Source organism: Tasmannia lanceolata, unplaced genomic scaffold (assembly GCF_043159265.1).
Source record: "Tasmannia lanceolata isolate RefF3 unplaced genomic scaffold, GAP_Taslan_0.1 ptg000012l, whole genome shotgun sequence".
In the NCBI taxonomy this organism is placed as follows: domain Eukaryota; kingdom Viridiplantae; phylum Streptophyta; class Magnoliopsida; order Canellales; family Winteraceae; genus Tasmannia; species Tasmannia lanceolata.
In genome coordinates, this window is record NW_027518689.1 from 43,558,762 (window position 1) to 43,630,850 (window position 72,089).

The 72,089-nt window shown below is 38.3% G+C and overlaps 1 protein-coding gene across 3 annotated transcripts; it reads left to right on the plus strand.

Annotated features, from left to right (window-relative positions):
• Positions 1-4,020: 4,020 nt before the first annotated feature.
• Positions 4,021-58,085, plus strand: LOC143888313 (ion channel protein). Of its 3 annotated transcripts, XM_077392687.1 has the most exons (13): positions 4,022-4,800; positions 5,079-5,147; positions 5,281-5,907; positions 14,116-14,298; positions 14,501-14,560; positions 14,663-14,866; positions 15,678-15,926; positions 17,210-17,308; positions 17,693-17,887; positions 33,023-33,115; positions 56,256-56,522; positions 57,239-57,477; positions 57,802-58,085. In XM_077392687.1, exons 1-12 carry the CDS (start codon positions 4,240-4,242, stop codon positions 57,455-57,457), a joined length of 2,826 nt encoding a protein of 941 aa, XP_077248802.1. In that variant the 5' UTR covers positions 4,022-4,239; the 3' UTR covers positions 57,458-57,477; positions 57,802-58,085. The 3 variants fall into 3 exon arrangements, with proteins under 3 accessions (XP_077248803.1, XP_077248802.1, XP_077248801.1); XM_077392686.1 differs by having other exon boundaries at positions 57,239-58,085; XM_077392688.1 differs by lacking the exons at positions 57,239-57,477; positions 57,802-58,085 and having other exon boundaries at positions 4,021-4,800; positions 33,039-33,115; positions 56,256-56,510.
• The last annotated feature ends 14,004 nt before the right edge of the window (positions 58,086-72,089 follow it).

The following is a 72,089-nucleotide window of genomic DNA, read 5'->3' on the forward strand; positions in this document are numbered from 1 at the left end:
AAGGCCCTCACATATATAGGGTGTCCACAAAAAATCAGATCCATAGGATCATCCTAACCATTCGAACTGTGGAGGCAAAAAATGAACTAATTTGTGAAGGTTTAAAGACATCCATTTTACATCCACAAATCCTAGGGTTGGGATGATCCTATGGATCAGATTTTTTGTAAACACCCTATCTATGTGAGGGCCTTTAAAATGGATGGCTTGGATCACCCAAACAATGTGGGCCCCCACTGTATTTTAAGCTAGTGTGTAGAGAACTCTCTACACATGTGTAGGAACCGTTTCTCTCTCTCTCTCTTTCTCTCTCTCTCTCTCTCTCTCTCTATATATATATATATATATATATATATATATATGAGAGAACGGTTCCTACACACATGTGTAGATAAGTTATCTACACACTAGCTTAAAATACAGTGGGGGCCATATTATTTGGGTGATCCAAACCATTCATTTTTAAGGCCCTCTCATTGATAGGGTGTCCACAAAAAATCAGATCCATAGGATCATCCTAACCATTCGAACTTTGGAGGCAAAAAATGAACTAATTTGTGAAGGTTTAAAGACATCCATTTTACCTCCACAAATCGTAGGGTTGGGATGATCCTATGGATCTGATTTTTTGTAGACACCCTATCTATGTGAGGGCCTTTAAAGTGGATGGCTTGGATCATATGAGAGAACGGTTCCTACACATATGTGTAGAGAGTTCTCTACACACTAGCTTAAAATACAGTGGGGGCCCACATTGTTTGGGTGATCCAAACCATTCATTTTTAAGGCCCTCACATAGATAGGGTGTCCACAAAAAATCAGATCAATAGGATCATCCTAACCATTCGAACTGTGGAGGCAAAAAATGGACTAATTTGTGAAGGTTTAAAGACATCCATTTTACCCCCATAAATTGTAAGGTTGGGATGATCCTATGGATCTGATTTTTTGTAGACACCCTATCTATGTGAGGGCCTTTGAAATGGATGGCTTGGATCACCCAAACAATGTGGGCCCCCACTGTATTTTAAGCTAGTGTGTACATATGTGTAGGAACCGTTTTCTCATATATATATATATATATATATATATATATATATATATATATATATATATATATATATATATAAGGCAAATATATATATATATATATATATATTATATACTATACGTACTATATATAAAGGCAAAATGATGGGTTAATGTGTTCCACCCTTTGCCGTTATTTCCGCTTGTGTCCCACCTTTTGATACACACGTCAGCATTACTCTTTTACCATTAAACCCTTTGATGGGTTAATGTGTTCCACCCTTTGTCATTATTTTCGCTTGTGTCCCACTGCCATAATTCCAATTGTATCCCACATGTAAGGGCATTTGTGTCATTTGCCGTTATTTCTGCTTGCTCCCACCTTTTGATACACACGTTAGCATTACTCTTTTACCATTAAGCTTTGCTGATATCTAACATCTACCTCTATGAGAAATTATTTGAGGGTAAAATCGTAATCTACATACGAAAAGTACCGACACAGGGTACCTGTCTATGACAATTACGGCAAAAAACTACCAAGAAGAGGCAAAGACATATGACAATGACGAAAGAACTAATTTATATTACTCATGCAGGACACTTGCAAAATATTGATGGATTTCAGGCACCTGAAGAGGAACAATAATTATGGAAACCCCTATCAATTGGAGGGCTACATCAGCCTATATCGATTGGAGGGCAAGGATCAACCTCTGGAAATGGTTTTACGGGCATAACCGATTGATGTTGTGTTCAATCACATGGACGGTTTAGATCAACCTATAACCCTCTATAGATCGGAGGGTTCTGATCAACCTATGAAAATTATTTTTGGGGCACAACCTATGTAGGAAGTGGCCCATCCAAAAGAAATTTCTTTTCTTTTTATCTAGGATTTACACGTTAGCATTACTCTTTTACCATTAACCCCTTTGCTGATATCTAACATCTATCTCTATGAGAAATTATTTCAGGGTAAAATTGTAATCTACATAGGAAAAGTACCGACACAGGGTACGGGCCATACCATACATTTTAATAGAGTGAGGTGTGCGATCATCAAAATACAGTTAGTAGTGCCATTATAAAATATGGTAGTGAGGACATTAGCAGTGTATATAATTTCAAACCGTCGTTGTTACTCGGATGTTCCCACGCAGGTCGGGTTCAACCCGAATTTGGGTTGGGTTGGGTTAAACTTTTTCGCAAATCGGATTGGGTTGGGTTGCAAAAAATCAACCCCAATTGGAAATCGGGTTGGGTCTGGTTGGGCTGTCGGGCAACCCGACCCGACCCGACCCGAAATCCGAATTTGGGTTCCATCAGAAGAAGTTCTGTATATTTGTGTTTTTCTTTTTCAACATTGAAATAGTCTCCACAGTCCACAATGGACGGTTTGGATAATCCTATGGTGCGGGCCATACCGTACTTGAAAAAGTGAGAAGTGTGATCATCAAAATATAGTAGTGCGGATAATATTTTCCTTTGTTAATTATTAGTCCCTATTTGGTTTGGATTTTGAGAATCGATTGTCAGTTAAAAACTGATTATTGGTGACTCACTATTGGTTCTCAAAATCCAAAACAACCCGGCTTGAGTTGAGGTGGTCAACAATTGGTACCATATCAAATCGGGTCAACCGGACCCAACCCAACCCGAATTGGGTCAGGTTGACACCCAAGTTGCCCTCCTAACGATGACAAAAAAACTACTTTTCCTGATTCACTGTGTGCGGGTCAAATTATAGAAATGTTAATATTACGAATGCATGACACCTGTAAAAATATTGACGAATTCTGGACACCTTAAGAGGAACAACAATCATGGAAACCTCTATAGATTGGAGGGCTAGGATCAGCCTATGGAAATGATTTTACGGGCACAACCTATTGATGTTGTATTCCGTCACATGGACAGTTTAGATCAACCTATAATGTGGTATGTACAATTTTAAATGGATAGCACGTTGGCATTTTTACTAGTAAAGAATAAAGCAAGAGCATATATATCAAAAAGACGAAAACCCCACAGGAAATCAGACAAGCAGATAAAATAAATTGAGTCTTCTGCATCAAACACGAAAACATTAAAAACCCTACAAAAAAGAAAAAACGGAAAATTAAAATTAAAGCAGGATGAAAATGAAATTCCTTAAAATACAAAGAGTTTTTTCGTTTCCCTTATCTTCACCATGTTCTGATCTCCTTGCGCATGCCTTCTATCCCCACTGAATAAGCTAAAATCCCAAGGGAAATTTTTTTTCCGCAACAACCAAACATGGCCCAAGAACACTTCTGGAGTTAAAATCACACATGGTGGGATAGGCAGGAATTGACTGATTGGTGGTGGCCCACCGCAATGGTATCTCTTATCAGGTATGACGTGGCTCGTGCCTTTTATTTGTTTTTATTCCATGCAGTGGGATCTGAAAATGATATTTTCACCTCCTTTTATTTGTTTTTCCCCCCTAAAATTGACCTAATTTTCATACCATTTTGTTTTAGTCTACTAATATTAGCACTACATATCTACAATTTTATGATTATTACATTAACTCATCTTGTCCTCTATTATTTCAATCTCTGTCCAATGGTTATTACTTTAGCTCGATCTGAGTTTGTGCAATTATTGAAACATTGGCCATGTTTTCACCCCAGCTGCAGTACGCATTCGCGACGGGTGGAATTATCATTTCACAAAAACGAAATGTCTAAAAGGCCCGTGCCACGTGTCAGGCACAAAAAACCTGAAAACATGTCATCTCGCACTTGCAAGCCTCCCTAGCGTAAAAAGGAAGATGATTTTTCACCCTCCTAGGATTATGCGCCCCCTTTTTAACGGAATTGTTGGGCAGATTTTAACGCTTTTTGACGTCAAATCACGTTACCAGAGGGGCGCATAATCCTGCAGGGGGTGAAAAAATCATCTCCCGTAAAAAAATGGTACTTTGTCCATCCGACACTTTTGATTCCTTGTCTGCCAAAAAAACTGAAAAGGCCTCTACTCGACACTCGTTATCTGCAGTTCTGCACTTCCTCCCCCACTCTCAACCCCAATACTCTATTTTTCACCCCACAAAACCCTAATTTCTCCCAAAAACTCATACCTTCTACCAATCTACCATGGCTTCTTCCCAAAATAAACCCTACAAAACCCTAACAAAAGATCATTAAAACACCCCCTCTCTCCCCCCTCTCTCCACAGAGAATGCCGAAGAGCGATGGCGATTCAAACCCTAATCCTAACCCTAACCCTAGCAAAGGAGAAACCCCACCGCTTCTTAAAAAATCCCGAACAATTTCCGCAGACGGCCGTACACCTCCGCACTTCCACGGCCCGCTCTTCCCGGCCGTTCGCCGGATCTCCACATCTCCTCCTTCCTCCGGTCGTCTCACCATCGACGATCCGCCGGAAAATTCTAATGGCGGAATTTCCGATCGAGACTGGTACTATCCTTCTTTCCTCGGCCCACACTCATCCAGAAATCGCGTTAGTATTAAGGCAACGAAATCTCAGGCCAAATCGCCAAAGATCGATTTGCCCCCTTTGCCCCCTCGCCGTTCCCCAACACCTACTAGGAAAGAATTTGGGGATTTTCACCTGTCGAATTACTCTCCTAATAAGGGTTTGATTGTTTCAGAAGAAAAACAGAAAGCTGAAGAAGTGGAAATTAAGTCAGTTTTTGAGAGTTCTTCTTTATCTAAGGAAGAAGCTCATGTAGGTGGGAGGAGGGTTAGGCAATTGGATACTTCTCTAACCTTTTTGTTGGTGAGTGAGATTTTCAGTTTTGGGTCGTTTGGATACATAGATTTTATAATCCAGGAATGTAGCATATTGAATTTTACAAGGCTAAAACCTGAATTTTCCAATCCTGAGAATGTACAATCCATGTTTTGGCTTATAAAATACTACAGGTTTTAGCTTATAGAATCCAGGTTTTTACAACCCTAGATTATAAAATCCATGTATCCAAACGGCCCATTTGAGTTTGTGTTTTTGACGATTTGTTAGTTTTCAGCTCGTGATTCAGTTGCTTCTCATTGCAGCTTGTTGTCACTTGTATATTATCCGTGTCATTTGCGGCTTCACTAAGGATCAAGGTCGTGGAACTTGAGGTGTGGGTTTTGGGTTTTAAATGTGTGAATTTTAGCTTCCAATTTTGGTTTTCTGATTTGCTTTTGTGATGGGGTATTTGGTTGTTTGAAAAAAAATGGGGTATGAGTGTGATTGCTTTTGTTTTGGTGGCAGGAAGAGATTGTTAACCTTCGTAGGTTATGTAACAGAAATAATGTTGTTGTTCCTGACGGCGTCAAAGTTTTGCAGCATGATGATAGCAATTTCTTTTTTAATGTTGGTAATATTGACATTAGAACCGTTGCTCTGTATACGGTGGTAATCACACTTGTGACACCATTCTTGTTGTATAAATATCTTGACAATCTTCCCCAAATAAGAACTTCCTCCAAGAGAAAGAATAACGAGGAGGAGGTTCCCTTGAAGAAAAGGATCGCATACAGGGTGGATGTTTTCTTCTCTGTGTACCCGTATGCGAAGCTGCTTGCTCTTCTCTTTGCTACAATACTTCTTATTTGTTTTGGTGGGTTGGCATTGTTTTCCGTTAGCGATGGTAGCCTTTCTGAGGCTCTCTGGCTTTCTTGGACTTTTGTGGCGGACTCCGGGAATCATGCAGATAGGGTGGACACTGGTCCAAGGATCGTTTCGGTCTCTATAAGTTCAGGGGGCATGCTGATATTTGCAATGATGCTTGGTCTTGTTTCTGATGCAATATCAGAGAAAGTGGATTCGTGGAGGAAAGGGAAGAGTGAAGTCATTGAGAGTAACCACATACTAATCCTTGGATGGAGTGACAAACTGGTATTCAACTCTTACATACTTCTTTTTGTATAGTAATCTTGGAAATGAGTTTAATTGGAAGAACCTGATTTTGAGATGTCGATTGTTCATATTGTAGATATGAATGTAGTACATCTGTCTTGTTGTGATGTCAGAGCTTCCAGTGTGAAGAGAATGCCATATTTTATAGATTGTGTCTACTTGGTTAATATTTTAATGTCATGTCTAAAAACCATGTTGAACTCAATGGCTTTCTGCAGGAGTTATTTGTTACTTTACTAACTGAAACTCTAGCTAATATGATTATGTCAGATAATGTTGTGTTTGAAGAATTGTTCCCTAGTTACCTTGACAAACCATGAGTCAGAAGTGTATCCTAAATGTATATAAAAACAGAGGCGTTCTGCTATTTTTTTAAAATGGTATTTTTCTGGGTAGGTAAGCTGGGACTTGAACCTCCAACCTACATGTTGAACAACAAAGCCTTGACCATTGAGCTAGAGGCTTAATCCCAAGCGTTCCCTAAATGCTTTAGAAGCCTTTCCCGCATCCTTCAGGTGCATTTCTCTTGCATTTCGAGTGTGTTTCCTTGTGTTTCGTATTTATCCCACTTACGCTTCTCTATCGTTTCCCAAACGTCTCTAACGCATTTTGTAAGACATTTCTTAATGTGTTTCTCATATTATTTCCAATCGCTTACACGCTTCCCTTTTTCCCTTATTTTCCCCCGTGTTTCCCACATTTATTTCACATTTGGCTTCTGATATTAATGACCCTATGTGATATATACACTAACGAGAAATAATAGTCTTTTTTCTTAATCATTATAAAATGAACATTAGCTACGAATGACATATATTGAACCTAGAAATTGGTAATATATTTTCTTTTTGATCTTTTGTAATCAAAATAAGATAGGCATTGGTTCCCCAAAATAGGTATTTGTGACACTAACTAAGTAGGCTATCGACTCTGTGTATAGCTTCCCCTCCTCTGCCAGTGTCGTTGACTCCACACTTACTACCAATGCTGCCTTCGCCTCATCCAAATTGACACCAGTTGTGATATATAGATCCCCTATGGTTGCTAAATCTCCCTCATCTTCTTCTTCGCCAATGGCTATGCTCCCTGTAATTGCTTTGTTGCATGATGCCCTGATGCAAGAACTCATGCTCGGGATCATTTGACGGATTTTTTCCATGCTCATCAATCTCTCTTTGGATTGCTGCTGCTCATCCAATTAGGGTAAATCAATTTCCCCTTAAATTGGTTCCCCCAATATATGATTTCCCCTTAAAATCAATTTCATGGCTGCCAGATGACCCTTAAATTATGTTGTTATTAGTGGTCTTTGTTTCTTGACCTTATGTTCGTTATGCAATCAATAACAGGTGAATAATTCAATGGGAGCTCATGGTTTCTGTAGCTTTTTGGTCAAGAGCTCATGGCTTGTTTGGTGCATGATGAATTGGATGGTCCAAAATTTTCTAAAATGCAACTACAACGAAAATGCAGCAATTAGTTTTTTATTTTATTTTTTCAAATTCTTCTTCTTCTATTGTACTACAAGACCATTTTTGATTTTTTTCCCTAAATCTTCCAAACAAAAATTAACTTCTCTCCCTCTTGTCAAGCTTTTGGATCAGGCGTTAGGTCCAAGAAAAACCTCGGTTAAGTAGGGATTGGTTATAGGAAACTAAAATTACCTTCTCAGTTAAGTAGGGGTTGGCTATAGGAAACTAAGGCTGCATTCTTTAACCATTCGTGTGATTTTCTTTCTAAAATTCAGAATAATTTTTTTATCCTTCAGAGTCCATTGGAATCAGGATTGTGTTTTTTAATTACCTCAAATCCAAGGATTCTCAATTTTGTGCTGCGGTGGGCTAAAAAACATGGCTTCTTTCTATAGGGAGAGACATCGAAAAAGTTGGAGAGTGGGGTTCTTGATTTTGTGCAGCTGTTGAGGTGGAAAACGTGGTTTCCCTGTATAGGGTGACCCGCGTAAAAGTTGGAGAGTGGAGATATGGGAAGATCATGAGATACATACTCAACTCAACTCAACTCAACTAAGCCTTTGTCCCAAACTAGTTGGGGTCGGCTAATGAATCCTTTAGAAAATTTTCATGAAGAAGGTCAAAGGATCTACCCGGCTCAAATTGACTAAGTCTAATCCTGACACTAGTTGGGTTCATCTACATGGATCATTTTCTTCCATTCTATCCTATCCAAGGTCATGTTTTCCGTTATGTTCCTAGCCCTCGAGTCTTTCCTCATTGTTTCTACCCAAGTTGTTTTCGGTCTGCCCCTAACTCTTTTTACTCCATCAACTTGGCACGGGTCACTTCTTCTCACTGGAGCATCCAAAGGCCTACGTTGGATATGCCCAAACCATCTTAAGCGGTGCTCTCTCATCTTCTCCTCAATTGGTGCCACCCCCACCTTTTTACAGATGTTTGCATTTTTAATTCGTCCTAACCTTGTGTGACCGCACGTCCATCTAAGAAACTTTAGCTCCAGAAAATAAAGCCTAAAAATTAGGATGAATCCTTAGGCAAATTGTTGAAATCTTTAAGGAACAAAATTCTCATTATTTTTAGTCTTAAAAAAAACACTCTGTGGGAAGGTTAAAGAACGCACCCTAAGCGTTTGGTTGGGTATGGGCATAAAACATGCTTTGTTAAAAGTTGTAGAAATATGTATTGAGGATATTTTTGTCATTTGACCTTCATATGCATTGTTTTTTCTTTTGAGATTGTACCTTCATGTGTATTGTTGAAGAGGTTAAATTAGATAGGTTGCACTCATTAATCCTTTTAAAGCCAATTAGGGTTAGTCATTTTGTTAATTTGATATGGCCCATCTTTTGAAGGCCTTAGTGATATCTCTTGTTATTATGTTTTGTTGAAATTTTTTCATCCCCTCTCTAATTTTCTTTCTCTGCACTCTTCATCTGTCGTTTCTTCTATGTTTTGCATGTAGGATATAGTGTTGGGATGCATATTCTCTCTAACACGGTACGAGTGCATGACGATCAAACATTCAAAGACGATGTCTTTCTTCTTTCATCTTGACTTCTCCTCCATCAGATTCATACAATCGAGGGTCTTAACCAATATTGGTGGCTATTCTCTCCCCCCCCCCCTCTTTTGTCCTGCGGTCTGTGTTGCACGACCCCAAACACGGTACATTCGTAATTCGTAAAAACTCCCTCGCATCATCGTTGACACCCCCGAGTCGACTCTCTTTTGCCTTGCCATGTTATTGTCCGTGTCCACTTTTTGCCCTACAAAATCAATCAAAACTCCTTTGACTCCCCCAATTTATGTCCGCGTCAACCGAGTACTCGACTGCGTTGTGTCGAGTCGAGTAGGATTTGCTTTGGCCATAGTTTGACCCGTTTCTGTGTTTTGAAACACTGTCTGGATCGCTAAAAATGGCGACCCCACTGTACTACGTGGTGAAGTATTTTTCTATTTGCTTTCGTGGTAAAGTATTTTATGGTTGCTTTCTTTTAGGACTGAGTATGGGATATATGCTGGTACTTTATTTAGTGATATTTTGAGATCTTCAAATTTTATATATTTTGGTTTGGAACCGGAACATTCTTTTTGAATAAATTATGTCACACCCGCATGCCAGGCTCACCATCATACCTCGTACCCATTCTCGTGCCGCGTACGGAAACTAACCACGTTGCTGGTTACATGGAGTACGTTCCTGGTAACATTGAGTAGAAGTTGCTGCAAAAAAATGGCCTAGATCTGCTGCTTCACAGAATGATAAATGACCACAAAAAGATAATTCCTGGACTGAAGTGAAAACAGTTTTTGAGTTATGACTTCATAAGTGCAAATAATCATGTTTTCTATATTCCTTGTAGGATAAAAAATTCAATATCAATTTCGAGTGAATGTTCAAAGTGTCTTTCATTCATTTGTTTTTGTATCTGTATTTTGTTACTACTCAATGTTACTAGAGTCGCTACCTCCCTCCTCTAATTGTCCCATGATCTGGATTGCACGACCCTGAGCATTGTACGCTTGCTATCCAGACTGCTAAAAATGGCATCCTCGTCGTCCCGGACTACAATAAACTCACCAATCCAGCTTTGTAAGAGGGAACACTTCGGTGGACAAGGGAAAGACAGGTGTACACTACCTTACTAGTTTGATCATTTATCATATTTTTATCTTTTTATTTTAAAACCGTGTGATTTTTTGTTTGTTTGTTTTTTAGGATTGAGAATGCAATATATTTTGGTATTTTATTTAGTGATATTTTGAAATCTTCAAATTTTATATATTTTGATTTGGAACGAGAACTTTATTTTTGAATAAATATATATGGCATACCCCCATCACACTGCGTACCGACCTAACCATCGTACCACGTATCCTTTCCCGTACCCGTACCGACGTAACCATGTTCCAGGTAACATTGGTCTTAACTTCTCTGCTTAGAAAGTCATTGGGGCCTTCGACTTTATCAATCAAAACTCTAAATCCTCTTCCTTTCCAATTCAAAATCCCTAATCACCCTACAACCTAACTTCATAACCCTTATTCCCCATAGCCCCATTTTTTAAAATCCTAACCGATCAACTCCACCAATCAAAACACTAAACTCCTTTCCAATTTTAAAACCCTAATCACCCTCCACCTTGTCTTAGAAATCGTAAGTCCCCATAAGGCCATAACCTTAGCCTTGAAAACCCTATCCCATAAACTCCACCATCTGAAACCCTAAAACCCATCCTTTCCCATTCGAAAACCCCATCCCTTTCTCTTCATTCAAAATTCAGACACCCACCTCTATCAATTCACAACCCTAACCTTGATCCATAAGAACCGTATATTTTCATCTTTTCTATTCAAAATCCACCCACGCTATCTTCTATCCTTTCGTAAGCATAATCGGAACAAAACCTTAATCCCCACCTTATACATCATTTGAAACCCTAGTCTGCCTAAGTTACCTTTTGACAATACCCCGCTTCATTTGAAATCCCCTATGATTTGTGAACATGGACACGAGTGTCATGTGTTGACACGGACACGGACACGGAAACCCCCCAAAATTTAGAAACGGGGAGACGGCTAAAGTAGAAAATATATAATCATAATTTGTGGATACGGATTAGTGTGTCGAAACCGATACGAGTTGTCTGACATGGCAACATCTAAAAATCTAGAAATAGTGACACGTACGTACATATAAATTTATTGATTACTATTATAATTTGTAACAATATAAATAGGGAAATGTTATCAGCACTACTGTATTTTGATGATGGCACTCCTCACTAGGGCTGTTCATTATTCGGGTTTAACCGAAATAACCGACCGAACCGAATTCGTTCGGTTATTTCGGTTCGGTTGGAAGATCAATCGGTTCGGTTTCGGTTTTCATGGATGCCAAATTTCGGTTTTCGGTTTCGGTTATCTCAAAAAACAATTCGGTTAACCGAAATAATGATAAAAATCATTATTTTTTCAAAAAAATGTGTGATACGGGCACTCCAAAGGATGATCAAAACCGTCCATTTGATTGATCACAACTTAATTAGGTTGTGCTTCAAAAATCATTTCTATTGGATGATCCTAGCCCTCCGATCGAAACCAAGATTTTGCATTTTTCCCTCTTTTTTTCCCACTATTCGGTTATTCAGTTTATTCGGTTATAACCGAATAACCGAATATTTAATCGGTTCGGTTTTGAAAATTTTCGGTTCTGTTTCGGTTACCGAAATTTGATAACCGAAATTATTTCGGTTATCAAATTTCGGTTATAACCGAATAACCACCCCTACTCCTCACTTTATTAAAAGTACGGTATGGCCCGCACCATAGGATGATCCAAACCGTCCATTAGATGGGCCACAGCCTAAATAGGTTGTGCCCCAAAAATCATTTCCAAAGATCGGAGGGTTAGGATCAACCTATGGAAATGATTTTTGGGGCACAACCTATTTAGGCTGTGGCCATCTAATGGACGGTTTGGATCATCCTATGGTGCGGGCCATACCGTACTTTTAATAAAGTGAGGAGTGCCATCATCAAAATACAGTAGTGCTGATAATAAAAGAGCTAAAAGAAGAGTTAAAGAAATAAATATTAGTTAAAGAAGAGTTAATAATAAAAGAGATAAACACAATATTCTATAATAAAATAGAATGTCACACTTGATATGGTACAAAAATGTGTCCACACGCCCACATTAAGTCTGACACTTCTAGCAGTACATTTAAAATTGTCCAAAGGAGTGTCGACTCGTGTGGAAACGCGTGCCGTGTCAGACACGGCAAGACACATGTGTCAGCAATAAATTCAAAGTGTCGGCTAAATCATCGGAAATCTCTCTTTCCTCATTCTTCTCAGTCGGAACGCTAAACCTTTTTTCCCCTATTCAAAATCCCTCCGATCATTTTCACTTTCACCATTCGCAATCCTACATTCAACTCCATTGGCCAACTCTTGGGTTTCTTTGTGATCCGTGGCATTTAATGTGTTCCATTTCTGGGTTTGCAGCAATTTCTATTTATTTTATGCTAATTAAAGGAGGATGCTCTACATGTAATATAATTAATCTTAACAACCTCATTAATTAGGATGGTTATGTGAAACTGTTATACTAACATATCTGGACTATCGAGCTTCGTATGAGGGTTGTTTCTTACTCGTTGTGGGCCGTTTTGCATCCTTTTGGACTGACTGTTGTTCCAAGATATTACCTGTTTCCCTGTTTCATGGACCATTGTGCCTTGAAGACGAGTGTTTCTTGCTCATTTTTTGGGGCTGCTACACATCTGTATGGACTTCTGTTTCCCATTCTAAAATCTAAACTGCTGCAGAGTTCTTTGTTTTTGTGGGCCACCTTCTCTGAATGACTGATGATACTGTCTATGCTAGATGAATTGCTGAAGGATCCCTGACGCAGAGCTGAAAGGCATAACCTTCTGCAGAGGATATTGCTCGGTGAACCAAAGAGGGCTATTCTAGTCAATATCCCTATTAAGGGGTATTTTCGTCATTTCTTATCAGTAGGCTCAATATAAATTGCAAGGTCGTTTCATTTCAGGGACTTTTGGCAAATCATAAAGAAGGATCTGGATCATTTTGGGTTTGGGAAGAACTCCAACAAGCTGGAGGAGTTCAAATTCAGGAAATTGGAGAATTAGAAGGCCATTGAAAATAGATCACCTTCATCTCATTAATTTCTTGAAGATCCTTGTTGCAAACAAGGAATCCGCTATTCTTAGAAACTTCGGTAAGCTCTTCTTGTCCCCACGATTGGAGCACATTTACTGAGTTTCTACTCTATCCATCTATCGCTGCCTATCGATTGAGATTTCTACACATTCTGTAAAAAAGAAAAGAAAAGACAACTCTGGCCAGTTTTGAAAGGAATCTAATGGATCATCTCTTCATGAGTTTCTGTCCTTTTTCATGAAGTTCGTGTTATCAGAAAGATGTCGAATTCATTCGCACAACGATCAGTAGCTTAATTGTATGAAAGTTGTCTTTCATGTTTTCAGCTTTGTAAATTGAGATGTTAAAGGGAACTTGGTGCCAAGAGAAAAAATATTCTGCCTCTAATCTGCTTCTTTGAATGCCTAAGCCAAGGTGCTTATTATGCTTTGTTTGATAAGTAGTCCTCTATGGAGAATTTGAGTGCACAGCTGTATTTTAGAATCTAACTCAAAAACCATTTCCATCAACATCATAAACACAACTGCCTAGTGTTTGTTAAAAGGCCCAACTGGGATGCTTGGGGAACTCAAATGAGATTATAAGAATATTGTCTTGTTATTGTTGGTAAGAAGGTCTGAGCCAATACATGATAGCCTATTGAATTAAGCTACCACAGGGAGTCCAACATCTTTTTGAAGGAAGGCCAACATTAAAATTCAGTTTCCTAAATCCTTAGCCCAGTACCTTTGCTTCAGCTTGGGTAAAGAATCCTTCAACAAGCACACGGAACTAGGCTCAAGAGTCCTTTGTGAGTGAATTTCACAACCACCACATAGAGCTCTTCATCAATCCCCCATCAGAGTTCTTTAGTTTTGGGTTTTCTTTCCTTTCATTGTTATTGTTTTCATACTTTCGCTATAGTTGGTGTTTTTTCAATCCACTGCATCTGACCATGTCGAAGACTTGATGAAAAATCATCACTTTTATGTATATTGCTGACTAGATATGGTTTCTTGTTTTACTGGTAACTTGAGAACAGGGTTCACTTCTCAAACAACTAGCAATAGCAAATAAGAGCCTTGGTGGTGGTGTAGTTGTGGTGCTTGCAGAAAGGGACAAGGAAGAAATGGAGATGGACATAGCAAAACTAGAATTTGATTTTATGGGAACTTCTGTCATATGTAGGAGTGGCAGTCCTCTTATACTAGCCGACTTAAAAAAGGTACATCCAAATGATTTGATTCTCTTTGAAAGAACCTCCAATTATACTGTCATTTTGGTGTGTATTTTTTGTCACGTCTTTTCCTTATTGAGGTTGATTGAATGATTGGTAGTTTGGTACATGCCATCACTTGGTATAAACTTTCATTTGCCTGTCTACAAATTGTCTAAGCCACGTGCCCTATTTTTTTGCTTTTCTACAGGTATCAGTGTCTAAAGCACGAGCCATCATTGTATTGGCAGCTGATGAAAATGCAGATCAGGTTTGTTTTCATTTTCTAGGCTTTTGCATGCAGAATTGAATGTTTTATGAGTTCTTGCACGAGATTGTAATTCTTACAAGAATTTGGATCCTTCTCACATAGAGTGATGCACGTGCTTTGAGGGTTGTGTTGAGCCTCACTGGAGTAAAGGAAGGTTTGAGGGGTCATGTTGTTGTAGAAATGAGTGATCTTGACAACGAGCCTTTAGTTAAGCTTGTTGGAGGGGAACTCATTGAAACAGTTGTTGCTCATGATGTGATTGGACGATTGATGATACAGTGTGCTCTGCAACCTGGCCTTGCACAGGTTAGTTGAATAATTAGTTTTCTTTGGAAGTTGTTATGAAAGACACACTGGATTAGTTGAGTTTTTCATGGTCTTATATTTTCCCAATATCCATATTATTTGTGGAAAATCATTTCTGTAACACGTGTTGAATCACTCTATTTGCTTATTAATCATAACTGTATAATTTTTTTCACTCCAAAAACAAGACAATTCAATATGTTTTTGAACATTTAGATTTTGATTAGACCTATAGCTATCAAAATCTCTTCTTTTTATAAAAACTAATTGGCTTTGTCCATATTTTAGTATTAGTGGAGTAATGTTTTTCATAATGTTCTTGTCAGATCCAAATGTATACCATGTGCTGAGTCACAAGTGGTTTCCTCCTAGATCATACTTTGTCTTCTTGTTTTAAAATGAACTAGAAATGTTCAACTTTTTACTTCTCACTTCCTCCCAAATATCAGATGATGAGGTTTGTTTGATGAAAGATATCGAGAATGATTATCGTATTAAAATTATAATTGCCTTGATGTTAAATAGAGAAGTATACATCTAGAAGCATATTTTCCTTAACTTCTCACGAGAATCTTTATGATCTAGCCATCTGGATCTGACGGCATTTATGATGCACAAGATCACTGTTTTTACTTTGTAATTTGCCTCCGCGCTGTTAAAAAACTCTGGTGTTTGTTCCCTCAGTGTCTGAACCATTTTCTGGTAGTTTTTTTTAGTTTGAAAAATCTTGGCTTATTTTTTTTTTTTTGTCTTTAATCTTGCTTATGGATTTTATATGAATCAATATCATTATTTTTTTGTGTGTGTGCAGATATGGGAGGATATTTTAGGGTTTGAGAATGCTGAGTTTTATATAAAAAGGTGGCCTCAATTGGATGGTATGCGTTTTGAAGATGTACTAATTTCATTCCCTGATGCAGTACCCTGTGGAGTTAAGGTTGCTGCAAATGGTGGGAAAATCATCTTAAACCCAGATGATGATTATGTTCTAAATGAAGGTGATGAAGTCCTCGTTATAGCTGAGGATGACGATACATATGCCCCGGGCCCTTTGCCAGAGGTGATATTTTTTATAGCATATTTTATTGCACTTTTTGCCATGCAATTGTCAGAATAAGTTGATTGTTATTGTTTTGCTCTCTGATAAACTCATCTTCGCCAGTTTAAAGTATAGACTGTGCATGGGCTTATTAGTGGCAGATCAAATTCTATATATGTTATCCTTGTTGGAGTCGGGTAAAATCTGTAGCTTACATAGAATTTTTAAAGAGATCTTTGCATGAAATTTGATCCTCTTAGCTGTGCCTATATTTTAACGTGTCAACCCACATTGATATGCATCGTCAGCATACACAAGGTTATATTCTCCAGATGACCAGTGCAGATATTCTGTCAGTTGATGCCCAATACACTTCACTACTACCTCTCATGTGGACTGTGATTGCAATAAAGAACACTAGTACTAGCTATGCACTTCATTTCTTTTCTAAATGGACATTGGGGTAATTTTTATGCTACTTCTACCAATAGGAAAATGGCAATGTTTAGTTTTAAGATTCATTCTTGTCATCTTATTCTCTACATTTTACCTTTTCTCTTTTTAAAAGATGAAAGGATGCATTCTAGACTTTTAAAAATGGTGAAAGGATGCATTCTAGAGTAAAAGAAAAAAGAAAGATATTTAACATGCCATTTGCAAGCCAGCATGCCTCCGTAACCTGTGGCCGTGGATAATGGACGTACAAAAACCCGTGAATTGTTAGGAGGATTTTGTCTGCTTATGCAGAATATGCTATAGAGATGAGATTTTTGACCAGGAGATCTGATCTTCTTGTGATGCACCATCTGCTGTTTTCTGTAAACTTTCATTCATGTTTGGTGCCTTGCTCTCTACTTCATGCCTGAATTCTGCTAACTGTCATTGTAATTACAGTGATTTATATTAATGTCTTCCATGCTATTTTAACTCTGGATTTTGGATTCTGAACATATTTGAAAATAAGATATTTGAGCTTTCATATACTGTACTTCATAATAATGAATGACCGCTAAAATTTGCCCCCTCTGGATATTGAATGACACAGATGAATAAATTAGGAACTTTTTGCAGGCTTCAGGTTAGAGGACGCATTGGTAGATGTTATTATGCTTATAAAGAATCTCTCAAGAGTCCATTTTCTATAATATCATGAAATTATTGTTGTTATTAATATTTTGCTTGCAGAACCACTATCTCTGATGATTTTTCATTTTAGATTGTGTTGTAAATTGATTGCATGACCTTATGTTGCACATTCTTCTGCATTTTCACCTTTTCTCATTTATGCTGCTTCCATTCTATAGGTGCGTCGGGGTTGTCTGCCTAATGTTTTCAGCCCTCCAAAGTTTCCAGAGAAGATTCTATTTTGTGGTTGGCGTCGTGACATCGATGATATGATTATGGTAATTTGACGGCACATGCTACAGATTTTCTCGTGATGATTGATGGCATATTTTAATCCTCTATATTTTTTTGTTGATACTTATATTCTACTTTATCTTGGTCTTTTCAGCTTTGATATTATCTGTAGTTCCTTTCATGTTTTCAATATATTACTTTTACCTAATTTTCATGTAATTTTCTCTCCTTTCGGCGTTCATATGTTTTAGTTTTCAGTTTCTTCCCAAAATTGCCAATTTTGAAAAGGTGTGGGGAGCAAGTATTTTTTGCTTGTTTGTTTCTGCCGACCCCAACTAGTTTGGGACAAAGGCTTAGTTGAGTTGAGTTGAGGAGTTGTTTCTGATGAAATTTCACCCTGACTTGGTTTGATTCTCTTTCCATTTCAGGTGCTAGAGGCATTTTTGGCTCCAGGTTCAGAATTATGGATGTTTAATGAAGTTCCAAAGAAAGAAAGGGAAAAGAAGCTAAGGGATGGCGGACTCGATCTTTCGGGATTAGTGAACATAAAACTTGTCCATAGAGAAGGAAATGCTGTCATCCGGCGCCATTTAGAGAATCTTCCTTTGGAGACATTTGATTCTGTGAGTATGCATCATCTTTACATAGAGATAATGAATCTGACGACTGTCTTTACATGGTAATTTATACTATTTACTTTTATCACATAATTGTTCATTTCTATCTGCCTAAGGATATTCCGAGTCTTTGAATGGAGCCCAAGCAGGTCCTGATGTGATACAAAGGGCCAAAATTGGTTCCATCCATTCTGGATGTATTGTGTTACTATGATTTCTAGTTATATTATGCCAATTGAGTCCATATTGATTGGTATGAACTAATACTGTTATCTTTATTTCGACTGTCCATAGCCTGAAAAATGAACCATTTTCACCGTGCTTTCAATTGAATTTTTGGCCATTAAATCTTGACCGTTTCATGTTTAAACTCATTGTAGTCGAGGTCATTGCCACCTTCATTGTAATATCCGAGGTCACCTTCATCATCTATGTGATGAGAGCGTCTATTGGATTTCTCACTTGACCCACCTGCATTTGTCAGTAACTCTTCATGTTCAGCTCCTTTTCCTCTACTATTCTGTCCATCTAAAACCGGTGTGCCCTTCTCCACTAACCATTCCTCCACATTATCCTCACCAAAATATATGTCCAAGTCAATGCGAGCTTTGTTAGGTCTCCTAAGATTCCGTTCACGTAGTCTCAAGTTGTCATGTAATGGATGTATACCCGTTATCCATCTTTTCCACTACAAGCCTATTTTTTTCTTTGTATAAATGTGAGCAAATGTACTCCAATTGTGCTCACCTACTGATGAGCATGTTTGGCTCAACACAACCATAATTATCCTTTGTAATTTGAGATGCTTGCTGCCATGCGAATGGTGTCGGGTTTGATATTGATTTATTGATATTGTCAGTAACTCTTCCTTTTGATTTATTGATTGCATGGCAATAAAAAAACCGTGGAGCCGTGTCGGGAGGGTGTCCCCACAAGCCCACGACGAATGGTGTCGGGTTTGATATTTCTGAGAGTAAACCTTCTTTTCCATAAACTTGGGACTACGAAATAATCCGAATTTCACGCAAAAGAATTATGACCAGAATCGCCGCCTAGGTAAGGGATCTAAGACCCATAAGTGACACTGTAAACTAATCTACGATCCCAGAGAGTCAGGTCTGTTACCTGATTACCAGAAGGGAAGGTGTTAGGCACCCTTCTCGCCCGATAAAACCGGTCTTTAATTCCAAGAGTTATTTATTTAAATTTAATCAAAATAATTAATAAATTTTTTTTATTGAGATATGTGATCTAAGGGACATGCAACCTAAACGATCTAATTGAATGTGAGGCCTAGTATTTTTATTTTGTTTATTTTATTTACACCAAAAAAGGCAATCGATACAAAAGAGCAAGCAATGAGAAGGGACACAAAAGAAAAGAAAAGAGTGCGTCTGAACTTGGAGGCCACCCAAGCTGCTAAGGCCCCTAAACTACATGCTTAAATGCCTAACCTTTAGGACTGAGACTGGTGATTGACTTTGCGTGCTTAAGGATTCCATCTAGGATCTCTACATGCAACTAATGCAAAGGACCTAACCTTCTAGGTGCAACTAGACTTGACTTAAGAGATTGAGGGTTTGCAAGCGACCTACATCTAAGGTTCAACTAGCTTAATGACTAGGATTTCCTAAGAGGTTCTAAGGGTTCCTAAGCAGTGTTAGATTTCTGATAAATTTTGGGGCTTGTTGCCTCTTTAAGGGTTTTTACAGCTTTTACTGGACTTGAACTTTGACTTCTACTTTAATTATTTATCAATTATGTATATTCTGGAATTTTCTGGAACTTTTTGATTTTTTCTGGATTTTAGTGATTTTAATGATAAAATAAATTTTTTTATCCTTTTTACCATTTTTATTGATTTTTCTAAAAAAATACCTTTTTAAGAGAAAAATAATTATTTCTCAGTGAAAATACATTCTTATTGGGTTTTGATAATTTTATTAAATTTTCCAATGTATTTTAAAATTATTGCCCAATTTTAACTGACTTTTGAATTGGTTTGTTATTTTTCCTAATTTTCTCTTTGAAAATGCGTCTTTTACGGGCTTTTTAATTTTAACAATTAATTCTTCTGAAAATTATGACTTTCAAATATGTTTTCCAATATAGTTCTAATGTGACGGACGCAATAAAAATATGATATTTTGAGAAAAAGATAATCCTTCGATAGTTATTTTTCGTAATTTTTGAATTTTTAGCCCATTAATTTTAATTAAATCCCAAACATCATCGAAATTCCCCAAATCCTTAAATCTAACATCCGGTCCAATATGGGGAACCCTGGACCAGCTGGGATTGGGGGTGTTTTAAGAGATAGTAACGGTGTGGTCCTCCAGGCTTTTCCGGGGCCCATCGGTAGGGCTGATTCGAACGAGGCAGAGGTCAGGGCAGTGCATCAAGGCTTTTTAAGTTTGTTAAAGGGGCGCTCAGTTAGATGTGTGGTGGAGGGGGACTCGTTGAATGTTATAAGATGGCTCAGAGGCTCGCGGGAACCCCCGTGGCGTTTTCTTCAATATTTTGATGAGATTAAGGACCTCGTCAAAGAAATGTCGGTATCTTTTCAGCAGGTGAGAAGATCGGCTAATGAGGTGGCTGATAAGTTAGCAAAAGATGGAGTGTCAAATCAAGTTCTCACTCTTTATGATTTCCTCCCTCCTTAATTTCATCTCTTAGTTGTTGTATTTGGTTTTGTTTCTCTTCTAGTTCTGTAAGGGGGACTCCCTCAGTCTTCTTTAATATATCATACTACCATTCAAAAAAAAAAAACATCCGGTCCAATCCGATAGTCCTATTAGGCTAATTAAATGGAACCACATTAAATTTTGAGATGAAACATACACTAAAAACCCATATAAGACAAAACTATAAGCCGCCAATTATAATATTGAATTAAAGACGCATATTTCTATTAAATACTGAAAATCATGCAAAAAACAAAATGCCAAAAATACAAAAAAAAAAAAAATCTTAAAAGATTGAGCATAGAGCCTACCTCGTGGAGGGTTCGATCTGGGCCAAGAGCGAGATTCCGAAGGTGATCCGCCGCGATGCTTGGAATTTCACTGTGTGAGTTTGAGATGTATTTCGTCCAAGCAAGATGAACCCCAAAGGATTTCGATCATGCAAGGTTGTAGAGATGAGAAATCAAATACCAATTTAGGGAGAGATAGTGGGTCAGCTACAAGGGTTGGGAGTGAAGGTGGATAGGGGACAAGATTAAGAAGGGGTTTCTCAAACAATGACTCTGGACCGAGAGAGAGAGAGAGAGAGAGAGAGAGAGAGAGAGAGAGAGAGGGCTGCTCGGTTTGGTTTGTATAGGAGGGATAGAGGGCTGCTATGGAGGTTTCTCAAACAATGACTCCGGAACAAGAGAGAGAGAGAGAGAGGGATGCTCGGTTGTGTAATAGGTCCAAGATAAGGCTTTTCTGGCGTTTAGTGTCGATTCTCAAATTTATCGTTGCCATTGTATTTGATGAAGAACGAGGTTGAACCCAATTCTTTGATTAATTTAACCAAAGTGAACCAATGAATAGAAAAGCCTCCAATAAGATTTTTTTAAGGATTAATGGAAAGAGGCGAAGGAATTTGGCTAAGGTTTACGAGAAGAAGATAGTAGGGTTGGAGGGGAGAGGGAGAACTTTTGTGTGTGAAGGGAAAGGAGTTTTTGTTCTACCCATAATGTGGAATGGATGGGTATTTATAAGGGAAATGGTAGCATGGATTGCTAAGATAAGGAGATTGGATTGATTGGATTTTGTGTGGTTAAGATCAAGTAGGAAAATTTGGACACAAATGAATGGACAAGATCAAAAGCATATGGGATATTCTATTTTCACTCTGGAAAATGCTTTTAGGTACAAGGGAAAACGTTCATATATGGTTGCAATGGTAGAAAATAGAAAGAATTTGAGTGGTGAGGATTAGTAGCCCAAAACTTTGAAACAATTGAAGGACTAGGATGATGCCACTTGTCCTTAGGATCTTTTGTGATTTGAAAACAAATTGGGAAGCAAGAGAAAACGTCCAAATAGGTTTCTCTTGCTGAAATTTTAGCAACAAATTGGTTTAACGTGTGTCCTTTTTAGTTTAGGCAACTCCATAGACCAATGAGCTTGTGGCAATCAATTTCTTCCCAATTTACAAGATCTTTACAAAATCTCTAAAATATAGCCCAAAAATCCTGAAAAATAGGAGAAAGAAGAGCATGGCAGTTGGGAAAACGTATTTTCCCATGTTGGGAAAACGTATGGGAGAGGAGAGAGAAAGAGAGGAGAGAGCAAGTATGTGAAAGTTGCAACTTTTGAGATTTTGCGAGATGCCGCAAAATATCGCTACATTTTCGAAATTTTCTTCCCAATTCTTATTCCCTGATTTTTCATTGACATTTTAAGTCCAATGTTGCCGTAGAAATTCCAAACTTAATTATTTGGATTAATGAGAGTCATCGATTTTGAACAACGGATCATTTTTCAAACATGAGAATAAATAGCTAGTTATTGGACTCTGTTGGTTGGTCAAAAGTAGACACCCCCATTTTTCTTCACTTTAAGTTACAATATTCCACAAAAGATTCGTAAAATTTCGCTAATTTTCGCACTCATAGAGTCCAAAACGTTCGAAACAAGCGACGGATTTACCCAGTAAGCTAGCTTGACCCGAAAAATTAGTAAAATGCCCTATTTATAGTACAAAATCATGTGAGAGGCCTATTACCATATACTTTGGGTCATCTAAACCATCATTCATGTGAGAGGCCTATTACCATATACTTTGGGTCATCTAAACCATGATCTAACCATGCCAATCTCTAATCGGATCAAAATTGGCTAAGGTCACTTCGCAGTCCGAGCCTTAATTCCGATCCAAGACCCGATTTTTAGAAAATTGCCAAATCGAGGGCTGATGCTGATTTGGGTGTTTCATCAATAATTTGGTGTCACTTGATCGATATTTAATCAATCAAGATTGATCCAAACTCGGATGAAACATTAGATCACTTAATTAAGCGAAAACCCTGCGAAAAGCCACGGATCAATGCGGGTGAATGAGAGTCGTCAAAATCATTCAACCAAATTATCAACAACATCGCTTTTAGTACCTTAACTGTTGTCAAATTCATATTTTAATGGTTAGGATCGTTGATCCAAAATTGATTGAGTTGGTTGGTCTGATCGGATCTCCAAATCGATTAATTCTTGAAAAACGATCCGTCGTTCAAAATAGACGGCTCTCATTAATCCAAATAATTAAGTTTCGAATTTCTATGGCAATATTGGACTCAAAATATTAAGGAAAAATCAGGGAATAAGAATTGGGAAGAAAATTTCGAAAATAGTTGCGAAATCTTCCGGAATCTCGCAAAATCTCAAAAGTTGCAACTTTCCCATACTCTCTCTCTCCTCTCTATCTCTCTCTCATACGCTTTCCCGACATGGGAAAACGTGCCATGCTCTCATTTCTCCTATTTTTCAGGATTTTTGTGCTATGTTTTGGAGATATTATAGAGATCTTGTAAATTGGGAAGAAATTGATTGCCACAAGCTTATTGGTCTATGGAGTTGCCTAAACTAAAAAAGACATGTTAAATCAATTTGTTGCTAAAATTTCAGCAAGAGAAACCTATTTGGACGTTTTCTCTTGCTTTCCAATTTGTTTCCAAATCACAAAAGATCCTAAGGACTCTCATGTATGCGAAAAACAATGAGACTCTCGGATCTTTAGCGTTAAAGCCTTGAGAGAAAACATTTGAATCTTTTTAATTATCGAAGAAGAGAAAGACTTACTAGACGCCATTGCTCAGGGTTTTGAGTGCTTGGATGTTTACGGATGAAGGAAAGAAACTTGTCTCTCTCTTGGCTCCCCTTACTCCGCGGCAACCGGCGATGGGAACCGTCTATCCTTGTCTCTCGTGGATTGAGAAGAGAACAATAATTCAGAAACTTAAAACCATGTGTAAGTTGTGACCATTGAGGACTTATTTAAAGAGATACTAGGAAAAGAATGGGCCCCACATCGTGCCAATCCAAAACCGTTTAGTTCTCCCTTTTCTAGTTGTTTTATGATAGACCATAAGAGAACTTATCTCTTATCTTAAAGGTTATCTCTAATACCAAAATACTAAGATTGATCTCAACCGTATATTTTTTCTAAGTCCACAACCGGCTAGGATTTAATCCTAACATTCTCCCACTTGGCCTACGAAAAATTTAAGCCCAACATAGAGATCAATATTGCTTAAGTGGTATTTGACAAATTGCTTATCAATCCAAAATTTCCGTTCAATAAAAATACCAATAACAAATCATGTAACCATCAGATCTCGAAATCGATCCGATAGCCAAGCCCATGGTTATATCATTAGCATCTTTACCAACATGAACATCCATAATTGTATATATGGCCAATAATCAGTCATCAGACAGTCTGCAACTCATATTAATTCCCATAGTGTGCACAAATAATAGAGTAGCAGATAAACTAAAATGTCAAAATCAAAATAACATAATGTGATCACAATAATGTATGTAGCTCACTAAACGGACTCCCACTATAATAGGCTATCAAAACTATCTTCCAATCCCATGCGTGTTACATGCTCTCTAAAGAGCTTTGGTGACAAGCCTTTAGACAGTGGATCAAAGTTTTGGGCTATTAATCCTCACCTCTCAAATTCTTTCTATTCTCTACCATAGCAACCATATATGGATGTTTTTCCTTGTGCCTAAAAGCATTTTCCAAAGTGAAAAAAGAATATCGCATATGCTTTTGATCTTGTCAATTCATTTGTGTTCAAATTTTCCTACTTGATCCCAACCACACAAAATCCAATCAATCAAATCTTCTTGTCTTAGCAACCCATGCTATCCTTTCCCCTATAAATACCCATCCATTCTATACGTTTTGCGTAGAACTAAAAATTATTTCCCTTCACACACAAAAGTTCTCCCTCTCCCCTCCAACCCTATTATCTTTTTCTCTTAGACCTTAGAGAAATTCCTTCGTCTCTTTCCCATTAATCCTTGGAAAATTTTTATTGGAGGCTTTTCTATTCATTGGTTCACTTCGGTTAAATTAATCAAAGAATTGGGTTCAACATCGTTCTTCATCAAATATAACGACAAGGATAAAGTTGAGGATCGACACCAAACGCCGGACGAGTTAGGCCCTATGCTCAATGTTTTTTAGATTTTTTTCTTCATTTGTGGCATATTTTTGCATGATTTTCAGTATTTAATAGAAATATGCGTTTTTAATTTAATAATGTAATGGGTGGCTTATAATTTTGACTTATATGGGTTTTTAGTGTCTTTCATCTCAAAATTTAATATGTGGTTCGATTTAATTAGCCTAATAGGACTATCGGATCAGATGCTAAATCTAAGGATTTGCGGAATTTCGATGATGCTTGGGATTTAATTAAATTTAATGGGCTAAAAAATTCAAAAATTGCAAAAAATAACTTAATATGATTTTTTTCTTAAAATATCATATTTTTATTGCGTCTGTCACATCAGAACTATATTAGAAAACATATTTAGAAGTCATAATTTTCACAAGAATCAATTGTTAAAAATTAAAAAAACCCTTAAAAGACGCCTTTTCAAAGAGAAAATTAGGAAAAATAGCAAACCAATTCAAAAGTGTGTTAAAATTGGTTAATAATTTTAAAATACATTGGATAATTTAATAATAATATCAAAACCCAATAAAAATGTATTTTCACTGAAAAATAATTAATTTTCTCTTAAAAATATATTTTTTTAGAAAAATCAATAAAAATGGTAAAAAAGATAAAAAATTTATTTTATGGTTCAAATAAATAAAGTGAATTATTTCCAGTAGATCCATTGAAGAAAAATTGATTTTTAGTAAATAAATTATTTTTAATCAATTTTTCTTTGTCAAAATTCAATAAATAATTAAAAATACTAAAATCCAGAAAAATCCAAAAAATTCCAGAAAATTCCAGAATATTAAAACACATTAAAACATATATAATTGGAAAATAATTAAAGTTGAAGTACAAGTTCAAGTCCAGTAAAAGCTGTAGAAACCCTAAAAGAGGCAACAAACCCCAAAATTTGTCGGAAATCCTTAAGGCCTTGGATCTAACATTGCTTAGGAACCCTTAGAGTCTCTTAGGAAATCCTAGTAATTAAGCTAGTTGAACCTTAGTTATAGGTCGCTTGCGAACCCTCAATCTCTTAAGTCAATCCTAGTTGCACCTAGAAGGTTAGGTCCTTTGCATTAGTTGCATGTAGAGATCCTAGATGGAATCCTTAAGCACGCAAAGTCAATCACCAGTCCCAGTCCCAGTCTCAGTCCCAAAGGTTAAACATTTAAGCATGTAGTTTAGGTGCCTTAGGACGTTGAACTACGAGTGACTTGATCCCTAGCGGTTGGGGTACGTAGGCAGCTTTGGTGGCCTCCAAGTTCAGACGCACTATTTTCTTTTCTTTTTTGTCCCTTCTCATTGCTTGCTCTTTTGTATTGATTGCCTTCTTTGGTGTAAATAAAATAAACAAAATAAAAATACTAGGCCTCACATTCAATTAGATCCAGTGTTGCATGGATTCGGATTCGCGTGTCGGGATTCGACACGGATTCGAGGTGTCGGATTCGGCGAACCCCTAAAAGTAGGATTCGGATTCGGTAATTTTTAAATAAAATAAATTTTTTAAAATTTAAAAAAAAAATAAAAAATAAAAAAATAAAAATAAAAATATATATATATATATATATATATATATATATATATATATACTAATAAAAAACCCCGTGCAATGCACGAGCCGACAAAGAACTGTATGGACCACATCATAGGTTGATCCAAACCGTCCATGTTATGGAACACAACATCAATAGGTTGTGCCCATAAAATCATTTTCATAGGCTGATCCTAGCCCTCCAATCTATGGAGGTTTCCATAATTAAAAAAGCATAAAGGAGGGGGGTAGGATTGAAATTATGTGGCTTTAATGGGTGCCTTTGTTAAAAAAAGTAAAAAAAAGTGATGTGTAATTCTCGTAGAATTTAGGGAGAAATTCAAATAATTCTCTCATTTTCTCTTCTGCTATATAGCATATAGATATATAGATGGTTTCTACACACGTGTAGATAAGTTATCTACACACTAGCTTAAAATACAGTGGAGGGCATATTGTTTGGGTGATCCAAACCATTCATTTGATTGGCCCTCACATAGATAGGGTGTCCACAAAATCAGCTCCATAGGATCATCCCAACCCTACGATTTGTGGAAGTAAAATGGACATGTATAAACCTTCACAAATCGGTCCATTTTTTGCCTCCACGGTTCGAAGGGTTAGGATGATCCTATGGAGCTAATTTTTTGTGGACGCCCTATCTATGTGAGGGCTAATCAAATGAATGGTTTGGATCACCCAAACAATGTGGGCCTCCACTGTATTTTAAGCTAGTGTGTAGATAACTTATCTACACTTGTGTGTAGAAACGGTTTTCTCATATATATATATATATATATATATATATATATATTCACGAAAATTTGAGAGTGGAGGGTTAAGAGAGTTGGAGGAAGGGGGTCGATGTTCGAGGGTCGAGGCACTAGGGTTTTTATTAAAAGAGTACGGGTTGTGCTTTCATATAAAAAAAGTTAAGGAGAAAATAAGTTTGAAGGGAAAATATACAGGATTCGCATTTCAAAAGAGACAACGTTGAATTAGATTCACCCAAAAAAATCAGGATTCGTGTGGGACACGGGTACGACAAGAATCCTAGTGTGTCCCACGTGAATCCATGTCCGATTTGGATGCGGAGGCGTGTCGACACGGATTCGGCATAGGGGGGCAGAGAATCCATCCAACATAGCTATCAATGGTCTGTACCAACGAGTAGGATGGAATAGAAGAATGTTGGCCCATGGATGGCCCTTACACACACAACGACTTATTAGGGTGGTCTTGCTCCCATTTCTTCCCTTCATAGTAATGGGATCCTGGTGACTACGGTTACAAAAGGCAAAAGGGTGGCAATGAAAGGAAATCAGGCCTCTCACCCGAGAATCCCTTCCTCACTCAAGCTACCAGAAGAAACCAATTGATTCCGTCTCTCACTCACTGAAATGACATCAACAATCCAATGACAACAAACAATTGAACCGAGGAAAGTTTGATTCTGTGTTGGTTTACTTTGAGACTCGTCAATTGGGGCTGAAACATTCCATTTTTACATTTGTAATTGCTTGCACAAGAAAGCAAGCAAATTAGCTCCTCATTCTCTTAACGTGATTTCTGCACGCTTGGGCGAGCAATGTAAGTTTAGATTAGAGGGAGGGGGCTGCGAACCTCCTAGGCAACCCCCAACACCCCTCTCTCTCTGTCTAATCTTCTGCATGTATTGCTCATCGGACATTGCATGAATCATGCTCAAATTGGCACCCTTTGAAACATGCATCTTAACCCTAGCAGACGCCCTGAATTTGTAATAGCTTTCGCCTTTTCCAAATATTGTGTTAAGCTATTCTAGAATTATTTGGTCCACTTGTCGACTTCTTCTTTCCAATTATTCAACATCCTTTAGGTGTGTGGAATGATTTCACCAAGGGACACTGGAAGTATTTTCTCATCCTTATGTGGAAGTGCCAACCATAAGCACCCTTTCAGATGATTGTATTGAATATTGATACTTAGATACTTGTGTATGCCCAACTTACCGTGTCTAGCAAAATGCGATATGGACACTCTCACTTGGATACTCGAGTACTTCATGTGTATGCCCAACTTACTTGATTACCTTCCCTTCCCGTAATCAGGTAACGGACCTGACTCTCTGGGATCATAGATTAGTTTACAGTGTCATTTATGGGTCCTAGGTCCCTTACATAGGTGGTGACTCTGGTCATAGTTTTGCGTGAAATTCGGATTATTCCGTAGACCCAAGTTCACGGAAAAGAAGGCTTACTCTCAGAAATATCAAACCCGACACCATTAGTCGTGGGCTCGTGTGGACACCCTCCCGTGACGGCTCCACAAAACTCCAACTCTCCATTGTATTCAATTGAAAATTCCAAGATGTATCATTCCTACAAATTGAATATAATTATGTCAAAAAGTTATTATATGATGTTTATGTTAGAACGGTTGAAAAACCTTGAACTAAATCGTTACACGTAGCGGAAGAATAAACCATGTAGAACAAAAATTTTGTTCTAACCCAAGATTCCTAGGGACTAATTAATTTTATGGTGATTTAATAAACACAAATATAAATCAAATACCTTTAGTTGCTGTAGAGAAGAAAGCGTCCGCTTGATTTACTCCTCGAAAATACGCCGACGATCTAATCGACGCGAAACCTTAAGTTGAATTGATGGATTCCTTTTGTTGTACAAAGGAACCTGTGTACAACTCTTTGTTCACTTTATAATCTGATGTAAATCAGATTATAATATGGGAATATATGTTTAGATCAATAGAGCTTAGTTGGATGATTGTCTTTGACCTTGAAAATACAAAACTAGTTGATGGAATTGAGAGAGAAGAACAAGAGAAAGACTTTGGGGTGTCTCTACCAATTTCTAGCACATGAAATTACAGGAGAGCTGTAAAAAACTCCAGCACTTTGTCTTGTATTTATAGTTTTCAATTGACTTTTGCACAATTCAAAGTTTCTAGAGAAATCCCAAAAACTAAGGAAACTAGTCAAAATTGGAATCTCCAATTGGGAAACAAGACACCCCCAATTGGGAAACCCACATGGGGCGCCCAAGGTGGGCGTGCCTTGCTGCCCATGCAACCTCGGGTTGCCTCATGTGGTTCTCTTGTTTCGAATTTTGCTTTGTCAATTGTTTCCTTCTTTCTCTCATTCCATTTTCATCACATGTGTTGCTTTAATTTGTTAAAACAAATCAAGCAATAGTATTTCAAATATTATTTGAAATTCGAATTGATAATGGCACACCACATGGGGCGTGTGGAAATGGGTCTCACCCAAATTCGTCCCATGTGGGTCCACTTGTCCAATTTAAATTCCCATTGCATCTTTATTTAATTCTTAATTAAATTAATGCAATCCAATCCTATATCTGATAGGATTAAAGCTCCAATATAATTTATGTTATTCCCAAAATACCCTTATGGTTGATACTTAACCATTTTGGTATTCTCAATGTATCCCATAGTACGTATACACTATATATATATATATTGTGTATATCCTTTCAATGCATCAAATGCCACGAAACTAGTTCGTGTGAGCAATGAAATAAATGCGAGACCTCTATCCAATAGATTATAATAGGTCAATCGAGTTGTGAGTGGGATCGTAGCAGGGATTTAACGGTAGATCTTGCAGAACCCACAAGTGGCCCCCACTGCGATTATTGCTCCATAGCTAATGCTACAATCGCATTGAGTCAGTGGCCTCAATCTAGACGTAACCTTGAAGATAACCGTCAAATCATCTTACCCCTAATCACATCAAATGTGCAAGTCTTTTCTCCAAGTTCACATCTACCGAGTTGAGTCCTACGGGGAGTGGACATTAACTACCCCCTGGGCTCACTCATTTTATACCTTTCAGTCAAGCAGAGTCAAGCAGTGTCGGCCCACAAATGCATTTGCTAAAACCATTTTAAAAGAAAACTTATTTTGTGAAATCCTTTTGATAAACATTTTATCAAATCCACCTGGTCAAGTATTTTTCTAGGCCTACTGCTTTGACCAAAACCGTAGATGTTATCCTATTAAATAATCGAAGAATTCCCTGTCGGATGTCACTATTGACCTCGAAGGTTTGTCTAACACTCTAGTACTATCCTTTAGTGACTCCAAGAAGAACCACGGTTAGATAGACAAAAAATGAGAGACTTGCCAATAGACCAATATGACTCCTCAGGTCAAATGACATGTAAAGGGTCTTGTCTGGTAGAATAACTCAACTGTCTCTTGGCCACAAGCTATTCTAATGTGATCCTGCTCAGTACGCAATCTCATTGTCGTACCCATTCTATCTTGCTTAGGATTCACTACCCAATTGATTGAGATAAGTCACTCCACATCTCGTGCATGTAAGCAAGATAGATGCTAGTTGTGTATAGGAGGAAGTGTCCAACCTCAACCCCAACTAGGAACTACTAAGGTCTGTAAAGAACCGAAATCCCATATCCCCTTGCTCCCTAGGAGCTGTGAATCCATGAGCATGGGTTTCCTACTTTACTTCCTAAGGACAAATACGTGTTAATAACAAACAACATATCACACATATTTAACTTTTAGTACCCATAAATGTCATGAAAAAGAAACTTTTATTGATTATCATGCGAAATATATTGGGTTTTGAGACACCTACTCTAACAGCTTATGTAGTGATAAATCACATGGGTCCATTACTAATGATTTTATTGCACTTTCCTAACTCCAAACAAACATTGTGAAACTCCGTGATTTTACATATGGCAAGAGAATGTATTAGTCCTTGCACTTAAAGATAATAGAGGATCTATTAAAATAACCTTATACTAGAGGAAAATGCTATGAAAGGGGAACAGAAAGATGCCGAAGAATATGGCGGATGATCCGGCGACGACTTCAATGACTATCTAAATGATCAATCACGGATTCATGATGGAATCCAACGTGTGGCAATTGAAGATGAAGAACCCAAAAGACTGAAATCTTGAAGAACAACGACGAGGTATTCGTATAGAAAATAAGACGACCAAATTTTTTATTTTTTTTTAAGAAATCACTATCAGATTTAAAGTAATATTCTTGAACTATGGTAATCTGCATGATTTTCTTTGTGAAACGTTGAAACCACAAGAATCTCATTTCTATGAAGACTGGCGAGATTCTTGTTGACTTATCGAATAAAAGTTTAGATTCATGTCGACTTGGCCAAAAGTCGCCGGAGTCTTCGCCCTCCTAGACTCAAAATGCAGAGAGACCCATTTCTTGTCCTAGACTCAGAATGCAGAGAGACCCATGTCTTGTTGACTCGGGTGAGTTTCGAGCTGAGTCAATGAGTTTTGAAACATTGCTTGAAAGTTGAAACACGACCATTGTGTAAAGCCTATCTGAATCAATCGTCAAATAGCTCGAGTCAACTCCCTTTTTACCTTGGCAAATTTCTTGTCCGTGTTGAATTTTTTCCCTACCAAGTCGATCAAAACTACACTCGAGTAGATAACTAATTGAGTCAATCATTGACTTGCTCGACTCGACTCCCTTTTACCTTGGCCAAGTTCGCATCTAATTTTTGCAACACTACACAAGACAAACATGTTGGTAGTGGATCAACCAAATTTGAGGGTGGCAATATCAGCCCCGCAGCTTGGAGTGAGGCTACTAAAAGAGCAAAGTAAACCCACACACGATGAAAGAGAGAATACTAGGCCGTGTTATGGAGTATGGAACTAATAATGCCCTTCAACTAACTATACTCAGTTGCACTGTCGACCTGGCTCAAAACATCTGTAAGAAATGTGTCTGACTAGGTATACAATCATCGTTAGGATTGATCCTAACAATCAATATTGAGTCCCACATAAGGACATGTGGGTATAATCAGAACTGGCGGTATGTTGGACTATCATGAGGACACCCACATGGTCCTGATCGTGTGCCGAACAGAAAACCCAACCATAAGATTAAGCCCTATAAAAATCAATGTTTTATCCTCTCTTGACGGTAAATGAGGTCTAATAGGTCAAAGGCCAGGGTCATCAGGTCAATGTGGAACCAACGGTAATGGGTCAGACTTGTGTTATCCGTCAGATCAACAGACCTGATTACATCTTTTGTGGTGCACATGGAGCAGAAAAAGTTACAGTTAGGAAAGAACCTAACAGTCACCATGCTTTTTGCATTTTTTTTACTTCACCATGCCTTTTGCATTCTTTTTACTTAATATGTAATTAATATTCTTATAGTAAATGACTAAAATATAGCCATTGTCTGGGCATATTGCGTAAGGTCCTTGTCTTTCAAAATGTGATGATAACAAAAATCTACCTATAAATACCCAGTGTGTAATAATATTGGATTTTTCTATTGAGAAGCTGGTTTGGTTTACATGATGAATATTCTTTGCCACACTCCGTCACAATTTCTTCAGCTAGTTGTTAGTACTATAATGCTAACTTTGAACCAACAGATCTTAATTCTTGCAGATGAGTCTCTGGAGGACTCAGTTGTGCACTCTGACTCTAGATCTCTTGCTACCCTTCTTCTCATCCGTGATATTCAGGTTTTGCTCTTAAAACTAATGCATTTTGTTTTCTGATCTAAATTTGTGGACTATTTATTCTTCTTTGGCTTCATCTTCGTTTTATATTAGTTAATGTTTGAAGTTCTTGACAATTCTTTGCATTAAAATGATATAGTAACCTTAGAACTTCTTTTTTGCTAAAAGCTTAAATTTGCTAACCTGTATCATGAAGGCTTTTGTCACTGCTCGTGCTTAATTTTTTGATATGGACATGAACGTGTTTGGCATACATACGACATACATACCATGAACTGTTTACTGTGAAGGAATGAGAAAGATGGATTAACTAGCAGTCTAGCACACTTGACCACATGGCACACAATATTCATGTAATCATGGCTGAGTTTGCTGGGTGTTAAAGCTTAGTTATATGTAAAGACTGTATCCTTTGAGCTTTGAATACTGGGTACAAATTACTAATTACATTTGTGCTCTTAGAAGGTATAGGGTATTCTTACCCATAGAGAAGTGGTTGTCCTTTGCTGTCATGTCAAACTTGACACTACAGTTATGAAAGGTAGTAGTTCTTTATGTGGAAAAGATTAATATATTTTTCTCTTTTAAAAGCAATAGGTGTGACCATTGATATGGTCCAATAGGGTATTCTATGGCTGCTTTTTCCTTTTCACTACCTAGTAGTTTTAACTTACTCTTACTTCTTTGAAGACTTTATATATTGATGTATTTGGGAACACGAACCCATTACACTAAGTTTTTTTAATGATAGACCACCTCATAGAATGTTCATGAGGTTTTAAAGCATGGTTTAAAATTTCCACCGAAATCGAGAAGAAAAGCCTGAAATGTTCCATCCCCATCCCCATCCCCATCCCCATCCCCATCGAAACTGTAAGCCCAAGGGTTCCCATGGATTCAATCATTCACCTTTACCTTCTTGTTTTGATGCTAGCAAACCCAAATTGATTAGTCTTTATGGACTAATGTGTTGGCTTGTAGTTTGTGCCTTAGACAGGAATTTCACATGTCAATCGTCATTACACAACTCAACTCAACACATCGCTTGCAGATCAACATGCACAATGGACCATCTTTCAAAAAAAAAAACATGCACAATGGACCAAAGAGCTTATACACACATGGGAAAGATCATCCTCGGAAGATACTCAAGTCAAGAGCTCAAGTCAAAGATCCCACACGTTGCCTAGCAAGTGCCAAAGAGAAGCTTGGAGATGAACTAGCATTGGTGGCCTTCTCACGCAACATTGAAGATGTCCAAGAGATGGAGGAAGCCGCATGATCAATAGAAAGTTGAAGAGTTCATCGCAAGTCAGAGATGTCCAAGAAAGTGCAGAGGAGCCAAGCAATCCAAGAAGACTATAGGTTTTATCTTGTAAAATGTATTTGCACTTTCAAAAGGTTTTCAAAATGGTTTCCTAAAACAAATTTGATATCTTTAGAAACCATCCACACTCCCCAAAAGGTGTTTGAAAACCTTAGACAAAAGCCCAAAGACCATGGCCCAAGACCCTGGATTTGTATAAGTTAAAAACGATTTTCAAATAGGGCCGGTCGACCGGGGTTCCCCGGGCGACCGCGGCAAAGTGGCTGGAAATCCAGCACTTGTCGAAACATAGCGGGCCGGTCGACCGGGGATTCCCGGGCGACCGCGGAGGTGTTCCTGGAAATCCAGAAACACCCATCATGATCGGGTCGGTCGACCGCCATAGGGCCGGGCGACCGCAGATAGGGAACTGGACAAAAATATAAAAGTCCAGGTAGCCCTCGTCGAACGACCGCCATGGGCCGGTCGACCGCGTCGGTTTGAAATTTGAAATTTATATAAAGAGCCCGATAAGGGCGGACGACCGCCATAGCCCGGTCGACCATGCCGGTCTGGCAAAAGAGCTGTTGGGGCTTGCGTAGGTTGACTTTTTCAACCCAGTTTATTACGGTTTTACCCCAAAACGGTCATATTTTCAAATGTGCTATTTAAATCCTATCCTAGACCAACTAAGCAACCTTTTGCAAGATCATTTCATATCTTTAAGAGCTAAACTTCGAAATCTAAGGTGGTTCTCCAAAAATCTCTTCTAAGCTTTGATTTGTACATTTGTATTTCACAAGAGGATCTCCATAGGGCTTTTATTGGTATAATCTTTTGGAGAGAGTGTGAGCTTTTTATTGTTTGCATTAGCCTATCAAGAGGCATTGCGTGAGCTTCATCTTCTACCTTTCATTGTAATTGGTGTCTACGATTCGGCCCAACAACAAAAGTGAATCTGGTGCGCAAAGAAGAGAGATTCCCTTGGAAGTGGTGTGCGAAGAGGGTTAATCTCCTTGGAGGCGGTTCGCGAAGAGAAGTGATTCCCTTGGAGGCGGTTTACGAAGAGGGTTGATCTTCTTGGAGTCGTATTTTGCAAAGAGGGTTTGTTCCCTTGGAGGCGGTGTATATTGTAAAGCTTGGGACTCGCCATTTGAAGAGGTCCATTATAGTGAAGGAAAATCCCAAGGAAAGACCAAGTACTTGGGTAGTGGAGTAGGTCCGTTTGTGACCGAACCACTATAAATCTTTGTGTGGTCTCCTTGCTCTTCCTCTTGCCTCCTTTGGGTGTTTGGTAACTTCTAACCTTCGTTTTACGTTTATGCTTAATTGAACAAGGGTTAGATTCAAACTTGGAATGCTTTCAAAAGCCTAATTAAATTTATAATTGCTAATTGTTAAAATTGGTTTTAACATTACACTTAATTAGGGCAAAAATTTTAATAACCCAATTCACCCCCCTCTTGTGTTGCCTATTGGGATTTCATTTGGTATCAGAGCTAAGGCACTTACATAGGCTTTCATTGGAAAACCTTCAAGAGTAAAAGATCCATGGCAACCTAATGGACTCTATACTTTCCTCATTCGATGGATCCGATTACGGCTCTTGGTCAACCCGTATGAAGATCTACCTTAAAAGTCTAGAGTTTGGGGTTTGGCAAGCTATTGAAAATGGTTTTTCTATTACAAACCCTAGAAAATTAAATGAAAAAGAAATCAATAACTTCACCTTGCATTTTAAAGCTATGATTACACTATGTTGTGCATTAGATCCAAATATATATGATAATGTATCTTCATGATCCAAATATATATGATAATGTATCTTCATGTAAAAATGCAAAGGACATGTGGAACACACTTGAAAATCTTCACAAGAACAACACAAGTAAAATTGCCTCAGCAAACTCTGAAAATTTAATAAATGAAAGTGAGCAATTTAAAATGAAGTATGATGAGTTAAATAAAGAGTTAATGGAAAGAAACAAGAAGGATTTAATAATTAAGAAATCCGTTGACTCTATGCTAATCAAGATAAAGAACTTGGAAGAAAATTTAGAAGAATATAAAATTAAGGAAACCAAGTTGCTTGAGTTAAATAAGTACCTAATATTTACAAACCATGAATTAAATGACAAACTCAAGCTATCAAGTAAAAAGGAAGAAGAAAATTTGAAAATAATTGAAGATCTTTACACCTTGAGAATGGAAGAAGAAGAACTAAGAAACACCTCATCTCTTGAAGTAAACAAATGGAAAAATGAAATTAAAGAGATGAAAGCTCAAAATGAAAATCTTTTATTGGAAGCTCACAAACTACAAGAAAACACTAATGATGTTTGTTCTCATAAACACTCTTGTAGTTCAATTAGTCCATCTACTTGCTCTTCAATTTCATGTAATTATTGTGGTAGAAATGGACATTACAAATCTAGGTGTATGCTTAGATTTGTAAAAGATTCCAAGTTTGTATGGATTAAAAGGAATTCATTATTTAAAACAAACTTGAGTGGGCCCTGAAGCATTTTCTATGCTTAGTAGATTTAGGGGTTTGTGCTAAAATTGAAAATCATTTGAAAATTGCTTGTGCTTAACAGCTATATCTTTTGCTTTTATTTCCTAGATACTACATACTTAATAATGATTTAAAGAAATCATTGTATCCAGTGAATTGTACTTGATTGTCATATCTATTGGAGAAGGCTCCCTAGATGTCTCATATTAGCATCTAGTTTATACTTGTGCTTAGTTGTGTAAATTATTTCAAAATTTGATCTGTAGATACCTTGCACTTAATTTTGATGTAAAATATTGTATCTAGTTAGTTTATGCTAAAAAGATAAATCATTTAAAACTCACTCTAGACATGTTATAATTATTGAATATTATATGTCTAGATGTTAAGTGCTTAAAGATCACATTTCTTTGAAAATGTATGATATATACACATATACTTATCTTGTTTTATCAATATGTATCTATATTTTAAGTGTTCATACCATTAATAACATGATGTAGCATGTTGATTTCTATAGACTCATGTTATGATGCATAATAGAGTACACACTCTTGTTTTGGTATGATCATGAAGTATGGTCTAAGTGTTTGGTACATCACTTGAAACATAGTCATGCACTTAGTACCCTTATTGACCCATAGGAATAGCTTAGACGATTCAAGCTATGTTCCTAAGTCCAACATCTTAAAACTTGAACTAAAATGAAACAAGTTTTGCTATTGCTAAATTTCATTAGCTTGGAGTTATTAATATTGTCATTCTATCAGACATAAAAGAAAGAAAATGAAAATTGAAAATAGAGGAAATGTTGGAAAAGCAAGAAAAATGCATAAGAATGTATGTCTAAGCAAAATCATTGTAAATCAAACCTTAGACTTCACTAAATAAAAAAGGTTGGGTCAAAATACAAAACTTAGTGAATTTCCAAAACAACTGTTAATATCTTGAGAAATTCATCAGTTGATTCATTAGCCCAAGGTGGTTTTCACTTATGAGATATTCTTGAATATCCTTGGCTTTTGATAAAATTCTCTTTAACTTGAAATCTTAGAACATTTAAGGGAAATTGAAACTCAGTTCAATGTGAGAAATCCATAAAAACTGTATGAACCCATCATTGAACTAATCATGTTTAAAAACTTCAATGTGATCATTCACTTATGACATGCAATCCACTTGGTTTGAAATAAATATAAGTTGAACCATAAATCAAACAAACAAGTGAAATTTGGTTAAATGACTGTGAAGTGATAAAAAATTGTAATCATCTTAAATCCTTCACATCAAACCCATGTGCACTAGAAAAATGAAAATTTAGGTAAAAACTCTAAGTGTGCACATTAAAACACATTGTCATTATGGAGTGTGATATTTGGTCATCCATTTATATTATCCATATGACATTGATAAGTTCACAAGGTGATTAAAACTTGAACTATTCTAGTTTTGTGAACTAAAATCTAAAAGTGGAATTATTAAATGATATGATGATTAAAATTCACTTATTGTAAGGCATAAGATTAGAATTGATATATATTTTGCCTATTCATGTGATCTATATGTATAACATAGTGAAAGATTCCCAAGCTAGATCACTATTAAGTTTGACTGATTTAATCATATGAGAAATCTTAAGTCACTCAAATTTGAATTTCATGAGTTCATTGCAAAGTGTGAACATTATCAAAATCATGAGATTAAACCTAAAAAGCCAAATGTATGCTTAAAAATGAGATGCATATAATTGTCTTTAAAAGAGGAAAATTGAAATGAAACGTGTTTTGATAATGACACTTAATCATTTAAATTGAACTTAATCCATTAAAACACATATAACAAGCAAATAAGGAACTTGAATATGAAAATGAAAATGAACCTTCCCTAAAAGTTGAAACTCAAAGAACTAGATGAAAATGAACTAGTTTGCCCCTATAGGAAAACTCAAAGAACTAGTTGTCTTCACAATAGAATAGAGTTGCTAGCCCTAGGATAGCTCGCTTAGATAGTTAACTTTGTTTTCCTGGGTTTGTGGTTCAATTGAGGAAAATATAGCACTCTATATATGTATATTCCCCTTGTATGGTATTAGCTACATGCTAAGATGTTAAACCTTAAAGTTAAAAGCTACTCAATTGATGCTTTTAGCCTTCTTACTAGTTGAAAGGGAGACTGTACCTTCACATTAATTAAAACATCTAATTACTTTGGCTTCTAGCCAACATCTTAACCATGATAAGTCATATGTGCATTGAATTGTTATATATATATATATATATATGCTTATATATTATATGCACATAGTTAGGGGGAGCATGTGTTGCTAGGATGTCTCACCACCTCATTTGATATCATTCAAGTATCCTTAGCAAACATGAAAGTGTAGCCCAAGGGTTGTTTTTCAACAATTCACTTTTTATTCCCTTGGTGACTCTGTGTTGGACAGCTCTTTGGATTCATACTTTGTATGAGTCTCTAACAAGGGGGGTGGCTATATATGAAATATCTGTCCTTTATATCTTATCATATGTGTTTGATATGGATATTATATTACATTACATATGATAGGTACACCCATTTGGAGCCTTATTTCTCCATTTGTGGTATATTTGGGTCTTGTTTTGTACTTTCTTTCTGAAATCATCTCTCATTTATAACAAGTACCCTTAGCCTAAGCTGTAGTGTCATATCCTTTTAGGCTTGAGACTTATCTTGGATGGACTCATATGGTATCATCTCTTCCAATGATAAGTATCTTATTCTAGAGTTCAATTTTGAAAACTCTCTAGAACTTCCATTCATAGAATAGTGCTTGAGTTGATTATCTCATTGCCTATGAATTCACCCTTATCATGTGCCTTTGAAGGTAAATACATCATTCTTCATGATAAGATCTATTGGCTATGCTCTTACTGTCATATCTCTAGCCAGTTTGTAATTGTCATGCCTTGCCTTATATGTTTTACCAAAGGCCAATGACAAATACTTAGAGGGAGAGCCTAATTGTTTCATTTGTATACTTATATGGACTATTATGATATGCTCACAATGTCCATTGTCCCATTAGTTGTACTAAAATGTATATCCTTTAGATTCAAATAAAAAAATAAAAAAGCTACTTATCATGCACTTTGTTTGAATTTCCTTGTTGAATCTCCTTGATAAGCATTAGATGAGCTAAAATGTTATATCATCATTAGATTCATGAGCCATAGAAGTAACTTAAAGTATTTTGACACTCTTTTATCTATGCCCATCCACAAACATAGGAATGCTTCACATTGCCATTCTATATCTCTATGCTTGATTGCTCTTATCATGTATGTTTTTAGTTTAATATCACATACTCATGATAAGTAGATAGGGGGAGTCATAATGGCACTATGTTTTTGAACTTTAACAGTGAAAATCCTTCCTTTTTGCTGCTGCCAAAAGGGGGAGAATTTTGTGAATTGATTAGGCAGTCCATACTCTATATGCATTGTTTGCTTTCTTGTGTCATATTATACTTGTGCATATAGTGAGGGGGAGCTATGCTCTATTGTTATATCAATTGATGCTTATTTATCATCATTTTGATATCTCCTCCCTCCTAATCAATTTTTGTTTTCCATCATAAAAAAGGGGGAGAATGTAAGCCCAAGGGTTCCCATGGGTTCAACCATTCACCTTTACCTTCTTGTGTCATATTATACTTGTGTATATAGTGAGGGAGAGCTATGCTCTATTGTTATATCAATTGATGCTTATTTATCTATCATTTTGATATCTCCTGCCTCCTAATCAATTTTTGTTTGCCATCATAAAAAAGGAGGAGAATGTAAGCCCAAGGGTTCCCATGGGCATGGTTTTAAATTTCGACCGACAGTGAAACCACCAAAAACCGAAACGGTCATTTATTTCGGCCGAAATTTCGGAATTTGACCCAAAAAATCTGTTTTTTTTAATTAATTTAATATTTCACTGAAATTTCAACCGAAATTTAATATTGAATAAAATATTGGTTTCGATTTTTGTACCAGATTTCGGCCGAAATTTTGAAATTTCAAGGTCCGAAACCGGTACCGAAACCGAAATTTAAAACCTTGCTCATGGGTTCAATCATTCACCTTTACCTTCTTGTTTTGATGCTAGCAACCCCAAATTGATTAGTCTTTATGGACTAGTGTGTTGGCTTGTAGTTAGACAGGAATTTCACATGTCAATCGCCATTACACAACTCACTCAACTCAATACATCGCTTGCGGATCAACATGCACAATGAACCAAAGAGCTTGTACACACATGGGAAAGATAATCCTCGGAAGATACTCAAGTCAAAGATCCCACAAGTTGCCTAGCAAGTGCCAAAGAGAAGCTTGGAGATGAACTAACATTGATGGCCTTCTCACGCAACATTGAAGATGTCCAAGAGATGGAGGAAGCCACATGATCAATAGAAAGTTGAATTGTTCACTCGCAACTTAGAGATGTCCAAGAAAGTGCAGAGGAACCAAGCAATCAAAGAAGACTCTAGGTTTTATCTTTTTAAATTAAATTGTATTTGGAGTCCTCTTGTAAAATGTATTTGCACTTTCAAAAGGTTTTCAAAGTGGTTTCGTAAAACAAATTTGATATCTTTAGAAACCATCAACACTCCCCAAAGGTGTTTGAAAACCTTGGACAAAAGCTCAAAGACCATGGCCCAAGACCCTGGATTTTTATAAGTTAAAAAGGATTTTCAAATAGGGCCGGTCGACCGGGGTTCTCCGGGCGACCGCGGCAAGGTGGCTGGAAATCCAGCACTTGTTGAAACATAGCGAGCCGGTCGACCGGGGATTCCCAGGCGACCGCGGAGGTGTTCCTGGAAATCCAGAAACACTCCATGGTCGGGCCGGTCGACCATCATAGGGCCGGGCGACCGCGGATAGGGAACTGGACAAAAATATACAAGTCCAGGTAGCCCTCGTCGGGCGACCGCCATGGGCCGGTCGACCGCGTCAGTTTGAAATTTGAAATTTATATAAAGAGCCCGATAAGGGCGAACGACCGTTGTAGCCCAGTCGACCGCGCCGGTCTGGCAAAAGAGCCATTGGGGCTTGCGCAGGTTGACTTTTTCAACCCAGTTTATTACGGTTTTACCCTCAAACGGTCATATCTTTAAGAGCTAAACTTTGAAATCTAAGGTCGTTCTCCAAAAACCTCTTCTAAGCTTTGATTTGTACATTTGTATTTCACAAGAGGATCTCTATAGGGCTTTTATTGGTGTAGTCTTTTGGAGAGTGTGAGCTTTTTATTGTTTGTATTAGCCTATTGTTGGCTTACATAATAGATATTGGTGAGAAGAGAGAGAACAAAGAAGAGAGGAGAAGTGGCGTGGAGAAAAGTCTATCGTGACTCTCCCCCCCCCCCCCACACCACACACACACACACACATTAATATATATATGAGAATATATAATGAAATGACAAAAGTAACCCCACTTAAGTGAGGTTCTTATACGTGCAACATTAACACTCCCCCTCAAGCTGGAATGTATATATCATACATTCCCAGGTTGTTACATAAGTCACTCAATCTCACTCTGCTTAAAGGCTTGGTAAACATATCTGTTACTTGATCGTTTGATCTAGTGAATACTGTGCAAATCTCTCCCTTTTGAATTCTGTGACGGATAAAGTGACAGTCCACCTCGTTGTGCTTAGTCCTCTCATGGAAGACTAGGTTATCTGCTATGTGAATGGCGGACTTGTTATCACAGTGAAGAGAAGCAGGAGATGAGTAGGGAATCCCAATCTCTGACATGAAGGATCTCAACCATATCAACTCACATCCTGTATAGGCATAGCCCTATATGCTGCCTCTGCACTTGACCTTGATACACTTGACCTTGATACGACATCCTGTTTCTTGCTCTTCCAGGATACCAAGTTGCCTCTGTTAGAATAAGCCTATATGCCTATGGGCATTTTAGTCATTGTAGTTATTGTACAGTTTTTATTATATTAATAAAAGGGTGAGGGGGAGATACCCAACTCACACACTTTCTCTCTAATCTCTTTTGCAACATGGTATCAGAGCCCTAGGGTTTCTGATCCCTAGGGAAACCTTTACCCTCCATCTAACCCTAATCCTAACCCTAACCCTAAACCCTCCCCCTTCTCCCTCTCTCTCACCTAACCCTAACCCTAATCTGCTACAGTACCGCTACTTCTCCTCTCTTTTAAACCCTAATCTATTATACCCTATAAAACCCTCTTTTACACCCTAATCTATTTTATGGTCTTGCGTTTCATTGTTTTTCTTTGCTCAATGTGCTGATCTTCTTTAATCCTCTTCTCCATTTCCCTTTCAGCATCTTCCTGGTTCTTTATGGGTTTCTCTATACTCATGTCCTGCACCTTTGACCTCGTCATATGACTCTTTCTATTGATTAGTTGGTTCTGCCTATCTTTCTCTCCTTTCTATTTGTTGTTGCCGTTGGTAGTGGTTTCTTTGTTCGTCTATATTCGTTGTCGTTATGGATCCTCCCGTCATTGTTGATCCCTCCATTGGCATGACCACTGACGTCAGTGCCTCTACCACAACCTCGGCCCCTTCTTCTTCTTCTTCTTCTCACTTGACACTTGTGGAAAATTCTTACCCACAGTTGAATATTGCCAAGTTTGATGGAACCAACTATTTACCGTGGAAGGTTGCGATTGAGACTTACCTACTTGGGGCAAGGCAAAGTCTGTTTCCTTCGTGAGGATCCTCCTTCGCCTAAGGATCCTACGTATACTCGCTGGGAGCAGGAAGATGCATTGATACAGAGTCTTCTATGGCAGAGTATGACTCCTGATATTTATTCTACTCTGATTCTTCTTCCGACTGCGAAGGAGATCTGGGATCATACTGCAGCGACGCATTCTGGAGTTGAGAACATCACTCGTGTATGTTCCACTTACTCTGAGTGGATACAGCTCCGTCGTGACGACATGTCTCTTGAAACTCATTACGGGAAGTTCATCTCTTTATGTCAGCAGCTTGATGTGTTTCTGCCACTCACTTCTGATATTAATGTTCTCCGGCGTCAACGGGAACAGATTCGAGTGGTGGACTATCTTGAGAGCCTAGGCTCAGAGTTTACCCATCTGCGCCATCAGATTCTTGGTTCTGGGAACACGAGACTTACTTCCGAGAGCAGCAGTGCATTAGCGAGACTCCCTCTCGCCCTACTTCTGACCTTTCAGCTCTTGTAGCATATGATGGTGGTGGTGGTAGTACTCCTCCTTCTCGGGGTGGTGGTTCTTTTTCACGAGCTCATGGCCGCGGTGGCCGTGGTGGTGGTCGTGTTGGGAGTGGGCGTGGCCGTCCTTATTACACCCACTGCCAGCGCGATGGCCATGCCATTGAGACTTGTTACACATTGCACCCCGAGCTCAAGCCGCCTCAATCAGCTCACCTTAGCACTTCTGTCCCATCTGACTCAGTCATCTCTGCCCCTGCCTTGCCACCTGCTGATGACTCATTCTCCTTTACGCGAGTAGACTATGAGGAGCTCCAGCGCCTTCGACAGAGTGCTTCACAGGCCACTGCAGGCTTTGTCCAGCCAGGTAGTTCACATACTACGTTACTTTTTAGCTCCAGGTCCTGGATCATTGACTCAGGAGCCTCGAACCATATGACTGGTAACTCATCACAGCTCTCTTCTTTTCGCACTTTTCCATTTGCTTTTCAGTCCATTACTTTAGCTGATGGTTCCACTACCCCTATCACTGGTATTGGTACCACATGTACTTCACCTAATCTTCTGCTATCTTCAGTATTGTGTGTACCTAAATCTCCTTTTAGTTTATTATCTGTTAGCCAAATTACGAAAAATATTTCTTGCTCCATCTCATTCTTTCCATCTTGCTGTCTTTTTCAAGATCTTTCGACTGGGAGGACGATTGGATCGGGTCGTGAGGTGGATGGCATGTACCGTCTTGATTGTAGCCCCTCTTCGTTAGCTTTACACAGTTCGGTGGATGCCTTTCAGTGGCACTGTCGACTGGGTCACCCATCACTTCAGCGCCTCCGGGCAACATCCTTAGTTCCCTCTTCTGCCTCTCTATTTCATTGTCAGTCTTGTGAACTCGGGAAGCATCATAGAGTGTCTTTCCCTTCTCGAGTTGTCACTAGAGTAGATAGTTTATTTTAGCTCGTTCATTGTGATGTATGGGGACCTTCTAGGGTCGCGTCGAATAATGGATTTTAATATTTTGTTGTTTTTATTGATGATTACTCTCGAATGACTTGGCTGTATCTATTGAAAGACCGCTCGCAGGTCTTCTCTGCATTTCAAAATTTTCATAATGAAATAAAAAACTAGTTTAGTTGCAGTCTTAAATGCCTGCGTACTGATAATGCACGTGAGTTTTTTTTCTGGTACTGGTGGCTTTCAGGATTATCTCTCCTCTCATGGCATTATCCATCAATCCTCTTGTGCATACACCTCGCAACAAAATGGTGTCGCCGAAAGAAAACTGCTCTATCTACTTGAGGTGGCTCGCACTCTCCTCTTCCAGATGCATGTTCCTAAAACCTACTGGTCTGACGCCATTCTCACTGCTTGTTTCCTCTCCAATCGTCTTCCATCTTCGGTGCTTCATGGGGATTCTCCATTTCACATCGTTTATCCACATCAGGATTCATTCCCTCGTACGCCTCGTGTCTTTGGCTGCGTTTGTTTTGTCCATCATTTGGGACCTGGCCGCGACAAGCTTGACCCTCGGTCAGAACGATGTGTTTTTCTGGGTTACTCTCGCACCCAGAAAGGATATTGTTGCTATAGTCCGCGTCTGCGCCGTTGGTATGTATCAGCTGATGTGACCTTTTTTGAATCAGAATCATTCTTTGGCTCTACCTCCGTTCCTCAGGTTGTCATAATGAAACTTGATGTGACCATTTCTCTTCCTGTTCTTCCCCCTCTTCCTCCGACTTCCTTAGCATCTCTTCCTGCTTGCCCCACTGGACATGTTGATTCATGTGCTCCTCGGGTGGATCGTCCCCCTATTAAAGTCCAATATCAACGTCGTCAACAACAGGCACAACTTCCTCACACCGACAAATCGTCTTCACAGGCAGAGATCTCTTTACCCTCTCATCAGGTACCTTCATCTCCTGTAGTTGTTTCTGACTCTCCTATTGCTTCACGTACTCATTCTCATTCTACTGCTCACCCCATTTCTAATTTTGTCTCTTATGATCGTCTAACTCTTCCTTTCAAAAGCTTTGTCTTGTCTGTGTCTTCTGCTGTGTTACCCCAGTCTCTGGATGAGGCTCTTCATCACCCAGGATGGCGCGCTGCATTGGATCTTGAAATGGGAGCTCTGCATTCTAATCACACATGGGATCTAGTTTCTCTACCTGCTAGTGCTCGTCCTGTAGGATGCCGTTGGGTGTTCTCCATTAAATATTTATCTGATGGCATCGTTGATTGACTGAAGGCTCGTTTGGTGGCCAAGGGCTACACTCAGACATTCGGTGTCGACTATCATGAGACGTTTTCCCCAATGGCGAAGATTCCTTCCGTTCGGGTTCTCCTCTCCCTTGCAGTAAATAATGGATGGCCTCTTCACCAGTTAGATGTGAAAAACGCTTTTCTGCATGGCGACCTCCTTGAAGAGGTGTATATGGAGCAACCACCAGGTTATGTTGCTCAGGGGGAGTTGTCCTCATCAGTCAGTCGCCTCAGAAAAGCAATTTATGGGTTGAAGCAATCGCCGCGTGCATGGTTTAGCAGATTTAACAAGGCAGTTATGAGGTTTGGCCTCAAGCAGTGTAGTGTGGATCACTCAGTATTCAGTCATCAGTCCTCAGCAGGATGCATTATGTTAATTGTATATGTCGATGACATCATTATTATAGGGAGTGACTCATGGGGAATTCGGAAACTGAAAGCCTTCCTACAAAAAGAGTTTGTGACAAAGGACTTGGGACGTCTCAGATATTTTCTTAGGATAGAGGTTGCATATTCTTCTAGTGGTTTGTCTCTATCACAGAGGAAGTACGTTCTTGATTTGTTAGAAAAGACAGGAAATCTTGGTGTGAAACCTGTAGCTGCACCCATGGATCCAAATGTGAAGCTGGTTCCAGAAAAAGGTGAGTTGTTGAAGGATCCTGGTAGGTATAGAAGACTTGTGGGCAAACTTATATACCTTACGGTTACTTGCCCTGATATATCCTATGCCGTTGGGGTGGTTAGCCAGTACATGACCCTCCTTGTACTTCGCATTGGAATGCAGTGGTTCAAATACTCAAATATCTGAAAGGTGCACCAGGAAAGGGATTATTATTCAAAAGACATGGTCATACACGAATTGAGGGGTTCTCAGATGCTGATTGGGTTGGATCCCCTGCGGATAGGAGATCGACTACCGGGTATTGTACCTTTGTTGGAGGTAACCTAGTTTCATGGAAAAGTAAGAAACAGGATGTCATTGCAAAATCAAGTGCAGAGGCAGAATATAGAGTCATGGCACATACTACAACTGAGATTATTTGGTTGAGATCACTCCTAGCTGAGATTGGTATTGTGCTTCCTTCGTCGTCACAATTGTATTGTGACAACAGAGCAGCTATCTATATTGCGACGAATTCGGTCTTTCATGAGAGAACAAAGCATATTGAAGTTGACTGTCATTTCATTCGTCAGAGAATCCAGAAAGGGGAGATACGCGCTGTATTTACTCGTTCTGCAGAACAATTGGCTGACATGTTTACCAAACCATTAAATAAACCAAAATTGAGTGACATATGTAACAAGCTAGGAATGTACAATTTATACTTTCCAGCTTGAGGGGGAGTGTTAGAATAAGCCTATATGCGTATGGGCATTTTAGTCATTGTAGTTATTGTACAGCTTTTATTATATTAATAAAAGGGTGAGGGGGAGATACCCAACTCACACACTTTCTCTCTAATCTCTTTTGCAACATCCTCCAACAAAGGTACAGTAGCCAGTAGTCGATCTCCATCTGCAGGGGATCCTGCCCAGTCTGCATCTGAATATCCCTCGCCTATGTTTCCTGAAGATCAATCCTTTACCAGGAGACTTCTTTAGGTATCTAACGATCTGCGTGACTGCTGACAAGTGATGTTCGTGGAGCACTCATGAACTGACCAGCAACTCCAATAGCATAGGATATGTCTGGGCATGTGACAGTCAGATAAATTAGTTTTCCAACTAAACGTCTGTACCTTCCTGGATCCTGTAGAAGTTCTCCCTGATCAGGAGAGAGCTTAATGTTGGGATCCATGGGTGTCTCAGCCGGCTTTTCACCCAGTAATCCTGTCTCTTCCAGTAAATCTAGCTCATATTTTCTTTATGATAGGGATAGCCCTTCACGTGAGTAGGCTACCTCTATCCCTAAGAAATATCTAAGGTGACTAAGGTCCTTAGTGCTGAACTCTTTCTGAAGGAATTCCTTCAGCCTCTGTATACCTGCACTATCACTCCCAGTAATAATAATGTCATCAACATAGATGACTAGAAAGATTCGACCATCCTTTGACTGAGAGCTGAACACAGAATGGTCTACGGCGCATTGAGTCATGCCAAACCTAACAACTGCTTCACTGAATCTCCCAAACCAGGCACGAGGAGATTGCTTAAGTCCATACAAGGCTTTTTTCAACTTACAAACAGAATTCTTCATCTCCCCCTGAGCAACATACCCAGGAGGTTGCTCCATATAAACCTCCTCCTGCAGATCACCATGCAGGAATGTGTTTTTGACATCCAACTGATATAGACGCCACGACATATTAACGGCAAGTGAAATAAGAACTCGGACTGATGGGATTTTTGCAACAGGAGAAAACATATCTTTGTAATCAATCCCGTAGGTTCGAGTGTACCCCTTTGCAACAAGTCTTTCCTTTAATCTCTCCACCGTACCATCTGGTAAATACTTCACTGTGAATACCCACTTACAGCCCACTGCCTGAGCCCCAGGTGGGAGAGAGACCAACTGCCATGTATGATTAGTCTGCAAAGCACTCATCTCAGTGTCCATCGCTGCTCTCCAACCAGGATGAGCCAAAGCCTCTGCAACTGAACAAGGTATGAAGACAAAGGAAACAGAGGACAAAAAAGAACGAAAAGTAGATGACAAGCGAGCATAAGAAACAACATCAGAAATAGAGTGCTGTGTAGAATGAGAACGTGTACGAGATGATATAGGAGCATCATCAGGTACAATCAAAGGAACAGTTACCTCAAAAGCTATGGATGGATCACCGGGCTGTAGAGGAGGTGGCTCACATGAGGGGCCATCGGCACACGTGGGTAATGCAGGCTGCTGTCGAGGACGACGGGAATAAATTTTAACCTCAGGTGATGAAGATGATACAGGAGGAACAGGAGCAGGCAACAGAAGAGGAAGAACATGTGAGGGTGAGGAAGCAGGCTCCGTACAGTATGGTTTATCCTAAAAAAATGTGACATCAGCAGCAACAAAAACACGATGAAGTTGTGGACTATAGCACCTGTAGCCTTTCTGAGTGCGGGAATAGCCAAGAAAGATACATTTGATGGAACGTGAAGCAAGCTTATCGAGACCAGGTGCTAGATTATGGACAAAACATGTACAACCAAAAACTCGAGGAACCAAAGGAAAGGTATTCCCTGACGGATGTAAAACCGAAAAAGGTGACCTATTTTGGAGGACAGATGAGGGTAGACGGTTCGCCAGAAAACATGAAGTAAGAACAGCGTCAGACCAGTATGTCTTCGGAACATGCATCTGAAATAAGAGAGTGCGTGTCATATCAACCAAATATGTAATCTTCCTCTCAGCAACACCATTTTGCTGAGAAGTATGAGCACATGATGATTGGTGTAAGATGCCATGACTAAATAGAAATTGTTGAAAGCCACTAAAAGACGAAAAATATTCACGTGCATTATTTGTGCGCAAACATTTTATAGAACATGAATACTATGTAGAGATCTCAGCATAAAAGAAACAAAACACATTAAAAACATTTGAACGATCTTTTATTACATATAACCAAGTCATTCGTGAATAATCGTCCACAAATATAATAAAATAATGATGTCCAAATAATGAAGGAGTCCTACAAGGACCCCAAATGTCCGAATGAACAAGCTCAAACGGATTCGACACACGACTAACGGACCTAGATGGGAAAGAAACACTATGGTGTTTTCCTACTGACACGACTCACACTGAAAAAAGCTAATAAGACTAGAAACGATAGAAGAATGCTGAAGGCGATCCGCTGGAGGATGACCAAGGCGACAGTGCCACATGAATGAGTCAACAGAGGCTCTCAATGCCGAGAATGATGGTGCACTGTCAAAGTAGTAAAGGCCACCGGTCTCACGGCCCGGGCCAATCCTCCTCCCAGTCGCAAGATCCTTAAAGACACAATAGGATGGAAAAAATGTTACAGAACGTCGTAGATGGCGAGTAATTTGACTAATAGAAAGTAAACTACAAGGAAAACTGGGAACACATAGGATAGAAGAAAGAGAAATATAAGGGCCAAGCGATGTGTCCTTAGTACCAGAAATAGGACACATCGTTCTATTTGCCAAAGTAACAGAAGTATTAGCAGAATTCGGCACAAAGGAACTAAGGAGGCTACTATTACCCGTCATATGATGAGAGGCTCCAGAATCAATGAGCCAAGAACTTGACTGACTGAGAGAGTAGGATGGTACGCTACCTTCCTTTGTAACAGTGGCAGTAACTGGTTTTCCCTCATCCTGAGAGCGCAACAGAGCCTCATACTTCGTGCGTGAAATAACTATTGTATCTGAAGGAGTAGACTGCGAAGGAGCATCTGCAGAGATAGAAGTAGTCGCGCCAGAAACATGATGAGCACCACGTGAGGGTCGCAGCTGTAAATCATAGCAAAAATCGACAGTACAACCCTCATAACCACAATACGTACAGTAACGGGATCCACGGCCTCCCCCTGAATCTCTATCAATACGTCCACGACGACCACAACCACTGTCTCCAAGAGTACCATGACCAAAACCAGTCTGCACTGCAAGAGCAGAACGCTCAATGGAGGAATCATCAGGGACCTCTGTCCTCATAGCACGTTGAACTTGTGAGAAGGTCTCAGTGAGGGACGGTAAAGGATCCTGACCAATAATCAGTTGACGAATCGGTAAAAAATCACTGCCCAAACCATCAAGGAACTGAACAACCTTCTAGTTGCTTTTCTGCGTAGCCAGGACAACATGATCTGTAGAAAAGGGCTGGAATGAATCTAGTTGTTCACAAAGGTGAACAAACTCTGAATAGTAATCCGAAACAGTTCGAGCACCACGTTCTAGACGTCGGAGTGCTGAGTAAGTGTCACAAATCCGTGTCAGATTATTCTCGCCAGAGTACAACGTTTTAGCATGCTCCCATATCTGTTTAGCTGTGTCAAGAAACATCATATGTTCAGCAATCTGTGACTCCATGCTATGAAAGAGGAGAGTTTGAATGTGAGCATCTTCCTGATGCCACTGAGTATGGTTCTTGCTTTCGGCTGACGGAGGAGCCGAAGTGAGATAACTAGACTTCCCTTGGGCTCGAAGATAGATCTGAACAGAGCAAGACCGTGCAGGATAGTTCTTGCCATTCAGTTTAACAGATGTCATCGGAACCATTGGTAGGGTCATAGAAGACCCAGAAACCCCAGTCGAAGAGGTAGGGGTCGTCATAACAAATCTCCACAACTACAACAACAATGAACAGAATCTCGGCCCTACCAATAGACTACCAACAAACAAACCACAAATAAACAACTATCAGACCACGAATCCACCACTAATGAAACGGAAACACCACATCAACCGCTCAACAACCAGGTCTCATAAAGCCACCAACAACTACCACAAACATGCTATCAACTATGATAGGCACGGAAAAAAAACCAGCCACCAACATCCACCACCATCAACCACCACAAACAGAGACCCCAACTAATAACGCCAACATTAATTTCCGTTTCCGGGAGAAAAAAATGGGCAGCACCACCACAGACATACAATACCAATAGAAGAGCAGCGCCCAACAATCACCCGGAACGAACTTGCTCGTGATAAAGATTCAAGAAATGGCGCTTAGCACATCGAGGCAAAGAGATAGAAAGGTTTAAAGCGAGTTTAGTGAGGTTTAATAATGGTACTGTTCACTAGGAAGAGAGGGTGCGAGGTTTGTAAGGGTTAGAGGAGGGTCTGCAATGAGGAGAAGGAAGAGGGAGGGGTGCGACTAGGGTTAGGGTTAGGGAATATACACAACACTTTGATTCTAGGATTTTTGGATTTAGGGTTAGGGCTCTCGATCTTCAATCTTCAGTTCTTCAACCCGCAGCTCTGATACCATGTTAGCTTACATAATAGATATTGGTGAGAAGAGAGAGACCAGAGAAGAGAGAGGAGAAGTGGCATGGAGAAAAGTCTATCGTGACTTTCTCCCCCCCCCCCCCCCCCCTCCAACACACACACACACACATTAATATATATATATATATATATATATATATATATATATATATATATATATATATATATATATATTTGAGAATATATAATGAAATGACAAAAATAACCCCACTTAAGTGAGGTTCTTATACGTGCAACACTAACACCTATCAAGAGGCATTGAGTGAGCTTCATCTTCTACCTTTCATTGTAATCGGGGTCTACGATTCGGCCCAACAACAAAAGTGAATCCGGTGCGCAAAGATGAGAGATTCCCTCGGAGGTGGTGTGCGAAGAGGGTTAATCTCCTTGGAGGCGGTTCGCGAAGAGAAGTGATTCCCTTGGAGGCGGTTTGCGAAGAGGGTTGATCTTCTTGGAGGCGTATTTTGCAAAGAGGGTTTGTTCCCTTGGAGGCGGTGTATATTGTAAAGCTTGGGACTCGGCATTTGAAGAGGTCCATCATAGTGAAGGAAAATCCCAAGGAAAGACCAAGTACTTGGCTAGTGGAGTAGGTCCTCTTTGTGACCGAACCACTATAAATCTTTGTGTGGTCTCCTTGCTCTTCCTCTTGCCTCCTTTGGGTGTTTGGTAACTTCTAACCTTCATTTACGTTTATGCTTAATTGAACAAGGCTTAGATTCAAACTTGGAATGCTTTTCAAAAGCCTAATTAAATTTGTAATTGCTAATTGTTAAAATTGGTTTTAACATTACACTTAATTAGGGCAAAAATTTTAATAACCCAATTCACCACCCCTCTTGTGTTGCCTATTGGGATTTCAGAAACAAATACCGAACTGAAATGCTTATCAAAAGAAAAACTGCAAGTCTATTAGTGGTATATTATATCGGTATGTGTTACATAATTATATGTGAAATGTAGTTTATGTATTATGTATACATCTTTACATGAATTACATGTGAAATGTGGGACGTACTGAATTATCATACATGTGTGATGACCCATGTCACTAGGTGTTCGATGTTCTTAAACCATTATGAATGGTTGTCTTGCTTATGTGATGGTTCTAAGTGTGTACTTATTTTAGCATTTCCTGAAGTTTTATCATAAATTCTATCATTTGCATATGTTTCCATATTTCTCCGTGATTTTACGTGATTTCCACTGAAATTTCCAATTGAAACCAAAATGTTTCTGTTTCCATGGTGACCAGAACAGAAACCAAAATTTAAAGCCTTGGGTTAAAGTACAAATGAATTATTATAAGTTTAGACTGAGTTTGAGTCGTACAATCAACCGGATATTTTATAACCTTTGTACTATCTTGATTATTGTTGTACACAAGCGTATAAACACAAGTACAGTCCATGGTTTTAAATTTCGACCGAAATCCGAAATTTTCTGTCCAAATTTTTGGATTTCGGTGGAGACCGACAACGAAATCACATAAACCCGAAATGGTATTTTATTTCGTCCAAAATTTCAGAATTCCGGTCGAAATTTCGTTTTTTTCCAAAATTTCACCCAAAAAACCTGTTTTTTTTTTAATAGACCATATTGGTTGAACCCCATACAATATTGATCAAAGAGATTTTCTTGGAAGCCATCAAGAGATGGCCATCTTCTTTTGGCCGAGCGTCGATCGCCCCGTACAGAGCCGGTTCTCTCATCGACGGTCGTTTTTTCCCCATCGCCGGTTGCTTCCTCCATTTTTTCTGGCGAATCCAATCTTGAGGATGACCGTTACCGAGATTGCATAGCTGATCGTGCATTCCGTTTTCTATGTGAGACTCGTGCGCCACGTTATCCAGTGCCGTTACCCATGAAGCTTGAGAAAGAGGAGTGTTGTACACGTAAGTCTTGACGTGTCACAATCAAATTATAAAAGAGAAAGTGGGTTGTAATATTTTACTGAAATTTTGACCTAGGCCGAAATTTTGTATAGAATAAAATAGTGTTTTCTTTATTTCGCCGGATTTCGGCTGAAATTTCGATTTCGGTGGGGTCCGAACCGTTATCGAAACCGAAATTTAAAACCTTGGTAGTCACCCATGGCCACACTCTCACATACAAAACCAAATTTACTCCATAACAGATGTACTTTAGACTGACACTGTCTGCAATTACTTGTGATGTTTAGGTCAAGTTTATTTCTCACAGGCTGGTGAACAGAGAAGCTTAGATTTGGAGGGAGGGAAGGAAGTACTGTGTGTGCGTGCGCGCTTGCCTGCTTGTGTGTGTCTGTGTTTGTGTGTTTGTTTGAAAATGAGTACTGGGTCGATGTTGTCCTATGATTACAAATGCTTTTTCGGTTAGGACTTCAATGCATGGGCCTGTATGTGTGCATTTATGTGTTTGGGGTAGTGGTAAGGATATGTACAAATAGGAATTAGGAAATCAGGGTTTGGGGACATAACAGGGGTAAAGAATGCGAAATTTTGAAAGAAGGCGAGGGTTGATGTCTTTACGTATCCATAGGGTGAGAGGCTTGGATTTGGAGGGAGGGAAGGAGGTAATGGGTAGATGTCCTATGATTATCATTGCTTCTTCGGTCAGGACTTCTGTGCATGTGCCTGTGTGTTTGGGATAGGGAAGGATGCATGCAAATAGGAATGAGGAAATCAGGGTTTTGGGGACATAGCGGGGGTAAGGAGTATAAGATGTCTAGGTTTGGTTCTTGATCTAGATCTGGATTCGGATATTGATCTTAATCCAAGTTTTGATGTTGATTTGTGAGGGTACGACGTTATGGGGGAATTGTTGTAGCTTTGGAAAGGATTTGGGGTTCAAGTATTCAGAGGCGGTATTTAGGGATTTTGGTTCTGGATATTGTGTAATGGGACCTGGGTTTGGAATTTGAATTTGAAATGGAAACATAAGAGAAGAAAATAAAAGATGGGAACTTAAGGAGAGGAATCAATAGGGAGGAGAACTTGCTTGACCTTGAGAAGAAAATAAAGGGCAGATCTGAAATTGAAGATAAATAATCGAAGGAAGATACAATATTGAAACCAGAGGTCGGAGTTTTGTGATTTCTGAGCCCTTGTGGCTACGTAAGTGTGCTTTAGGGTGGGTTGAACCCCTACCTTAATTGGGAAGGTCCTTAGTTCTTCTACCTCAAGGTCATGGGTACAACCCCAGCTTACTTTTTGAAAAAAAAAAGAAAGAATCAGAGCCTTCTTTGCTACATGACATTCTGTGCTGTAGAGAAAAGTAGAAGATCCGAATGAAATACCTCTAGTTTCCAGCAAGTAAATGATGCATGAAAGGGATATAATTTAATGGAGCATGCTTAAAGTATTTTGTTTATTCTATGAGTATGTATTAAGTTATTAACTCCATTGCCATTTTTGTGATTTGGTATATACTCTCATTATATTCTGTAATGCAGGATGGGACTCCTGGTCCCCCAATGTTATTCCAATATCAATGAAATATGTCAATTTTCAAAAAAAATATACTCGCATTATATTATCATATTGGTAAGGAATTTCATGTTTGAAAAACTGATTGCAATCATCGTAGTTCGTCATTTAATGGGCACATTTCAAGTGGCAATTTAAACATGTGATTCTCCAGCATCTATTTACAGATGCACATTGGGTGCTTTGTTCATTATTGCATACTTTGGACAACTTAGGATTTGGCCTCCAATACAACGACCTTATTATGTTTCTGGTGCAAATGCTGTTTGTTAAGTATATTAGTAGTGCTAGTTAACATGAACTTCCTGGGTTTGCCACTTCTGTTTTCAATAAATAAACAAAGAAAAAACAAATGAAAAATGGTAGAGGGTAATTAGTCCAACTTGCAGACTGTACACACCAGACTATGCTTTTGCATTTCTTTCATCTTTTCTCCTTAAAATATGACTTAACAACTGCCTACGCGCATGGTTTGCAGTCTAAACGTCTCCCATACAAAGAAGCAAAATCAACTTCTCTGCGCCATACTGGGTTCTCTCACAGCTCTTGGATCCGTGAAATGCAACAAGCTTCTGACAAATCAATAATTATTAGTGAAATCTTGGATTCTAGGACTAGAAACCTAGTATCTGTGTCCAGAATTAGTGATTATGTGCTTTCAAATGAGCTGGTTAGCATGGCGCTGGCAATGGTGGCTGAAGACAAGCAAATCAATCGAGTTCTCGAGGAACTCTTTGCAGAAGAGGTACCTTTCTCATGGCCAGTTTTTATTTATTTTTGAATAGGGTACCCTTCTATTTTTTTTCCCTGAAAAAGGCACCCTTCTAATAATTATGTAAGCTTTATATGGCTAATGTTTATAGTTAAGCATATTGATTTTCTGACAGAAGACCTCGAGTCTCCTGTAAAGGTTTAACCAGAATTGGGCCACCAAATTATTCAATAAATCCTTGGGACTACATAGGAGAGGGTATACTTTGATCATGGAAATAAATCCTTAGGACTACATAGGAGAGGGTATGCTCTGATCATGTAAGTAAAAGTTGACCTTGCTAGGCATCTATGGAAATAAAATGCCCTCGGGATTCAATAGGAGGCGAGTTCATTTGTATATGCCATGTATTTTTGGTGAAATTACGGAGATAATGTACTTGTTAGCATTAACTCAGATTGGTGGTTCATATATGGACGGTTCACACATAACTAGCTCCACTATTTCACATGCTGAGATGATTCTAAGAGTTAGATATCTCTGGTAATTTGAGGCCCGGCCTCAAATAATGCGTCCCAGATTAATTTAAAACAATATGCTTCATTTACAATCTGCACAATATTAGCACATTACAAATATGTATAAAGATGAAAATTGGATTCCCTCTATTTGATATCATTGCTTGTGCTATTTTCAGTCTTTTATTAAAGCATTTAAAATATATTTTACTGACTTCTACACTCTTACAGGGAAATGAGATGTGTATACGTCCGGCTGAGTTTTATCTGTACGAACAGGAAGAGTTATGTTTTTATGATATAATGGTTAGGGGTCGTCAAAGACGGGAGATAGTTATTGGCTATCGCCTTGCCAATGCTGACTGTGCTGTCATGAATCCATTGCTCAAATCCGAACCAAGAAAATGGTCCCTTGATGATGTTTTCGTTATCATCTCTCTCAGTGAATAAAATGGTTCGGAGAAATCTAGGTAAGATCCATTTCCTGGCCATCCTACATGTGTTGTATCATTTTAACAGGAATCCTTAATGCCATAATCCTAACATAGATGAAGGCATGTCTGTAAGCTAATCTGCATGATTTTCAATGATACAACTTTGAAAAAATATAGAGAAAAGAACCATAGTTTCAAAAAAATTCAGACTTGCAAGGAAGACCCACCTGTTTCACTGAGTTCTTAAGACTCTTCCCTATTGCGCCACATGACCAATCACTCGTAAAAAGAAACCATTTTTGTGACAAGATTGCCCATGTTTTTCAATCAAATAACAAAACCACTCCTACTTTGACACAGGTGGCAACATTAGGATGAATATTATTGACAATCCTTAGTACAAACTGTCTTATCCCGGAATTGCTAACTCTTGCAATTTTATATAAGGACTGTATTTTCCACGATCTTTAGAAGAGGGCGAGTTTGTAATTTGTAGCTTAGCATCTCTCTGTATCGTTGTTAGTAGACAGGATTTAGAAGAAGACGAATTTGTATCTGGCCTTCTTTGTAGTATTTGCATTCTCTTAGGCAAATCTGGCTTTCCTGTAATATTGCATTTCCTTCAGTCGGGTGTTTGTGTTGTACGGATTGCGTGCTGTCTTATTGTAATCTCAATAATTCCATGCAATGAATATTTTCCTAGGCAAATACTGTTTCTACTCAATGTGACAGAGTAGATATCGCCCACATCTATTATCTATAATACAGGATTTGCTAGGGACCATTGCAGAAGGCATTTCGCTGAACGGTTGTTGCATGAGAGACAGCCACGTAGGCTTACTTTTTGTCTTATTCATTTAACTCATCCTATGTAGCCGCTCTCTCATGCAACAGCCGTTCCGCCAAATGCCTTCAGTCATGGTCCCTAGCAAATCCCGAATAATATATAATGGGATTTGCTGGTTACTTTCACACAAGAGAGCAGCCAGGCAGGCTCATCTTTTAGCAAATTTTGTCTTATTCATATAATCCATGTGAGGTGGATGTTCTCTCTTGCAAAAGTGAGCCGGGAAATGGCTTTATGCGAAATTGCTTAACAAAGCCCATGATTAAGGCTCAATTTTGAGTCCAAAAGATGAAACAAGGGCAGAGAGAGAGAGAGAGAGAGAGAGAACCTGCCACCCTTATTTTTTATCCAACAAAAAGTCAAAAAAAAGGGCCTTTGTTGGATCAAAAATCAGGGTGGCCGACCGAAATAAGGGCGGAGAGAGAGAAAACCTGCCATCCTTGATTTTTGATCCAATAAAAAGTCAAAAAATTGGGCTTTTGTTGGATCAAAAATCAAGGGAAGAGGGGTGTTCTCTCTCCGACCTTTACAATTAAAGGTCGGCCACCATATAAAATCTCGCAAAATATTACAATTTTGAGTCCCAAAATCAGTTTTGGACTTCTCAAAATCCCAAAAAAGAGGCACAAAAGTGTATCGTGGGAAAAGATTTTCCCCGAAACCTCATCTTGTAAGTTTGACCGTCAATTAAAATAACTACAGCATATAAAGGGAAATGATATCAGCACAACTCAACTCAACTAAGCCTTTGTCCCAATCCAGTTGGGGTCTCATCTTGTAAGTTTGACCGTTAATTAAAATAACTACAGCATATAAAGGGAAATGATATCAGCACAACTCAACTCATCTAAGCCTTTGTCCCAAACCAGTTGGGGGCAGCGAATGAATCGTTTAGAAATTTTTCATGAAGAAGGTGAAATTTATGGGAACTGTAATGACCTTAATGGGAACTAGTTGGGGTCACGGATGAATTACTGCAAATATCAAAACATGGTTGTGCTGATATCATTTCCTCATATAACCTTACAATGTTTTAGCTCCCAACCGATATCGGACACTTTTTTAGTAGACTTTTGAAAAGTGTTAGAATATGTGAGATCCACCGTTGGATTAGGTGTAGATCTCACCGTTAGATCTTCTTGTGAGAGATTAGGCAAGTTGGTTAATGAGGCAACCCACTAGAATAGGCAGCTAGATTTAATTAGTACGTATATTAGATTAGAATATTCCATCATTATCTCTTTTCATAGTCTGCTTGATCTCTTTCTTTGTTTATCATGTATGTGCCCAATATAAGCACACCTTGAGCTCTATTGTAAATCATCCAAGATTAGTGAAAATCTCCAAAATTCTTCATGGTATCAAAGCAAGAAGATCCAATCCGGGCCTGACCACAACAGTGTTGATTTCATTCTCCGGCGGACGGCCACTATAGCCGTCGGCCATCCGCCCGTTCTCATTCGATCTCATTGATTTTTCAACTTTAATTCAACCATTGCTTTATTTCTTTATTTTATCCTGCACCCCAAAACGCCATCAGCCCTTGTTGACCTCAACAATTCTTCTTTGAATCCCAAACTCATAAGAGCATGCTCACCTATTCTTTGAATCCCAAAATAATTGATAGGACTGCCTCTCATGGTATGATCTCTTCCTTCAAGTCCATTTTTCCCCGCCATCATCGTTGCAAACCCTCAAATTTATATTTTTTTGAGAAATGATGATATGAGGCATGTGAAAAGAGAAGGGGATGGAAATCATTTACATGCTAAAAAAAAAAATCTGCAACTTCCCACAGAAATGAGTGGGTTTGACGGCTGGTATTTTCACTCACAGCTTTCATGCAATAAACCTTGATTTGGTGATGGCACCCCATTCCCTTATCATTTACCTTTTTCCAATCCATATGATTTTGATGGTAGCACCTATTCCAATTCATTTTCTTTTTCTACTTCCCTCTTGCCTTATCATATGCAAAAAATGCATACCCCCATATTTGATATGCACACATCCTCTTGATAAAAAAAAAAAAAAAAAATTCCTTCCATTGTCTGAATTTTTCTTTTGCAAAGTTTCGTATTTACCGCAGGCCATTAATTGCCACCAATCTCTTCTTCTTTTTTTGTCTTCTTTGTTGCCCATTCCGGCATTTGTCCATGGTCCGATATTGGTCCATCGTGACCCATCTCTTACCCATTTCGGCATTGGTCCGTAATGACCCATTTCTTGCCCATTCCGGTAATCTTGCCCAGTCTGGCATTGGTCCATAGTGACCATTTTCTTACCAATTCTGGCATCGATCCATAGTGACTCATCATTTCTTGGCCATTCCGGCATCGGTCCATAGTGACCCACCCTTTTCTTGCCCATTCCGGCATTGGTCCGTAGTGACTCATTATTACTCGTCCATCGAGGCTTGAGTCTTATCTAGGATCTATGATCCATTGGCTTTTATAAGCCCTCTTGGCGGCATATCAACAAGCGGCGTTTCATTAACAACATCAAGATATTATAACATCAAGGGATCTTCATCATCAAAATTCGTCAGCGTGCTCAAATCATAGGATTCTATTTTCCTATGGGAATTTCAAGTGGAGGTTTTTATTTTTTATATTGAGGATTTTTTATTGTAATCAAACGTATATCGATTTTCAATCCATATATTTTTGAGGGGGCATGTTAGAATATGTGAGATCCACCGTTGGATTAGGTGTAGATCTCACCGTTAGATCTTCTTGTGGGAGATTAGGCAAGTTGGTTAATGAGGCAACCCACTAGAATAGGCAGCTAGATTTAATTAGTAAGTAGATTAGATTAGAATATTCCATCATTATCTCTATTATCTCTTTCCATAGTCTGCTTGATCTCTTTCTATGTTTATCATGTAAGTGCTCAATATAAGCACACCTTGAGCTCTATTGTAAATCATCCAAGATTAGTGAAAATCTCCAAAATTCTTCAAAAAGTAAAAGAAACAGGAAAGAGTTGGATTATATGAGATACTACGATTAGATGTTAGGGTATGAGATCAATCTCAACGTTGATTGACTAGTGAAGCCAATTTCTAATAAGTTATGACTTTTTCTACCAAAAGTTCGAATTTTCTCTCTAGAGGACTTTAAAACTCAAAATTATAAACTCTTTTTCCACCAAATTTTCGTTTTTGCTGTTGATCATCACGTGCGGCAGTTGGCACTTGGCAACATGGTCTGTCCCTTTGGTAAAAAAAAAGACAATGAATTTATTTATAAAAATGGGCTTTACATGTGCGTGATAAGGGATTCAGGGCAGTAATATTTAGTAAAAAAACACAAGGGTGGAAATGCTGGAAAAGGTGTAAGAAATCAGTTATCTTCTCTTGAAGAAAAATTCAATGATAAAGTTGGCTATTTATATTGGTACTGCCATGTTTCGATCATTGCATTAAATCGTTGTCTGTTATTATTTTAACAGTTGTCAAGGGTAATAACTATTCCTAAGAAGCTCTCAAAAGTGAATTAGAAAAAGAAAAGACAAGCTTCAGTTTGTGCAATTTTCAAAACATGCTAGTGCTAACATCAATAGCCATAAAGTTTAATAAAAAATGAAAATGGGCTTTGCAGAAGAAGTCTTCTACTTTGTTTTATTTGCTAAAAGAGTTCTGCTTTGACAGTTCACAAATAGAGTAGTTACATTTGTGTGGATTATGCAAATCTGGTCATGCAATCAATTTGTGGCCAAAATACCCATGGTAGATTTTTTTTGAGAAATGATTAATGCGCCCCTGTTCATCAGTTGGGACACCAGCTGCAAGGTACGTGGCAATCAGGTCACTTCATTCCTTAAATGTGAAGTACAGCAGCCCCTTTGCAGTCACAGATACACTGTAGCCGGGTGTCCCAAGTAATGAAAAGTGGCGCATTCATCATTTCCCTTTTTTTATCTCCTCATATAAAGACCAAAATGTCCTTACATGTGAAAAGACGAAGATTATCTTGGGGTTGTTTGATTGCAGGATATATTTTTGTGGATAACACCATCTTGGGTTGCCTTGTATTGTTGATGCTCAAACACTCCAGGAGCATCAGTTAGGATTGTGGCGATCCAACTTTGAAGAAATCCAGGATTTTTAACAATTTTCTTTGGTTCTGAAACTAAGCATGATAGAACTTCTTACTAGAAAATTGCTCGCTTGTGTGCGTTGCCTGAAGTGACATCCTTTGCCTCTCCTCACTTCACGAACACTCTCGGTGATGGGGACTGATGTTTCACTTTGCCATGGATCACAAAGGAAACTAGCAATTTAGGTTTATTTTCTTGCGTTAGCTAGCCGGACCTGGAAAACCCGTCTTTATAGAGGTTGGGACGAGGAGGAATGACTCCTCATCAAGCTTCTCTCCTTCCCAATCCTCCTCTTTATTTGTTCACGTTTCTGCTTTAGGTAGTTTGGTTGTTATCAACAGCCATACTATTCCAATACCAAAGGGCCTACATGATCCTAACCGTTTATTTTTGCCAAGCCCACCAAAGCCGAGGTTTGCCCCCCACCCCCCCCCCCCCCCCCAATTGACTTGCAAAATCCCTTTTGAGGGTATTGAAAAATCCATTTTATTACAAAAATTTAGTAAGCTGGACCCCCAATGACCAATGCATGCATTGTGTAAATTAATTTGGCCCCCCCAAGTGTCAATTCCTGGCTCCGCCACTGATTACAATCATGGTTTTAAATTTCGGTCAGCACTGAAACCGAAATTGCCAATACCCGAAATGGTACCGGATTTCAGCCGTTTTTTTTTTTTAATATTTTGTCCGAAATTTAACTAAATTCTACCCAAAATCTCAAAAATTTTAATTATATAGTATTTTCTTGAAACTTTGACCAAAATTGCCGAAATTTTGGTAATTTTGGACAAAATTTGACCAAAATTACTAAATTTTGGTAATTTTGGACAAAATGTGGTATTAAATAAAAAATTGTTTTTAATGGTGTACCGGATTTCGGCCGAAATTTCGGTTTCGGTGAGGGCCGAAACGCAGACCGAAACGGCGAGGAAATGACTATTTGACGTAGCTGAAAAGATGGTGCCAATTCAGTCCCTTAGTCCTACACCTAATCCAGATGACTCGACCTCGTTTCATATTGTGCCGGAATGGTATTTCCTACTGATCCATGCCATTCTTCACAGTATACCTGACAAATCGAGACCCTGGTAAGACGTTCGAAACCAGCTCTTCTCTTAGCTTTTGTTAATCTGGTTCGAGACCCGCAAGTGTTGCAATACAAAGCAGCGCAATACTTCTTTGTGAGTCTGCGCTATTTGAATATTGAACATCATAATCACGAACAAGCGCCTATATTTGATTTGATTTTATACATCCATCTGCTACCAATAATTTGCTTATCTAGTGGAGGATCTAAAGGCTCTGAAGTCTCATAGCCCTTTACGCATCTAGGTATACCGAGTTATTAAATTGAAGAACCAAAGGCTAAAGTAGATGCTAGAGGTTTGGGCTAATGGGAATGGTATTGATTGTAGGAATGTGAATGGTTACGGGATAGGTAATAGTAAGAGGATGGTCTATTTTATTTATAAAAATAAAAGTCACTCAATCATGAAATCCTTGGCGATACAGAACGCGAATGAAGAAAATCAAAGGATTTCGAAATAATTGAAGAAGGAAAGCTTTGACAAAAGATGAAATTTGTTGTTTTTCTTTCCTTTGAAAACCCTTTTCTTATTTTAGCAAGTGGGAGACAAGAGGCTTCACCAAAAACCGTGGTTTGCAACAAAAAAACAAAAACAAAGGAAAGGTAGAAAGGGGGGAGGTTCAGTCCATGGAGCAGACTCTGCTCCAGGCTAAGATATTTCAGTGCGTCAAATTTCCGGAAGTGCCTAAAGACATTCATACATGGAATCTTGCAGTCTCCTTAAACTCAAACTCGCACTCGAAAGCTGATCTCAAATAAAAGCGAAGGGTGAGCGATCCATGCTGTAGACACCCCATTTTGACCGGACCCAAGTTCGTGTTGCTGGTGCGAAACCTCGCCAAACCAGTGAGTTAGGGTCTCAAATTGCACTCTAAGCTAGGTTAGAGTCCCCTTTAGGTCCCTGTAAAATTTCGTTGGAATCCGATATCGTTTGATCAGCAAACGGATTGAATCAGTGTCGTAGTTTAAATTTGTAAGGGAGCTGTTTTATCCTGAGAGGGGGTGTATTTGTAAAAAAATATTGGTTTTTTTATCTTCTGCCAATAGGACAAAGCGGCGGGGGTGCGCTTAGCGAACCGCGCGCTTTATCCATATTTGGAGTGCCAATATCAACGCATTTATAACGATATATATAAAAAAAAAATCAGAAAATGAGGGCACTGTTCATCTTCTCGTGGAAAAAGAGAGAGAGAGAGAGAGAAAACCCAAATCCTCTTTTCTTTTCTTCTTCTCCGATTACTATCTCCGGCAACGGTGCCGGAGCTCCGATCGCACTTCACTACCATCTCTCCATCCTAATCCCCGATTCCTCTTCTTCTCTTTCTTCTTTTTCCGGTTCCCTCCACCTCCATTAAACCCAAAATCCCCATCGAGAACCTCCAAACTCCGGCCTATCATTGCTAGATCTGAGATCTGAGATCTCAGATCTGAGAAGAGAGGAACTGTTCTTTCTTCTTGTAAAAATCAGAAATCAGAGGGAGAGAGAGAGCGAGATTTGGGTTTTTCTTTTTTTATTTTCTTCCCTCACCGATTTTCCGATCTCCGATTACAATTTTATTCCGATTATTTTCTGATCATTTTCCGATCTCCGATTACAAATCTCGATTTGCAACTTTAGATCTCAGATCTATTGGTTTCAAAGCCTTATTTCCATTTTCGTTTCAAATTCGAAAGAGAATCAGATCTGAGATCTCAGATCTGAGAAGAGAAAGAGAGAAAGAGAGAAAGAGAGATCGAAAAGGGAGATTTCTAGATCTTCTTCTCTAGCTAGACTTGCCGAAGCTCCGACTGCGTTGTTTTCATCTTCAGATCTGTGGAGAGAGAGAGAGAGAGCTTGAATATTGTGTTATCACTGGAAATTTTTCATTGTCTCTGTTTTTATACTTGTGTTCTTTTGGCGAAATTATATTTTCTTGGAGGGATCTTGCATATTCTCTTAGAGATTGATCTGGTCTTTGGCGTTAATCAGCATTGCTATTGTCAACAAATCCTCTTGATCTGCATTTCTAGGTATTCCTCGTATTTTACATTTCTTACATTTAGACCTTATGATGTTCGAGTGATGAGCATATGTATTCTGTGTTCATAATTTGTCCAAATTTATGTGCAAATACCTTAGGAGCCTGTTGTGTGTGAGGATGATTTAAAGCTTTGGTGTTTAAAGTTATAAAATGATGGTTCACTCATGAATAGAAATTCGTGCAAATTCAGATCTGGTTTGGCTATATAGCATTTGCTATGGATTTTCTTTTAAGGAGTTTAGTATATGAATTTTAGTTTGGAATTTCACAATCTCCTCTAAAAATTGCAAGAGGATCTTTTGTTTAATCCTGTAAAAGAAGATAAGATTATAGCCTGGTTGAATTTTAAGGTGTGCAGTTAGACCATTTGAGCTATACCTGTTATGTTGATTATATTCTTGATATGTGCTTCATTTAGGCTATGTTGAGCTTTAGGAGTTGAGCTCTGAATTTGAGTTTCCCTTTTTTTTGGAAGGTAAGTGAAAATTCTGTCATTTCTATTAATTCCCCCAAGCCAAACCTTTAAGCAATTCCAGTTGGAAGAAAATGTTCAAACTTTGTGTTATCCCTAAAACAATTTTAGGATATTGAAATGAATTTAGACGGTTATATAAAGAAGGAAGTTGTTGATCAAGTTCTGTCTAAGTTTGGGAAAGAAGCTTTATTCACATTAGTATAAATGGATATCTATACATGCATGTTAAGATTTTATTGTTGAATGATAAGTGAAATAGTTTGTCATTGAAATCGGATACTACAAACTTGGTATAGCACTGTTCTGTTTGAAAATCAATCATCATTTCCTTATGAACTCCATGCAAAGCATAATTGGATAGATTTTTTTTTTAGGTCAAGGATCATGGATGTTGAGTAAACTTGGGTTCGCATTGTATACTTTTTTTTTTTCATTCTCTGTTCAGTAGGAATAATTTGATTGACCCCCTCTACCATTCAGGGAGCTTACACACTAATACTATTGAGGTTTTGACACTTTTCGGCAATTTGTTTTGTCTGGGACGAAGTTGGTATCATTGCTGATGAGTATTGGGATATTATGGCATCTTGTTGAGAAAAATGCTTTGATAACTATATCCGGGTATCATTTCATTTGTTTGTTGAGAGCATCCATTATGATTCACAAGGGAATAGTGGGCATTTTCAAAAATAAAAAATAAAAATAAATGTCAATGTGTTTATTTAACAAGTACTAGGGCATTACCTTTGCTTGACTAAACTACTATATTCTTAAGACAGACATCGCCATTGCATATGTTTTATTCATATTTATTGGCAGGGAGCAATATGTGTTTATTGATTTGTCATTCATATAACATGGTTTGGGATTCAATATAAAAGGGTGTTCAGGGTACAACCTGAGTTCAGATTTTCATTTTCATTTAAAAGAAAATGCAATAACTGATTTGAGGTTCATGGGAATTGATAAAAAAAATATAAAATACAAATTTTGTATTTTCTCATCTGCTATGACTGTATAATTTGTGAAATTTGGATTTTCTTTTGAAATACTCAATACACCTTCATGTAATGCAAATATTGGTCTACGAATTAGATTATTTGTCACAGGTTTTGTACCATGTTCATGCCTTCTTGCTCTGCACTTGAGTATAAATTTGGAATTATTCTTTTTTTTTAGCCATAAATCCTGTCATGATTATTAATTGTGTTTGGTCAGTTTCTTTGAGTGATCCCTGACTGGATTTTCAACTAGCGTAATGTAACCCATTATATACATAAGAAAGGATATCAGTTTTCACCATATTGTGATGATTGCATTACCTGTTTTGTTCCTTCCTAGTTAATGTATGTGAAATGATATTGTTTTGATTGGTGAATGTGCAGAGATTGTGTAGGCTGGATTTTCATGAGTTTAGGGTCTAAATAGAATTGTGTGTTTGTAGTTGCTGCCCCTAAAGGATGTCTCACTTTTCAGCTATGACTTATGTTTATTTGGACATGCATAACTACTGTCTATCATTGCACAGCTGCTATCCTATTGTCTTGCGCTTTATAATTGTGATTTTGGTGAGGTTAAAAGGGACATATTCACTGTTCATTAATACATAGCTGCTGTCTCACAGTTTCTGTACTTTCTAAATGCGATTTCAATTGCTTTAAAATGCATATGTGCTATCCATAATTGCTTAGTTGCTGTCACACAGTTTCTGTACTTTCTAAATGTGATTTCAATTGCTTTAAAATGCATATGTGCTGTCCATAATTGCTTAGTTGCTGTCCCCACAGTTTCTGCACTTTCTAATTATGATTTCAATTGATTTAAAGTGTATAGATGCTGTCAATAATAGCTTAGTTGCTGCCCATAATTGTTTAGTTGCTGTCCCTATAGGTTTCTGCACATTATAACTATATGACTACTACTTCATAGTGTAGACACCCCATTTTGACCGGACCCAAGTTCGCTATGCTTGGGAGAAACCCCATCCGATCATTTCCGCCATGTTTCGCATTTTTCCGTTTAGTGTTGAGAGGTTGAGAGAGATTATTCATAAGAATCCAAGCGAGGGAGAATTTGGACCCGTTTGGTGGGCCCGCATTGAACATTTGTTTAAAATTCGAATCAACCGAGGGCCCACATTGTGGGGCCCACGTTGTGGGGCCCGCGTTGTGGGGCCCACATTGTGGGGCCTCAGTAGGGCCTCTTGTGAGGCCTCTTATGAAGAACAATAATGATGGATTCTCCACTAAAGAAACATGATGGGCCCTCCACTAAGAACAATAATGATGGATTCTCCACTAAGAAACATGATGGGCCCTCCACTAAGAAGAATGATGATGGATTCTCCACTAAGAAACATGATGGGCCCTCCACTAAGAAGAATGATGATGGATTCTCCACTAAGAAACATGATGGGCCCTCCACTAAGAAGAATGATGATGGATTCTCCACTAAGAGGGACAACATGATGAGCTCTCCACCAACACATCTCTCTCTCTCTCTTTCTCTCCCTATATATATCTTCCTTCCCATCCATAAAAGAGAGGAGAAAAGGAGAGATTTATCTTCCATTATCTTTTTCTCTTCCATTATCTCTTCCAATCACTCCCTCCAATCCCTTTCCCTATATTCTTCTTCCATTATCTCTCCCAATCACCTCCCAATCCTTCCCTCTAAGAGAAAGTGAAAGACGGCGGAACGGATCGGCGGCAACATTTTTTTTTGGGGGTTTTCTTTGCTAATTGAAAGGGTAAGACAAAGCGTATATCCGAGGATTACTTACCCTAGAGACAAGGAGAGCTAGCAAGGTTGGTATTCCAAAACCCTCTTTCATATATCTTAAACTAGAAGCATGCTAGGATTGAATTTGTGATTTATTTTTATTTTTTCTTATTGTTATTCAAAATATGTTTTTTTCAATCTCTGAGTGTTTTGAACATTAAGAAGTGTAGAAATCTGGAATTTCGAAGAATTTTGACTTCGTTTTGACCGTAATTTGACCTTTTGAACTTTACCCTCAAAGGGGTAAAATTCTAAAGATTGAATTTAAGAAGATGTCAACATAGATCCAAAATCAATGAAAATTTAAACATAACATAATTGTAAGATTTTGAATTAGTACGAATTTCTTTATGAATTCTTGATTTGATTTAAAGGGTTTAAAAATTCATTTAACTCTAGGGGTATTTTTGGAAAAAACCAATTTTCAAAAACTCTATAATGTTTTCAAAAGTGAAATTTGGATGAGATGCAAATTAAATCTAATCTAATCTCCCGTGAATTTTTCAAGATTTTTGGTTGCTGTTGGATATTTGTTTATGATTTTTTACGTAAAATCATGCATGCTGTATTAAATCTGATAAAAATCGTAAATTGCAATGAAAACTTCTGAAAATATTTGTTTGATAATTACTACTGGAATTACATGTTTTCATAAAGTTTAAACTGATTTGGATTTGATTTACTATGTGTTTCTTTGTTAATTCATAATCTGGATGGATATTTGTAAAATCGTAAATTAATAGTAAATCATTTTTACAATTTATGAAACTTTTACAGTAATCCTTTCTTATTGTAATAAACATACTATAGAAATTTCATATTGTTTTGAATTGATTTGCTATACGTTACTGTGTTAATTCACAATCTGGACAGAAACTTTCAACATTGAAAAACTAATAGCAAACCACATTTAAAATCTATGAAATTTTTATTATAATCTTATATAATTAAGGAGAAGTTACTGTAAAAATTTCATCTTGTTCTGAAAAGATTTGTTATATGTTGATGTGTAAATCTACAATCTGAATTGAAACCTTTTAAAATCCTTGAGTAAATTGAATTAAAATCAAATTGTTTTAAAAATTTCCAGATCATAATATTCCATCACATATTCAATCATTAAATTATCAAAATAGAAACCTTAGGAATCACTGATTTCCTTTGTAAAATCCTGATGCTGTGATTAGTTTGTATGTTTTATTTTCTCATCACATTTACTCAAACTTAATCTAACAAAACCTGAAGGCATCATAGATTGCGCGAACTTATTGCACACACTTACATCACTTGCATCTAAACCCCTACATCTCACATGCACACACGTCCTATTTTAGGAACCCGGAGTGTTATCTAGCATGGTTGACTGGGATTTCATCACCTGGTGCCTCTGTGCTAGAGAAGCATTCCACCCTTAGCCTAGTACCTTTATGGTACGTAAACGGATCTCTTGTTCACGTACTGATACGCCGGACACTGGTACAGTATATCGAACATGGATTCGCGCTAAGGGAACTCTTGGCCTTACCCCTAGATTAACCCACACATGCATGTAGTATACGAACACATGTGCATCACGTGTGTGAGCCTAGTTTAGGATATCCTACCCATTTGTGTCTAGATTAGGCCGTAGTCCATCTTCCAATGGCTACGATCGGTCCTAGGTACACAAACAAAGTCATGAGTCGAGATCCTTTCTCCACTCCGCTAGATTAGGGTTAGGGTTGATGCCTTCAGGTAACACTGATAAAATGTGTGAAGATTAAAAAAACTTTTCCTTTGGGGTTAGGATGTAAATCCCATTCATTTCCAAAGATCTCATAGGATTAGTCATTCATGATCCATCCGTTGAAAGCAATCTTATGCTATCTCATCTCATCTTGATCACAGATTTTCAATCTTCTATTATATGATTCGATCGCGTTTCCATATCTTTTAGAGAGTCTTTTGACTCATCTGTCTTTAGCTGTTGTCAGTGGAGTCTTTGACTCGTGTTTTCTTTTCCTTTAGAGAGTCTTTGACTCGTATATCCTTTAGTTGGTGTTAGTAGAGTCTTTGACTCGTGTTTTCACCTCTTTTAGAGAGTCTTTGACTCATTTATCCTTTAGTTGGTGTTAGTAGAGTCTTTGACTCATGTTTCTTTTCCTTTAGAGAGTCTTTGACTCATTTAGCCTTTAGTTGGTGTTAGTAGAGTCTTTGACTCGTGTTTCTTTTCCTTTAGAGAGTCTTTGACTCATATATCCTTTAGTTGGTGTTAGTGGAGTCTTTGACTCGTATTTTCATCTCTTTTAGAGAGTCTTTGACTCATTTATCCTTTAGTTGGTGTTAGTGGAGTCTTTGACTCGTATTTCTTTTCCTTTAGAGAGTCTTTGACTCATATATCCTTTAGTTGGTGTTAGTGGAGTCTTTGACTCGTATTTTCATCTCTTTTAGAGAGTCTTTGACTCATTTATCCTTTAGTTGGTGTTAGTGGAGTCTTTGACTCGTATTTCTTTTCCTTTAGAGAGTCTTTGACTCATATATCCTTTAGTTGGTGTTAGTGGAGTCTTTGACTCGTGTTTTTCATCTCTTTTAGAGAGTCTTTACTCATTAATCCTTTAGTTAATGTTAGTGGAGTCTTTGACTCGTGTTTCTTTTCCTTTAGAGAGTCTTTGACTCATTTATCTTTTAGTTGGTGTCATTGGAGTCTTTGACTCGTGTTTCCGTTTTTAGAGAGTCTTTGACTCATCTGTTTTATTTGCAGTATTATTAGAGAGTCTTTGACTTCGTTATCTCATTTCAGTGTTATCAGTTGCTCTTATTAGAGAGTCTTTGACTCGTTTATCCTTTAGTCGCTTTTATTAGAGAGTCTTTGACTCATTTATTCTCCAGTTACTGTCATTAGAGAGTCTTTGACTCATTTGCTCTTATAATAGTATTATTAGAGCATAGTTGATTTGCCGTAAGTGTTTGATAGATAGAGAGTTCGTTTCGAACTACGTTGGCTTGATCCTCTTCCACGAGGTACGTAGTGCAGCTTGGGATCCACATCCCAAGTCCAGCCAAACCTTTAAAAATAAAAATTTTAAATCTTTCAAAGTTACAAAAATATTCAAACCATTTTCAAAAAGATCTTCCTCTAGAGTTAGGAGTATGTCCTAGCTGTTTAGGTTGTGTTCTAGAGTTAGGAGTTTGTCTTGATTTGTATTGATATGGTATGTCCTGTCGTGTGAGTGTCCCTAGAGTTAGGAGGCCTCGAGTCGATCGGTTAGACATTTAGTCGAACCGATGGCTAGACTAGGCATATAGTCATCCCGTGGTTTTCATTAGGTTGCACGGCCTAGTTACACATAGGATTGT

Bases quoted from the DNA above. Each gene is read 5' to 3' on its own strand.
- LOC143888313 (XM_077392686.1), top strand. From the start codon at position 4,240: ATGCCGAAGAGCGATGGCGATTCAAACCCTAATCCTAACCCTAACCCT. The intron at 4,801-5,078 runs GTGAGTGAGATT...TTCTCATTGCAG, and splicing joins CTTCTCTAACCTTTTTGTTG to CTTGTTGTCACTTGTATATT. The intron at 14,867-15,677 runs GTTAGTTGAATA...GTGTGTGTGCAG, and splicing joins TGCAACCTGGCCTTGCACAG to ATATGGGAGGATATTTTAGG.